The 72,089-nt window shown below is 37.9% G+C and overlaps 1 protein-coding gene and 1 pseudogene across 2 annotated transcripts; both read left to right on the top strand.

The window, feature by feature from the left end:
- The first annotated feature begins 8,158 nt into the window (after positions 1 to 8,158).
- LOC149840199 (zinc finger protein-like protein) lies at positions 8,159 to 28,628 on the top strand. Of its 2 annotated transcripts, XM_090004362.1 has the most exons (7): positions 8,159 to 8,507; positions 9,964 to 10,439; positions 12,141 to 12,255; positions 12,596 to 13,291; positions 21,019 to 21,093; positions 27,753 to 27,866; positions 28,019 to 28,628. In XM_090004362.1, the coding sequence occupies exons 1-7, from the start codon at positions 8,187 to 8,189 to the stop codon at positions 28,256 to 28,258; spliced, it is 2,037 nt and encodes a 678-aa protein (XP_089860488.1). In that variant the 5' UTR covers positions 8,159 to 8,186; the 3' UTR covers positions 28,259 to 28,628. The 2 variants fall into 2 exon arrangements, with proteins under 2 accessions (XP_089860488.1, XP_089860489.1); XM_090004363.1 differs by lacking the exons at positions 21,019 to 21,093; positions 27,753 to 27,866; positions 28,019 to 28,628 and adding an exon at positions 14,496 to 14,628.
- Positions 28,629 to 45,070: 16,442 nt separating this feature from the next.
- On the top strand, positions 45,071 to 46,157 carry LOC149840200 (putative sugar phosphate/phosphate translocator At1g12500 pseudogene; annotated as a pseudogene).
- The last annotated feature ends 25,932 nt before the right edge of the window (positions 46,158 to 72,089 follow it).

A 72,089-nucleotide genomic window follows, 5' to 3' on the forward strand; every position in this document is an offset into this window, starting at 1 on the left:
AACTTAATATTTTCATGTGCAAACTATTCATGATACGATACATTCATTTGAAGCATGCTTTCATTATACAATTTAACATGGAAGTCATAATCAAATTGAAAGTAACTACATGCAAGCATGGATACAATCACATCAAACATTGCAATACATCGAAATAATTCATATCAAGCAAATGTCAAACATGTACCTACAGCAAAAACACTTCAATATCTCGCTAACTACTACCATGCCTAGCATGGAATCCGTACTCCAAAAATAAGAACACTTTTATTCTCATACATTAAAATCATGCTCAGCATGATCTCCAAACGCCAACAAAGCAGTCCTAGATATCAACAACTAAGTGAGTGTGTGAACAGTAAAGTGTTACATCTAATAAATTAAATAACATGTGATGCACTTGCATCACTTACTCACCACGGGTATTTACCCGATTTGCATTGTTTTTGTCACTTACTTACCATGGGTGGCGGGACACAAGCGGGTTTTGTTGAGAAATCTGCAAGAGACACTGTGTTAAAATGAAGTCACCACCTGCCGGAAAAAAAAACTGATGCAAGGTTGCCCTTTTGCCGAAAAAGCAGGGGATTGGGGGGCCACCCCCTGCCCAAATAAAAAAATGGCAGGAGGGCGTCCCCCTACCGAATAAAAAAATGAGGCATGAGAGCGACCCCTACCGAAAAAAACAAACGAGGTAGGGGTCACCCCCCTGCCGAAAAAAAAGGCATGGGGGCGACCCTCTGCTCAAATAAAAAAATGAGGCAGGGGGTCCACACCCCCCGTCGGGAAAAACAAAACGTGGCAGGGGTCGCCCCCTTGCTGAAAAAAACAAACGAGGCAAGAGGGTCGACCCCCTGCCGAAAAAAATAGAACGCAGCAGGAGGTCGCCCCCCTGCTCCAAAAACCCAAATGCAGAAGGGGGCGACCCCCTGCCAGAAAAAATAAAATGAACGCGATAGGGGACGACCCCCTTGCCAAAAAAAAAAGAACACGGCAAGGGGTGACCCCCCTGTCGAAAAAAAAATAGAAGGGACAGGCGGGGTGCGACAGGTGACCCCCCTACCAGAAAAAAAATAGAAGGGACAGGGGGCGACCCCCCTGCCGGAAAAAATAAAATGAATGCGGCAGAGGGCGACCCCTCTGCTGGAAAAAAAATAGAAGGGGCAAGCGGGGTGCGACGAGTGACCCCCCTGCCAGAAAAAAAAATAGAAGGGGCAGGCAGGGGGCGACCCCCCTACTGAGGAAAAAAAATTATCTGCGGCGGGCGGGGTGAAACGGACGGTGGAATGAGGGGTGACGGGCGGCGGACCGGGGAGTGCGTCGGTCGGCGGGGCGCCGGGCCGAGTGGAACGAGGGGTGACGAGCCAGGGAGTGAAAAGAGGCGGCGAAGGAAGGCGTCGGGCCGGACTGAACGAGGGGCGATGGGTCGGGGAATGCGCCGGCGGGCAGAGGAAGGCATTGGGCGGCGGAGCGATGGGCCGGGTGCCAGAGGAAGGCGTCATGCGGCAGAGGGGGGCGTCGGGAGTGCGGGAGAGAGGAGATAGGAAAAGAGGGAAAAGGGCTTTAGTTAGGGATTTACGCGAAAATTAGCGACGACTTTTAGCGACAAAATTATTCTGTCACCAAGCCATCGTAAATTTACAGAAGCCTGTAGCGACAGAATGTTTCTGTCGCTGACGTCATCGCTAGGTAGCGACAAAAATCTTCCATCGCTAAATTCGTCGCCAATCGTCGCGTTTCTTGCGACAAAAACCTTTCATCGCTAATCTGTCGCTACTTAGCGACAAATTTAGCGACAAAAGGTTTTCGGTCGCTACATCCGTCAATATTACAAATCTTAGCGATAGATTAGATTCTCTCGCTAATTCAACACAAAGTTGTGACATAAAAAAATTGTCGCTACGTCGTATTTTTCTTGTAGTGGGACTCGATCTAGACCCAGACCCATTAATAGGTTCTGGGTGGATCTGGTCCACATCCGACCTGGTCAAACCCGAACCCGTTGGGGGTTCCAAGTGGATCGAGTCTAAATCCCAACCAGTCGGACCTAGTCTGAGACTTGGACTTGTTGAGGGTTTCAGGTGGATCATGTCTGAGTTCGACCCGATCGAACCCAGTCTGAACTCGATATGGGTTTCAGGTGGACTGGGTGTATATCCAAACTATCTAGACCCGGTCCTGAAACCCAGACCTGTTATTTGGGTTTCGGGTGGATCGGGTTTGGAACTAACCTGTTGAGACCTGGTCAGTTCCAAACCCAAATAACAGGGGTCATTATTATTCCAGGGTGGACCGGGTCAGTAATCATGGGTTGGATCAAGTCCAGAACTGGATTCTTTAACCCATTAAGGACAAAATCGATCCAAAAACTCATATGGTCCTTCTAAAACCGTTTTAGAGTTTCTTGAGACCAGTTCAGGCCATTTTAAGACTTGTTTGAGGGTTTTCTAATCGATTAAGTGGTTTATGAGATCTGTTCGGGCTTTCTGAGACCGGTTTGTGGGATCTTTTAACTAGTTCAGGGCTTATAGTGATTGGTTCAAAGTCTTTAATGACCTATTTTGGGCATTTTAAGACCCAAATATCGGATATGACTACTAAATGCATGTTTTTATAATTAATCTCATACTTTTGATGGCTTTAGCATGATATAAGGTGTGTTTCATGTTATTTTGAGTTATTCATAATTGTTTAGGCTTGAGATTATAAATGTGTGCATTATTTATGTATTGTGACATGCTTTACATGAACTTGCAGTTAAAGATTCTGATCAACTCACTCTGAATATCACTAAAGTAATCCCAATTTCATTAATTGAGGGTTTTGGGGACTATGTTGAGATTAAAATTTGATATTATGATTATGTGTAACTTTATGAAATAATGATTCTACTGAAAGGTAGGTCATTGTGATCCAAAATCGCACCATGTAGCATGATCATACACAAAGATACAATATCAAATTGTCTCTAGTTACATGATCTGATAGTTTCATCAATTAAAGTCAATTCCTTGAAAATTGAGGAGACGAAACAACTCTAACTATTATTGTTTTCACCAAAGTGGAATGATAATGACTTTATTATTCTTGCCTTAGAAAAAGTAATTAATAAAGGGTCTCACATTTATCTTTTTGATATGAATCTCGTATAGAGTAATTATCTTACTCATACAGAGAATAACAGAGTCGATCAGAAGGTTGTTTATGAAAAGTGAGAGCACTCATAAGGCTATCAATAAGAAGCAAGAGCGCTCAAGTAGTCTTAGCATGTTGCTTTTGCAATCACGAGTGACTAAGAATATTTGAGGCATGATCTGTCACTGAATGACAATGAAAGAATTTCTAAAATCTATTTAGGTGAAAATTATTGATTTAAACACGATTTCATCTTAAGCTATATAGATCAAACACTTCATTATGGGTCTTGGTGTAGTGAACTCTACTGAGAGATCACAAAAGATCTTATGTAATAATGAAGTTGTAATGTTCTTATTGAATAACAATAACTCTACTTCATGCCTACACATAGAATGAAAGTACTTTGTTGTTAAACAAAATATTGAAAATTATTTAGTGTGTATTGATACAATCAGTATGAAGAAAATGATTGTGGATCCTCTTATTAAAGGGCTAACACCAAAATTATATTCCCAACATGTAACGAGGATGAGTCTATTTGATTCCTTTTGATGTATGACAATACATCATAATTATATGTGATCACATTTATGAAATTAAATTGATTCTCTATGATTTTGTGCATTGTTGATTATGTATAAAGTATCTCTCATTTGTAAATAAAGAATAACAAAATAACAATATTAAAAAAGACCAATAGAATGGGTCAAAGACCAATCCATTCATAAAAGTATTCTTAACATGCTAAACACTGAAAATGAATAATATTTAGTACATGAAAATATAACATCTCATATATAGGTGTTCATTTACATGACTTGTATCATTTATTCTGGTGATACAAGATAGCATGTGAACCCACATGAAAATTAAATCAAAATAACAATATAAAACCTCGATAAAATATTTTTTCATGTCAATGAGTCAAGTGAAAGAATATTTAATTTTGGATCATATTAGATCCAATTAAGATGTGACCCATATTGACATGTGCACATCAAGGGACAAACATGGGTGTAGCTCTTGGGTTGTAAAGGTTGCAACTCTTAACTGTCTATTCATGTTCATTATGGACCTTCACTAGTGCCTGTCATGGTCCTACACCAAATCTTTTTATAAATAGGAGACCTATAGTGATGTGGTAACTGTCACATACGTGTGTGATTTCTATCTCTGGGTTCAAGGGTCCTGCTCACCTCTCGACATTCTGGCCTAGGTTCATTAAAAATATCAATTGATTGAGGAGAATGTTGATCACCCACATCCACCGAAACATTGTTCGGATCGTCCATAGCCGCATATGGTAAGTGGTTCTTCCACAGTCCATTTTATGCCAACACCCCTGCCCACCAGAGAGTAATCCTAGTTTTGACCTTGCTGCAAACTTGTGACACTAACATATATGGTATTGTAGATAGAAATGAGGAAATCCAACAAAAAAAAGAAGTTTCCTAATTAACCTTATGCCTAACCGAACCTAAATTTTATTAATAAAATAAGAATAATAATTATCAAAATAATTACTAAAATAGGAACTTGAATCCTTTGAGATTTTCATAAATCTTATGAGCATGGATCTGGATCCACTCTCCACTTGATGATGTTCCCAATAAAGTCTAGCTAATCCTTGCAACCTAGGTTGAGGTCCATTTTCAAGTTAGCATTTTTTTTCGATAGTCCAAGGAACCCCTATTAAGCGATTGTATAACCCTTGAGGTCCCCTCTGTCCACTGGGGAGTACAACCAGCTTCGACCTTGCGATAAGGAATGCCACATGTGGGTTTCGAACTTGTGACGTCACAAGTCACCCCTAACAAGTGAGATTGTGGGATATATTATTCCATGACAACCCCACATCTCGCTTTGACCGAGGGCATCACCACCTTAACAACGATGGTAGGGGCAGTTAGTGCAAGTCACCTTGTGTTGGGACTTTGCATGTTCAAATCCCAATGACATGCTTGTATAACTGGTGGGTCTGCCTAACCCCAGCTTGCCTATTAAAAAAGAATAAGACTGCCTAATCTCATCCTGTCCTCCCCTGTTCCAAGGGATTGGACAAGTACTTTGGGACAGCAAAAAAACTGTCTGTGGTACATGCTGTACTGCCCGTCCGTACATCCAACATTTGCGTGGAATGCACGGACGTACGTGAGTCGGCATCCCGACCGTGATTCAAACAATCCCATAGGATCCGTTCCACATCCATATTTTCAGATAAGTGACGGTAACACCTTCAGAGGTTCCTTCGATGTCCTTCATCTTAAAAATGAAGGACACCCATCAAACACTAAACAAGGCTCATTGTGAGTCATTCATTTTGAACCATTCCATCCTAAACATGAACATCATCGGGAAAAAAACACTGGGTCCATCCAGGTTTGGATGCCGTTGATCTTGAGTTCAACTGCATTCAAAAGTGCTTCAGAGGTCAGTATGACCTGATCACATCTCATATTTTTCTATAACCGGCTTGGTATGGATGGGAGTCAGACCGGATGAGTAAAATGTTTTATGTAAATTGCTTAACACAGAACCAAGAACCAACGGTGGCTCCGCTTGTCTGGCAGGAGTAGTTAGTGCATGTCACGTCACCTGTGTTGTGTTGAGACGTTGCAAGTTCGAATCCCAATAGTATGGTATATGGTTGTATAACTGATAGGGTCTGCCTAACCCAGCTGTCCAAAAAAATTGCTTTAACACAGAAGTGACACCTATTCTGAAATGTGGGACCCACAGCTATTTTACCTACTTATTAACCTGACCAGAGATAAGTAATGGGTTTTTGTCGTGTTGAGAAGATTGAAATCACATACCTGATCCAGGTAATCAAATCTGCAGTTAGAATATCAGAATATGTAATTTTCCCTAACCTTACATATAAAATATTATGATAAGGATCGGGTCAGATCAGATCCCTGGCAGGAATCACAACTCAAACATGACCTGAACTATAATATTTGGGTTGACAAAAATGTTTTGTTGTAATACTTATTTGTATTTGGATTTGGGTAGGGTTGAGTATCCAACACAGTTTGACCCATTAACCCCCAAGATCGGTCCATATCACAACAATTTATGTTTACGACCATTTATTTCAGGGAAAATTCCAGATTTAGACAGGGCTAGGGGTGATAATGGATCAGGTTTGACTCAGTCCCAACCCATACCAAACCTTATAGGGTAAGGGTTTGGTGAAAAACAAACAGTTCAGATTAGAATCCAGGTCAGACTCAAAGGGTCTGATTAATGTATGGAGCCGGGTATGGTTTGTGAAATTTCATACCAAACCCAGGCCACACCCCCAAAGATATGCAATTTTTCAATGTAGAAAAAATAAAAATATTATTTTAGCATGTATGGTTTGAGTTGGCTTATGTAATTCTTATAAGATCCGAGTATGGTTTCTGGTATGGTAGGTCCAATTGGACCTGAGTCCGGACTCATATGGTATCTCAAATCAGATCTGGGTTTGGTGCCACCTGGTTCCTAACCAAACCGACCCTTGGCATCCTAGACTGGGATTGGTCAAATCTGTCTAAACGTATTTGTTTTGGCCCCTGGATTGGACATGACCTGACCACGCTTGTCACCAGTTCTACCCAAATTTGGAAATGTATTATCTGGTCTAATTATGTATGATAACCTGTTTTATTCTTGAACCGACCCGAAATGATATATCATTGGTGTCTTTTTACTTCAACTTAAAATGATTGGTTATTTTGCAAATACTTTTTTTATTTTTAAAATTTGGCATTATTTTTTAAAAATAGTTTATCTTTTTAATGAATAGTTGGTTCCATCAATTTACATTTTTTTCCTTGGGTAATTAGACCTACAATCATAACCGAACAGTTAACTTATATGAATCCACTTTTTAGAGACCCGACCTAAATCAATACAGGTCTATTAAAGTCTTGATCCGATTATACCCGAGCATACCTGAACCCATTAACTCATACAATTTCTAGCCATACTGGAGCCCGAGTTGAAATTGTATTCTGTCGAGTTTGGGTCTTACTTTTAAACCCAATTTAGAATCGGGTCCGATAAAACCCGACCTAATTACACTTCTACCCATCATATATATTTCAAACCAGACCAGCTGTGACTTCACAAAAAAAAAAACATGTATGACTGATCTAATAATACAAATGCATATTTGAGACAATATATTATACACATATGCATGTTTGATCTAAGTACAAAGCATAAACTATATAAATCTTACTTGAAAGATCACTAAACCAAAAGAAAAATTGGGTAATCCGATATTCTTACCAACATCATCACCTAGATATGCATGTTTAATAACTACTCAAGCCACACACTATATACTTTCTAGGCGTAAAATAAGAGAGGAGCAAGAATATAAAGTAAGAAAAATAAAAAGATGAAAAATATATATATGTTTTAACACTTGTGAGTGAAAGGGACGAGTGAAAAGGGGTTTATATAGCCTTCTCTACATTGTCCCAAGGTTCTAACTTGTTTAGAACTCTCACTTTAAAAAACATGTGAAAGGTGAAGAGTCCTAGTCAAACTTTATCAATCTATTTTTTTTTAATTAGTTAATTAAGTTGTTTAATATTATAGTTAATTAATATTTTACTTATTTGATTTTTTCACAAGCTAACCACTAACAAATATCCAACTTATCTAATTGATCCAAAAGGTGTAGGATCACCTTATTTGTTTTCTTAATTAATAAATTAAAAAAATCAAATTTCTTAAATAAAAATTTAATTTATTTTTTAATTAAAACCAAATATGATTTAAATTGCATGCACCCTTAGATTGAATTGGGTCCACATAAGTCGTCCCACGTGAGGCTACCGTACCCTTGGATATGGTTAGAACCGGGTTCATGATCCAAACCATTTGTGCGGGTAAAGGCGGGAAATGGACTGAACGTCGTTCGTCGGTTCCAGTTCTCAATCCGAAACCGTGCGGCCCAAGGCAAGCGATCAACATGTTCGCGTATATAGAAGCTCCTGGGCTGCGCCGTACAATCTGGAGACTCTGGACGGAGAATCGGACGCCGGAAGATGGCATCTGGCGGTGGCTCCGGCGAGAGGCTCCAGCGTCGGAACCCCCTCTCCGTCTTCGACGTCCCCGGCAACTTCTTTGACGGCGCTCGCTTCCTTCGCGACGGCAGAGGCGACGACGACGCTGCCCGTCCCTCTCGGCGTGAAGGAGGAGGAGGTGGTGGACTTGCCGTCGCCGGATCTACGTGCAAGTCCGGGGAGGAAGACGGGAGGACGAGCGCCGGTAGGATGTCCAGATGGTCCTGCAACTCGTGCAGGGCCGAGTTCGAATCCCTCGAGGATCAGCGGTCTCATTTCAAATCGGATTTCCATCGTTTCAATGTGAGCCCTTCCTTTCTCGTTTTTTCTCCTCTTTGTTTGATTCCTAGGATTTCTTCTTTTTTTTCCTTTCCTTTTTTTCCTCTGGTGATGAATTCTCATGGTTTGGTTGAAGTGAGACGCTAAAGAATCAGGTTTTGTCTTCTTCTTTTCCTTTTGGGTGTGTTTTGCTTGGATAGGGTTGGGATGATGGGGGATTTTCAGTTCAGAATTATGCTTTGTGTTTAAATTTGGAAAATTTTAAGCTCCATTGTCCAAATTTAGTCACTTTTTAGGGTTTGTGATGTTTGGGGTCCGAAAGCACGATTCTATTACGATATCTGATTTGAATTGTCGCTCCTTTTTGTTCCCCTTAAATTGATTTTCCCTGGTTTTATATTTTTTTTCATCATCGGTTAGTAGGCGATTTGTGTATCGAGAATGCCATGGTGTACAAGGCCATGGATGTGCGAAGATGATTGTGTGTTACTTTAAGCTTTTGTTATCGTGGTAATTGTTGTTTTCATAGTGCAAAGATCATCGTTTTTTCTTGATGGGGCGATAATTGAATTTTGGAGCTACTTCTGCGTTCTCGGGATATGGAGGCATCAGTCATCTATTTTGATATCTAGGTTGCTTTGGATTTGGCCCTCATATTATGTATGAATTATATAGTTTTTTTTGTTCTTAATTCCGAAATTCTAGCCTAAGTTGGTTGCCTCATCTTGGAGAATTAGGTTGATTTTTCATTAGGACGTATTGGTAGTGCATTTCTCCTGGGTTTATGGAACTTTAAAGAATCCTGATGGGACTAGTTTTCTTTTTGGATTGGGCCTGAACTGGCTCGTCATCAACCTTAACAGGTAAGCCATGGAAACTGCATATATGAATTCCCATAGAGATGCCTATGAGAAAGTTGAATGCATTGGATATGTGGTCATAGTCTTGAACTATTTCTCATGCTTGTGACAGTGTATGATTGGATTCCCACAATGTTTATATCAGCATTATATTGGCGCGGCAGTTTCATATAATAGTTCTGAAAAAGTTGATTCCCTTGGAAAATTATCAAAAGACTTTAAAAATAGAAAGGAGATAAATTTCGAAAAAAAATATTAAAAAGAATTATCATTTTAAATATTAAAATTAATCAGGTGATATGATTTTGTTGCAAATCTGCATATATATATATATATATATATATATATATATTGCAACAAGTTGTGCTTCTTATGTTGTTTTTTGCTTTTTTTGTTCTTATTTAACTCAAAATTTTCAAGTTTATTTCTGCAGTAATGCTCAATTTCCATGTGACAATCTTTTGGAGAAGCCTGGATAATTTTGTTTCAGATCTTGCATGTGCAATTCATATTAATTTTTGTTCTTTCTCTTGTTTTTTTCTTAACCTAGTTTTGTATCCTACTATCATTTTTGATACTTAACTACTATATGAGCTGTGCCCTTTTGATTTTGCATGTAGGTCAAGTTGATTCTTGCTGGAAAGAATACCATGAATGAGGATGATTTCGATGAATTGGGTGGAGAGTCATCACTCAATGATTATGAAATATCAAGTATATCAGGATCTGATGATGAGTCCGATGAGGGATCATGCGTAAAGTCAGGTGCACTGAATGGATCTGCGAAAGATGCGCTGGGCACTAAAAAGAAACTGATGTTTAGTCTTCCATCAGGAGAGATAGTTTCTGTTTGGAAGTGCTTGCTTTTGTCTGATTCGGAAGATCTCCGACTAGAGAATGATATCATGAACTCTGAGGTCGTTGGTCAACGTGCCCCATGTTTGAGAGAGGTTGATGCAATTAAAAGGCTTAAAAATTTGGTTTGTGAGCCTCGTGATAAAACACATCTGCGCATTGTTGTGCTTGCAAGTGGTGGGCACTTTGCAGGTTGTGTTTTTGATGGGGACTCTGTCATTTCACACAAGACCTTCCACAGGTGAGTGTAGAGATTTGAATCAATCTTTCATAGCTGACCTGCAAATGATAAGGAAGCTTCAAGTCTTTCTGCAATCTTAGAAATGTTTGAGCAATTATAGTGTAAAGGAAGAGTGCCACTGCATCTCTGTTGTTGTTGTTTGCAGTGCAGATGGCCTTCTGAAATTTACATGTTAATACCATAAGTCACGTTTGAGTTGATGATTGTTGATGTTGAGTTGGATTTGAATGATGATATGACTCGGAATGCACAATAGTCCCTGTAATGAGCTTTACTGCATGACTTTTAGTTTTAAGTTTTAATTGATAGGCCTGAATGTGGTTGTCTTTTTCTTTTAGAAAACATTCATTTTTGATCAATAATCATCGCAGGGGTATACTTTTATAGTCCAATTAACTGGCCTTTTCCATTTAATTTGGAAGTGCAATCTTCTTCGTGTGACTCATAAAATATTGTTTTTTGGTCTTCCAGTCACTTTAATAACTCAAACAAAAGTTTCTTGAATATTTACTAAATGATTGTTCACTTAATATTTCATTGTGGCAATCAATAGTATTATTATAAGCTATAGGTCGCATTGAGATAAAATCCGGTTCTGGTCTTTCCTGTTCTTCCTCTTCATCTTCTTCTTGTCTTTTTTTAAGGCTGGAGCTTGGAATATGTTGGTCAAAGTAAGTGTGCTGGTGTGATCGTACCACTATACCTGGCTGAACAAATTTTATGTAGGACTTAACATGAAGAGTGCATTCTGAAATAAATTTTGTTAAGTCCCAGGAGGTTCATTTTGTTGTTGGACTGGGGGCTTCTAAGAGCCTTGAACAATGGAGTTTGTTGATTCATTTTGGAGAGGTATATGACAAGGGATATTAGTTGTCCTTTTTTTCATTTTCCTTTAACTTGCTTTTTTTGGTTATGATGCACATCTACTTGTAAAGGCTCATTGACTTGGCTAGATTATCTGGTAAATGGTCTCTCATTATGTCTCTTATGGAGTCAAATTGTTGGTAAGGAACTTGTTGCTTTGGTCAGACTTTACATCTGGGATCTTATATCTTCTCCAAATGGAAAGATGTTTGTTTATTAAAGTTTAATAGCTCTGTGGTATGAAGTTCAGAGTGCTGCCAATGGTTGGCATTTGGTGAACTATACTTGGGTATCAATGCCTATCTATAACAACTCCAAAAGCATCTTCCTCATGGTTGATTTGTGAGTAAGTACTGCTAGATCATTGCGAAAATTTTAATAATTAACGATGAAATTGGTTTGGAGCATTGTAAAAGGATAGATGTAAGGATCAGGATAAGAGAGGAACATCTTCCAAACAATGTGACAATCAGAAAAAATATATGATAAGCAGTTTATTTTTTATGCTAATTATTCCATTTCTTCATGGATTACCGTGATGTTCTTTTGAAGCTTCCGGGATGCTGCAACTTAATTTTGTGCAAAAAGAATTTAATGCACCAGAAAGTGGGTACCTGCAAACATCATTTTTCTAGTTTCTGGCCTTGATTCGGGCTTTAGTTGAGAGACACACAAACATTTTTTTCGATCGTTAATGCTTGGGTATAGGCTTGTGTGCATATCTTTAAATCATGAACGTTATTGCTTTGTGTTTCATTCTTCTGGTAAGATATTGATACATCTTCTAGATTTTTTTTTTCTCCCTAAAGGAGAAAATTTCACTCCTTGTGCTTTTAGGTATGTTGTGAGGGCAAAGTCAGGCAAAAAGCAATCAGCTAAAGATGCCACCGGTAAGGCTGCAAATTCTGCTGGAGCTTCTCTTCGGCGCCATAATGAAGCTGCTTTGAAAAGGGTATGCAGTTTTCTAGAGTATAGTTTTTCAGTGCGACCATTTTCAACATGATTTTCTGGCTTACAGTTATCTGTTACTTTTGATTTATTGCACATGCGTGCCTCCTAAAATGGTAATACTTTTACTCGGTTTTGCGATGTTTTGGTTCTATTTTTGCTTTATAAAATGTTCTCCTGATAAAAAATTCCGTCATTAATTATGGTTTCACTTTTACTATTATCAGAATTGCACATGCATGATATTTGTCATACTTAGCTTGTAACAGGATTCTTTTTGTACAGAGAATGCACATGCATGATATTTGTCCTACTTGGCTTGTAACATGATGCTTTGTGTGCAGGACATTCATGAGCTGTTTAGTACTTGGAAACCGTACTTTGGTGCTTCTTCATGTATTTTCCTTCATGCCCCATCACATAATCGCCAGCTATTCTTTGAGGGTGAAAAATCAGTTTTCAGTTATTGTGATCATGCTATAAGACATGTTCCATTGACAGTCCGTCGCCCTACTTTAAAAGAAGCTAAACATGTTTATAACCTGTTGACTCACATTGCCTATGAGGAAGTTCAAAGCACCCACTTGTCAAACCCAAAGGAAGATGCATCATGCCATGCTACTGTAACAGAAAGCATGGCCCAAGATTTGAGTGAACTGCAGTTGGAGAACTCTTTGGAGACAGAGAAAAGGGATTCTTCTGAGCAATTTTTTGATTGCAAAAGTATAGGCAGGGAGTCGGTCAAACATGATATGGATAGAGCCTTGAGCATAAAAGTTTCTGAAAATGACACAACACCTTTACATGAAGCTGCTAAGTCTGGCAATGCTCAACAAACTCTGGAGCTTCTTGAGCAGGGTTTGGACCCATGCATCAAAGATGAAAGAGGGCGAACACCTTATATGCTCACAGCGAACAAAGAAGTAAGGAATACATTTAGGAGATTCATGGCTTTAAACCTAGAAAAATGGGATTGGCATGCTGCTAATGTTCCCAGTCCACTGACAAAGGAACTGGAGGAGTCTCAAGCAGCTAAACAGGTCAGGCTGAGGCTAATATATTAAACAATTACCTTTTTTCTTTCCTTTTCTGTCATGATGTGCCTTTTACTTTTTTTCGACTTATATAGCTATATTGTAAATATGGCTAAAATGCTCTGTTCCCTACCATTATCAATCTAAATATGTTTACTAATCACTACTTATTGCAGAATGCTGCTCAATTTTCAACTAAAGATAGTTTCAGTTGGAAGATCTGCGATGAATTGCTTGTTCTGTACTAGCAAAAAAGAATGTGATTTTTCTGTACAAATTAAAAAAGCATTAAAACATCAATAATGTGATATGCAGCTTTTAGACACCACCAAGCCACTGTAGCTGTATACTTTTTTGCTATGCTTCTCTTTTGGAATTCGTTATTGAGCAATATTTCTTTATTCTAAATTCTCCAGCTCTGTTTAGCACTTGCCCTAGGAAAATCTTCCTGAAAAATCTCAACTAGTGACAGTACTTGCTGTTCCAAAAGGGGAAGCTAGCATCCGGATGTCCACTCATCTGGAGCAGATATCTTGTAAACTTGACCCTATGGAATTGTCCAAGCAAAGCCTCGGTTCCTAGGGTCTGTTCTGAGCCCCTGGTTGCCTTCATTTATAACATTTGGCTTGGTAACTTGATGTGGAAGTTCCCTGTTTATAAGTCAATGCCTTATAGTATGTTACTGTCATGATCCCATGCTATTGTATAGAGAAAGAACATGCATCAACAATTTTAACTCTCTTTTTTTGAATGGACAAATGTGTTAAATTGTAATTCATCTCTCTCTCTCTCTCTATACACACACACACACATATATATATATATATATTGTAATACCCACTAGGGTTAAAATAGTCTTTTCACATGTAACACACATATTCATTTGAATATGCTTTTCTTTTTTTTCTTCTCTTTCTTTTTATTATTTATTTTTATTATAATTGGAGGGGTCCACCATAGACCGTTGGAGGGGCTCCAATGGTCATATGGGAGCCCCTCCTTGGGTTCCTTTTTGTCTATAAATAAGGGGCTTTGTCCCATGTAACTTTTAAGCTTTTGTAAAGTTCTCTCTCTCAATAATAGATTCTTTTTATATGCCTTTGTGCATTTGTGCTCTTTTGAGAGTGTTATTTTGTGTCTTTGTGCACATATTTTCCATTGAGAATATAGTGGGTTAATCAAGTCGTCTTTGAACTTGATCTTCTTGAAGATATTTTCACATGGTTTCAAAGCAAGGTTTATGAGAAGATAGCGTGTGTGTTGCATTCATTGTGTTTATTGCCTTGAAAAACGTGCCTACTTCTCATTCTTCTTTTTTCGGCGTGAAAAATTCTTTCCAACTCCTCACTTTGTCGTGCTTCAAGAATAGCTAAAGAGAAACCCATTGTGGTGTGTGCTCAATCGTGAAGATTCTCTTGTCTCCCAAAAAGCTTCTCCATGGCGGGAAAAGACTTATTTCTCTCTCGGATTCAAACTCAACGGCTCAAACTATCATGTTTGGGCCGGAAATATGAAAGCCCATATCAAGAGAAAAGGGCTTTGGGGTTACATCAAAGGTACGTTTTCGAAACCCGAGCATAAAATTACTATAGTTGAAAAAGGAGAAATAAAAGTTCTTGATAGAGAAAAAAGAGTGAAGGCTTTTAAAGAATACAATAAGAAACATGGAGAATGAGAAATGAAAAATTATAAAATTCTTTCATGAATTTTTTCTACGGTTGAGATTAGGATTAATGCCGATATTTTAAAATTCAAGAAGGCATCTCAAGTTTGGGAATATCTTGAGAGGATGTATACCTCGAGAGATTTATCTCACAAATACTATCTTCAAAAAGTGGCTTTAACCCTTCAACAAGGAGAAATGACTATTAGAGAATATTTTGCCGAATTATCATCTATTTGGGATGAATTCGCTTTCCTTGAACTAAAGTGGAGTGGAAAAGCCATTGAGCTACGATACAAACAATCAGAAGATCTTTTTTTCAACTTCTTGAATGGGCTTAGACCCGAATTTAGCAAATAAGATATTCTCTTTTATCTTCCTTCACTTCTCCACCTCTAGCCGATGTTCTCACTAAGCTAAGTCGGGAAGAAACTCAAATAGGAATGAGTAAATCCAATCAAAGTGTTTTGGCTATGCCATCAACCAAGGATGAGAATAAAGGAGCCTATGTAGTTTCTATACCGAGAAATAATTTTAAAACCTATAAGCCTCCTTACTTTAACAAATTTCAAAATCAAAATCAAGGAGGAAGGGAAGAAGGTGACCAAAGTGGAAGATGAAACAAAGGAAGGGAATATGGAAAAATCATTTGTCATTTTTGTAAAGAACCGGAACGTATTAAGCCAGATTGTCCAAAGTGGAAGAAGAAGGTGGCCATGTCTACTACATTTCAACCAATAAGGAGGATAGTCCATCTACTTTCAACAATGGAGTATTATCATTAAGTCAAGTCATGGAGGCTCTTTAACCCCTCTTCAAAGGATCCATTTCTGGTGCCGCCATATCAACTTTTTCTCCTCCCAGTAAGACTCCTTGGCTTTTAGATTCGAGTGCCTCTTTTCATATGACTCCAAATATGTGTGCACTTTCCGAATACACAAAAAATGTATTACCTTCTTTTGTTTCAATCACAAATGACACTTCTCTTGAAATCAAAGGGTTTGAAAACTTTGAAAAACAAGATTTTTTTATTCCCAAAGTTAGGTTTATACCAAAATTAAACTTAAATTTGCTTTCGGTCTCTCAACTCTTGGACCATTGATGTGATGTTAAATTCTCATCAAATAAATGTTGGGTACAGGATCACCGGTTCGGAAAGTTGATTGGGAAAGACTCTAGGAAAGAAGATTTATACTACATAGAGTTTCTATAAATTCCAAATTTTTTTTTTGTAATCTTGCCCAACATAAAGATATCAATGTTTGGCATAAAAGACTTGGACATCCCAATGTCATCAAGCTTTCATATTTACATTTTGTTAAAGATCTTTGTAAAAGTGACTTCACTTGTAATGATTGTATTCTTGAGAAAATGAGAAGTTTGCCTTTTTGAACAAAGATCTATGTTCACAACAAAACCATTTAAACTTGTGCATTCGGATGTATGGGGACCGACACCCGTTATATCTAAAGGAGGATTTGCTTATTACGCTATTTTTGTTGATGATTACTCTAGATATTGTTGGATATATTTCCTTAAGCATAAACACGAGTTTTTTGCATCTTTAAAGACATATCATATGTTGATTAAGAATCAATTTAATTGTAATTTAAAAATTCTTAGAACCGACTCCTAAGGTGAATATCTTTCAAATGAATTTAAAAATTATCTTGAAATCAATGAAATTGTTCGTAAAAAATCTTGTCCCAAAACACCGCAACAAAATGGTCTAGCCGAAAGAAAACATAGACATATAATTGAAACCACTAGAACTTGCTTATTTCTCAAAATATTCCTAAAAGATTTTGGGCCAAGGCAACTCTTTCATCCATTTATCTTATAAATCATCTTCCTTCAAAAATTTTAAATAAGATCTCACCTTTTGAAATTTTATATAAAAAAGAACCCGACTACAATAAATTGAGAGTTTTTGAATGCAAATGTTTTGTTCTTATCGACAAAAATGATGCTCTCACCAAAAGCTATTCCTTGTGCATTTCTTGGATATTCTGAAACACAAAAAAGTTTTACATGCTATGATATTAAAAATGATAAATTATATGTTTCTAGAAACGTAACATTTTTAGAAAATGTTAGTAGTTTTGAAGAATGTGAACCTCATAGAGATAATATGGATTACTCTTTTTTGTTTGAGTTGTTGTCTAGAAATGATGATGTTTCTAGTGACGATGAAATGCTACAATGCTCTTAGTGATGATAAAAATATAGAAGAGAATAACAACTCTCCTTATTAATCTTTTGAACAACCTACCGAAGTAGGAACATCTATTGATCTTATCACCTATACACATAGAGATAAAAACACTTTTAGAAGTGCGATTGAGAAATATAGTGAAACTAGTGAGCCTACCTCCATAAATAATCTAAATTCTCATAGGACTGAAAGAGCTAAAAGAATTCCTTCTAGATTTATATTCTATGAATCCTTTTCGCCTCTAAACATAGAGCATGCCTTAGTGCCATTCATTCATATTTGGAACCTAAAAAGTTTGAAGAAGCTAAGAAAATTTTAGAATTGAGGAAAGCCATGGATAATGAACTTAGAGCTCTTAGAAAAGCTAAAAACTTGAAAATTTCAAGATCTACCTAGTGCAAAGAAGACAATAGGATGTAAGTGGGGTTTTAAGGTCAAGACCAAGAGTGATGACTCTCTTGAAAGGTATAAAGCCCGTCTAGTTGCCAAAGGGTATAGTCAAGAATATGAAATAGACTACGATGAAACTTTTGCTCTCGTTGCGCGTACGGCCACCGTCAGGTGTCTTGTTACTATTGCCTTAATTAAAAATAGAACATATATCAAATTGATGTTAAAAATGCCTTTTTAAATAGTGACCTAAATGAAGAAGTCTATATGAATGTTCTTCCAGGTATGAATGTTCCTAAAGGTAAAGTTCTTTGTCTGCGAAAAACTCTTTATAGTTTGAAACAAGCTCCCTAGGCTTGGTATGATCGGTTTAATAATTTAATGATAGAAAATGGTTTTACTTCATGTTATACTGACACTGCATTGTTTGTCAGGAAATCCAATGCAGGAATTGTGATTTTATTATTATATGTGATGATGCTAAAGGGATTAAAAGTATCAAGTCTATATTAAAAGAAAATTTTGAAATGTCAGACTTAGGTTTTTTTACATACTTTTTAGGCATAGAAGTTGCCTACTCTTACAAAGGTTGTTTCTTATCTCGAACTAAACTTTCACTTGAGATTATTGACAGGTCAGGAATTACAGACGATAAAATTTGTGAAACACCTGAAGTGGTAGGAACAAAGTTAAAGATTGATGATGGAGTTCTTCTAAAAGATCCCATGCCATACAGGCAACTTGTTGGATCTTTGATGTATCTTAGAATCACTAGACCTGATATTTCACATGCTGTATATATTGCAAGTCAATTCCAACGTGCTCCTACATTAATTCATATGAATGCAACTCTTCAAATTATCAGATATATAAAGGGATCCATAAGCAATGGAGTATTTCTATCTTCGTCTTCTGAGTTAAATCTAATTGCTTATACTGGCTCTGATTGGGGGAGGTGATCCAAATAACCATCACTCCACCACTAGTTTTTGTGTGTTCGTAGGTAAATCATTAATTTCTTGGAGATGCAAGAAGCAACAAAAGGTATCAGTGTCATTTACTGAGGTCGAATACCGAGCCATGACAACTACAACTATGAAGATTGTTTGGATTCGCCAGCTGTTAGAAGATATGGGGGTTCATGTTTGACAACAAGAGTGCAATATATATTGCCAAGAATCACACTTTTCATGAGCGCACAAAACATATCGAGATGGACTGCCACTATGTTAGAGAAGAATATTTGAAGAAAGTTATAGATCTACCTTATGTAACATCAGAATATCAACTGATTGACTTTTTTACTAAGGCACTCTGTTCTCCTAGATTCAACTTTCTTCTTGGCAAACTTTCGGCTATTCCATCGTAAGTTTAAGGGGGGGGGGTGTTAAATTGTAATTTATCTCTCTCTCTCTCTCTCTCTATATATATATATAATTTGTAATACCTACTAGGTGTAAAATAGTCTTTTCACATGTAACACACATATTCAGTTGGATGTTTTTTTTCTTTTTTCTTTTTATTATAATTGGAGGGGTCCACCATAGAGACGTTGGACGCCTCCAACGGTCATAAATTTGACCGTTGGAGGAGCTCCAACGCCCCATATGGGAGCACCTCCTTGGGTTCCTTTTTTTCTATAAATAAGGGGCATTTCCCCATGTAACTTTTAAGCTTTTGTAAAGTTCTCTCTCAATGATAGATTCTTTTTATATGCCTTTGTGCATTTGTGCTCTTTTGTGAGTGTTATTTTGTGCCTTTGTGCACATATTTTCCGTTGAGAATATAGTGGGTTAATCAAGTCGTCTTTGAACTTGATCTTCTTGAAGATATTTTCACAAAATGTGTAATTTTTTGTTCAGAAATTGTTTTTGTTTCTTCCTCTTTTGCTTACCACTGTATTAGTTTATCCTTTAAAAGCTAGCTTACCTAGAATTTCTAATTGTATGGGGGCATTGCGAAGATTGTTCATGAGATGAGCCAGGCCCAAGCCTGTGCTGTTCAAGCTTGACTCAGTACATTGTATGCAAGGCTTAGGCTCATCTTGGTCAAGTTTGAGCAAGTTCGATCTTGGTTTGTTTAGCATAATGTGAGCTGATACATAATCAGTAAAAAGGACTTTTAATCTTTCCTAGAAGGAGGAGGTTACTGGATTTGAGCCCATCACCTCCTCTTTGAAAGGAAAAGGAGTCTGTCGTGATACAACTTATTAAATGTTCAAAACATTAATGAATGATACAATATACACATGCTAGATAGTTGTAATAATTTTTAGACGAGTGAGCTTCTAATGGGCTTAAGCTCAAGCCTGAGCTTGCCTTGTTTATTAGGCAAAAAATCTTGAGCCAAGCTTTCAGCAAGCCAAGCCCAAGCTTCTTGTGATAAGCTTGGCTTATTGCGCACCCTTGGATATTACTTTGTAAACCAAGAAAGGTGAGACACGGATTGGTTCTTATTGTATTAGTTTCATTTGACCATCAGAAAAACTTGTATGCTTTTGTATTTTGTGCTTGCTCTTTCTAAGAAGAATGAGATGCCTTGTGAGTTACAGAATATAGACAAAGTTGATAATGTGAAATTTGGAATCAATGTAACATGAATACTCCATTGTTTCTGCCCCTATCTACTGTTGAGTCCATGTGACGTGGTGGAAGTCATATGCAGGAGAGGCATGAAAGGTAAATCCTGTTTAAGTTTCAAACTTGCAATGCTTTAGGCTGATTCTTTAGGATTGAACAACTTTTATTCAATTTGCTCTCACATGATCAACCTGAATCTTTTAAGGTAAATCCTCTTCTGATGATTCTTCTTCTTCTATGGTTGGATTTGTTAAAATATGTAATCTCATAGACAGCTCATGTAATCCCTTGTAATGTTTTTCTTTCTTTTAGTTAGTTTAGTTCTAGTTTAAACCCAACTAAAACTCACTTAAAACCCAATTTTAGGACACCTTTAGGCTTCACCTTTTTGACTAGTCAAAAAGGCCTTTTTGACCAAGTCAAAAAGGTGCAGCTCCAAGGGAGCCGTTGGGCTCCCAACAGCTCTAATAGAGCCGTTGGAAGTCCAATGACTCTCTTGAGGCTCCTCTCCTCTTCTTCTATAAATATGGGGCTGTTTCCCCTTGTAAAGTAATTCTTTGTTCTTGTGGGAGTTCTCTCCCAAGTTTATGAAATCTTGTTCTTCATTTTATGTATACCCTTTTTTGGGTATTGTGTAATGAGTGTGAGCTCTTTTGTGTGAATCCTCTTTGTGAGTGTTGAAGAAAAAATCCTTGTTAGGGATTGCTACATTCTTTCAGGATTATGGTTATTGTTTTAAGTTGAGTTCTAGTCATTGGTTTGACTGAACCAGTTCAAATATTTTTCAGAGTTTTTATACATGATTTGTGCTGTTTTTGTTGTTTCCCCCTTTGTGTGGAACTGTTTTTTCAGGCTTGTTACTGAAACCTGATCCCAAATATTTCAGGCAGAGAAAGATGCCAAACGGAAGGCTAAATCCAAAGAATTAAAGAAACTGCGCAAAGCAAAAGAGAGAGCTCAGGTTTTTTCTCTTTCTGTTTTCTTCTTTTTATGGTTATCATTCTGGACTCCAGAAAGTTCTTGTGCATGGGTTCCTTCATCCGTGTGTGCACATGCATGCGCGCATGTGTGTCTGCTTGCCTGCCTATTAGTTTTTTACTTATTCTGATTATTGCTTCCATACAAGCCTTATGCTTGCTTATCCACGTGGAGCTGTCTTGAACTATAGTAAGATTCCTCATGGTAGAGTTTAGTGATTTCTTTTGGTATTCTGTTCCCCATCAAACTGTGATGAAATTACAATATATGCTGGAATATTGGTTCTCAAATAAATGTTTTTATACTCTTTGGCAAATAGTTATCCAGTTATTTTAGCGGCATAGTGTAAATACTTTCCTGATTGGACCTGAGACTATGCAAAATCTGCTCATAAACTGTGCCTTGACCTGATAAACAGTCCAGTTAGATTGTAGCTTGGGTGTTGTCAGACTTGGGCACAAGTCTGTGCCATGACCTGCTCAGGTGACCCACTGCTCCTTTCCATCACCTTTCTTGCTGGAAAAGTGATGCAGCGTGAAGAGGAACCGAAACACTGCTTGATCGTGCAGTATACAGAATACCACGACCACATCGAGCCACACACTGATGGCCGCTGATGTGGTGATGGACTCTGTGTCACCCCGACTGCTATTTTGATGCTCCTGGCAATGCACGGTCGTGCAGCGCAAAATAACACAGAACACGTGAAGCAAGGAAAGAAAGCTTAGAACAAAAGGAGTTGAGCCCAATGTATTTGAACAGAGAAACAGCTATTAATGTCCACATATTTGAACTTGCTAACAGGGAATGGAAAACAAAGACTGACAAATTAATAACAAAAGTACTCGGACTGACAGAGAAAAAAAGACAAAGGAAATCAGTAAGGACGTGCGGCTAAAAAAAAAAGGATTATCAGAGAAAACTAAAGGAGAACCAAAAGGCTGCGGGAGATTTCAATCGGCTCTGTCCTTCACGAAACCCTAGGCAGGGTATTAATAATGCCTGACTGGATCTGGGTCTCGGATCTAGTCTTTGGACCCGAGACAAACTCTTGTTGCTATTGGATCTGGGGCATCTCGGCTCGTGCCCTTTGTGCTCGCCTGGAGTAGGTACGAAAATACCTCTTCTCCGCGCCTCGGTTCAGTGATCCGGATCGGATCCACCACTTGGATTCGATCACCGATCCCATGGTGCAAATCCAGTCCACCGCATGGGTCAGGCTGTATGGACCTGGGTCCATCCTGTTCTGCATCATTCTCCCCTGGTTGGGAAGAAGTCGGCTATGACGACTTATTGTCTCCACAATAAGCATATAGATTAGACACATTGAAGATATGCGAAATGTGCCAATCTTCAGGCAGTTCAAGGAGGTAGGCATTCAGACCTAAGCGCTGAAGGATCTTAAAAGGACCATATTCTTTAGGACTCAATTTACTATAAGTACCTACTGGGAAATGCCCAGGACGCAGGTAAACCCATACTAGTTGACCGACTTGAAACTGGACATCACGACGACCTTGGTCTACAAAGACGTCGTAGGCTTCACGATTCTCAATTAGTTTGACGTGGGCTTTTCTATGTATGTCACGCATGTGCTCGACAACATCAAACGAGAAAGACCAGTAAAATAGGCCCGCGAGCGGGGAAAACCCGGTCTCCTTGGTGGGAAGAAGAACTATCTTACGACCCTTAAAGATAAATGTGTACGTGTTCCTACGACCATCGTGGATGGTTTTACGGTCAAACTGCCAAGGACATTCTAAAAGGATGTGACAAGCACTCATAGGGGCCACATCACACCACACTTCATCATGGTAATGCTCTCCCATAAAAAACCGAACTAGACAACGCAGGGTGATAGGTACCTCGTTTCCTTTCTTGAACCATGCCATCTTATAAGGTTGGGACAATTTTTTTGTTTTTAAGTTCAAGGTGGACATGACACTCTCGGACACCATATTCTCGCATGCCCCAGTATCAATGATAACATCACACGCACGCCCCTCACAGTTGCACCGGGTTCTAAAAATATTATTTCGCAACCATTTTGTCGGGGTCGACTTTCGGGATGTGGTCAAAACATGACGGATGGTTAACAAATTTTTGATGCTGCCGTCAAATCAACGACTTTCATCTCGTCATCTCCCTCAACAAGCAACTCACCCTCTCTCTCACTATCGGACGCTGACTCAACAATGCCTTCCACCAGATGGGTGTTCTTACTCACGGTGGGATACTTGGACGCAATATGACCTAATTCATGACACCTAAAACAACGAACGATAGACTCACTAGGCTTAACTTTGGATCTGGTGTGGTACGCAGGTTCAGACTGATTGGGTTTGCTAGGGTCGACTCTAGGGGTGGACTTTGAGTCTTCTTTCCCAGGGAAGTTTGCTCCCCTGGTTGGGAAACTCGACTTGGGTTGACTGGACTGATCACTACGGGATGTTCTATGTTCCTGCCTTCTTTTCAATTTTTCCTCCACATTCATGGCATAACTGCTTGCCTGATCTAATGATTCGACTGTGATACAACTGAAGTCATCAGAAATAGCAGAACGGAGACCAGAAATATACTTCGTGACCTGCTGGCGGGCGGTCTCCTCGATCTGCACTCGCAGGGATAGGCGATGAAACTCAGCAGTGTACTCCGCCAGAGTACTGCTGCCTTGACGCAAGTTAAGGTACTCCTTGTAGGCTCTCTCAGCATGATCTGACGGCACGAACTTAGACTGCATCAACCGCTGCATTTCCTACCAAGTCTGTACGCGCTCTAGTCCCAATCGCTCCCTCAACCTTTGCAGTTTAACCAACCATGTCTGCGCTAGGCCTCTCAACCGAGTAGAGGCTAGGGAGACACGACAGTGCTCAGCAACATCGTGTTAGTCGAAGAAGAAATGGACGACATAACACCAGTCGAAGAACTGCTCTGCATCGAATCGTCCTGCGAACTCTGGAAGCTCCAACTTCACCCCATACGTGGAGGGGCACTCTGGTACTCTCTGCTGACAAGCCTCCACCATGCATACGGGGTACTCGTTTCAGAAGGCATCATCATCCATCACAACCTCATCTCCTTCACCACGATGCTGCTCTCCTGGTAATTGATGCTGACGAACTCCTACGACTTGTGGTCGGTGCTCTGGTCGCGCCGGTCCCTGCTGAAGATTTATAGGAATCTGTCTCTGTCTGGCTCGCCTGTGAGTGGGAACCATTTGCGGCCGACGTTGTGGCACTGGTATGACAGGTGGCCCTGCCATAGGTGGAAGGGTTGGTCGGGTCTCGGGCTCTAGGTGGGTAGGAATGGGATAATACAGGTTTGGGCTGTGGGTCAGGCTAGGATAGTGGTGCTGGGTCGGGTATGGTATTGGGTTTTGGATTGGGGAGAGGTTAATGGGTTGGTTCTGGTGCGGGTATTGGGTCTGATTGTTTTAGTATTGAGATGATTCACCCCGATTGGATATGGATCGGGTCTAGTCCTAAGCTACTCGTTGGACCCAGACTTGGATAGGTTAGATCGGGGATCGAGTTGTGGGAATAAAATGCTTGGTTTGAACTCGATCCACGATCCATATGATTATGGGTTTGGTTTTGACCCAACTCAAATTCAAACTGGAGCTCCATCCGGGTCCGATATGGGTTTTGGTCGGCATTGGATCCATATTGGGGTTTAAACATAATGGTTTGGGTCTGATTCAGGGCAAACCGCGAACCAAACCCAACTGGGTAGGTTGGGTAAGGAGCTTCGAAACTTGGACCCGCTCCTGGGGACTCAAAGGGTGGTTCCCGAGACCCGAGCCGGGGTCCTGTCGTAATCGGGTCCGGTCTGGACCCTCTCATGTTTGGACCCACCCACACGGATTCGTGACCCCCTGCTCGTAGGTGGGCTGCAGTAGCGCCCCCATGCACAGGTTCAGGGAAATGGGTCTCGGGTCTAGCTAACGTTGTGGTGCCAACAGCCTGGCCCAGCGTCACACTGGGGAATCGCGACCTGGGTCCAAGCTGCGGCATAGGCACCATGGCATGTGGCCAGTCCTGTGCACCAGTATTAGCGTTGGGGTACACTGCCAGAGCCCTTGGTTTTGGTTGACAAACACCAGCGACCAGGTTGGTAGCTGGAACAGGTCCCGTAATCGTGGCCGCGACCAAGAAGGATCGGCTGATGTAACAGGTACATGACTGTCTGCACCATCACCCAGGTTTGCCCCTGTTTTCAACATTGAGGCCGTGCGCGTATCCCCAGATGACTCGACCATCACAAGTCGATCCTCAATCCCATCGATGCGCTTTGACATACCAGCCATATCTTTGTTTAGGTGCAGTAGGTTTTCCTGTATCTGAGTTACTACGTCCAGCACCCGCAACACTGGATCTTCCACGGCGGTTCCCTCCCGCTCTTTTCCACCGGTAGGATCGTGCCTCGCCTCTTGAGCCATCCAGTTGACGAAGGAGGACGCCTGCGCTCTAATACCACTTTGATGCAGCGTGAAGAGGAACCAAAACACTGCTTGATTGTGCAGTATACAGAATACCACGACCACGTCGAGCCACACACTGATGGCCGCTGATGTCGTGATGGACTCGGTGTCGCCCCGACTGCTATTTTGATGCTCCTGGCAATGCACGATCGTGCAATGCAAAATAACGCAGAGCATGTGAAGCAAGGAAAGAAAGCTCGGAACAAAAGGAGTCGAGCCCAATGTATTTGAACGAAGAAACAACTATTAATGTCCACAGATTTGAACTTGCTAACAGGGAATGGAAAACAAAGACTGACAAATTAATAACAAAAGTATTCGGACTGACAGAGAAAACAAAACAAAAAAAGACAAAGGAAATCAGTAAGGACGTGCGACTCAAAAAAAAAAGGGAATAGCAGAGAAAACTAAAGGAGAAAACCAAAAGGCTGCGGGAGATTTCAATCGGCTCTGTTCTTCACGAAACCCTAAGCAGGTTATTAATAATGTCTGGCTGGATCTGGGTCTCGGGTCCGGTCTTTGGACCCAAGACAAACTCTTATTGCTACTGGATCTAGGGCATCCCGGCTCGTGCCCTTTGTGCTCGCCTGGAGTAGGTACGAAAGGACCTCTTCTCCGCGCCTCGGTTCAGTGATCCGGATCGGATCCACCACTTGGATCCGATCACCGATCCCATGGTGCAATTCCAGTCCACCGCCTGGGTCAGGCTGTATGGACCTGGGTCCATCCTGCTCTGCATAAAAAAGGGAGGTAGCTGAGGGTGGGAGAGAGAGATATTTGCCTGTGTTCCAATGTGGTGGCCATCGCCATCTTATACCCTTAAATTGAGAGGAGAATTGTGTGGGGTTTATTATGGTATTTTTCTATTTTATGTCCGCTTCCCCCCCTTGAACATGCATCAAGTAGTGCAGCTTGAGCTAACTATAGGCTTGGGATATACTTTTAAGGTTTAAACCAAAAATGTTGGCCCAAACCCTGGCTGTCCTTGGCCACCATGATCTAGTGGCTGTCTGGGCCAGTAACTACCCTGCTTGCCAGTCAATTTCTTTTTTATATATATATTTTTAATTTTCTCACACATCATGCTTAATGTATTGAATAAAATTGAGAATAAGTTGTTTGCTTGCTAATGATTTTTTTGTCTTTTTTGTTGTTAAAAAGCAACAATTTGATGGGGCTGTTAACAAATAGTGGCTCTATAATAGCCCCATTGACTTTGTAAAGTTCGATTTGTGCATGTGTGCGTGCATGCACTCATATTTGGTAAACCATAGTCTCTATTAAGTTATTAACCCTATTGGTTTTCTAATCTTCACATTGAATGTTTTATGGATTTGACTGTAAAAACGTGATGTCTTTTAGTGGATTATGTGCATTAGATTAATAGATTTTGATGTGTAAATAGGTTTTTAGAGCAATCTAAAAATCAACTGCCAAAATGCACTAATGTTTCACAAAAAGTAAAAGCTTTTATAGGGAAACAATTAGATCCAGAGCTTGTTTCTTTATGAAAAAACGAGAATACCAGATCTCCATGGTTTGATTGACTAAATAATACTTGTGACAATGGCTTTCTGCTTTTATGCTACCCGACCCCCCCCCCCCCCCCCCCCCACACCACCACCACCACCACACACACATACATATACATATCACAACCTTTCATACTTTTGTTTTTAAGTAAAATCCTACAGATGTGATCTACACAGGCTGTTTAGTGGGGATCATCATTTGGGTCCCTGGATTCCAACATGCAAGCAGGTTTTTCGGGGGATCCAAAATTCTATGACGGTAGACACACTAAATTTCTTGATTTAGAAACTTTTGTTGATTTACTTCTTTGTTGTTTGCCAGGTGGAACTTGTGTTAATACATTTTAGCAAATTTAGGTTTGGTGCTGTTTTTTTTTTATTTTATTTGTTATCTTTTTAAACCTTCACACAGAGAAATCTTCTTGACCTACCATCTCATAACGCCATATGTGTAAATATTGCTGCCACTTTTTTTTTCATCCTTATGAGTTCTCTGTTCGTTCATTTAGTGTGTGAACACAACAAGCTAGTGGCAATTTGATGTTCACCCTCTGTGTGTGTATATGAAAATTTTCTCTGGTTCTTTTATTTCTAGGGTTTATGCTAATAGTTCCAATTTCATGATGATAGGCTCAGTCAGCAGCTTCCCAGGCCTCTTCCACTGTTTCTGCTTCTCAGGAAACTGTTTCTGTCTCAAATCACAAAGGGCCACCTAATCCATTGCTTTCAGCCACAACTGAAGAGGTTAGTGGGATTTTACATTTTCAGCTAAGATGATGGTAGAGGATATTGATGATCTGCTTCCCACCCCCCCCCCCCCCCCCCCACACCACCACCACACACACACACACATGGAATCTGTAGTTTAATTTTGTGCTGAATTCATGGTCAATCAGGAAAAGAGGGCTGCTTTGGCTGCAGAGAGGGAGAAGAGGGCAGCTGCAGCTGAGAGGAGAATAGCAGAAGCCCGGAATAATGTTAATGGGATGAGCACAATGCCACCTCCCATGAATGACACCAAGTGCTCTTGTTGCTCGGCTTCATTGGCTGGGAAGGTCCCTTTCCACAGGTACCACTATAAATACTGTAGTAGTTCATGCATGCATGCCCACAGGGAGATGATGGAGGATGGTTAGTTCTTTCTTTCCTCCTTTTGGTGGTACATGTAGTTGATGAAGGCAGTCTCTTAGCGAAATGGTTGAATCCCCCAGGCACCCTGATTTTATCATGGTTTGCTTGCTTTAGAGGATTAGTTATGCAGTGGGAAACCATATAGGATATGCTTTGTTAGTGAATGTAAAATTTTGTTCCACATTTTGTAGTATTACAGATAATTTTTTGGCATATGATTCTGCTCTTATTTGGGCTATCAACCATGAAAGACAGAAACAGAGCGCTAACACTGTGGAAGGTCAGATTTTTCAGTATCGATTGGTCATGACTTGGTTACCTGTACAGATGAGAATAATGTTCACGTTGAATCAGAGATTGATGCTCATTTCTTTTCTTTTTTTTGGTGAAATAAAGTCAGGAAAAGATCTTACCATAACAAGGTAATAAAAGGGCATGATAGTCTGAAGGAGTCACCTGAAAGTTAGAACTAATGAGAATCATACCAATACATGTGACTTTTCATGACATTACTCTTTTTAACCCTTTTTGTCTCTTCCAATAAGGTGAAAACATTAGTTATTATGGGGAATGTCTTGCTAAGATATAATGAGCAAATGATCTTACATGATGCTTCTGAAAAATGATGAGAATAGAATTAACAATTTTTTGTTTGTATCATAACTTGTTAACCTGACATTCCATACGACACTTGTTTCACTTCAGTCTCAACCAACTTCATGATTGTCATAACTTTTGGCAAAGAGTGGTCTGCTATTGCCATGCACTTGTTAACCTGACATTCTATGTCGCCACACAAACATGCTATGGCCAGATTGCTAGTGGGTTATTTTAAGTTCCTTGATACCAGTGTGTTCAATTATTCAACAGTAGTTTAATGGCATGCCTTGTCATTAAAGTAGAAATTAACGTCATATGCTTAAACATCTACTTCTTGAGAAACATTTTTTGAGCTTCTTTTTCTGCTCCTTCAAGGGAAGGATTTTATTATTAATGAGGTGGCGATGATAGTGTTGCATCCATCACCCTGAAGGGCTGATCTGACAATCTTGCAATGGCCTTTCGTTTGCTGGAGAATCAAAATATTGAAAAGTTAAACAAAGTGTTTTTTATTGGTTTGATGTTTTCTCTGAATACTTTTATTTATCCAAGAGTGTACCACTCCTACTTGTAGCGGAGGGAGTAATGTGGGATAATTCTGCGCTACTCTATTACTGAAGTTATGATGAGTTGCAGTTTAGGATCGGCGAAGGAATAGGAAATACATAAAACAAGATTCACTACAATTTATTAGATTTCAAAAGTACCATTTATTTCCTCCAGAAGGGCTTTCAAATTATTTGTCCATGCCCCAAAGGGGTTTGGTGTAGTGGGATGAGGCCTAGGCCGCTTTGCAGGCAGTTTAGGTTCGAATCCCTTGCCCAAGCTGAAGATGGTGACTCCCTGGGGTTAAGGGGTAATTTGTAAGTCCATGGAGTTTTCCGCTGCCAGGAGAGTGACCATAAGTGCGGCTGTCCCAGCCAGCATGGCTTGGTCTCTGATCCTGCGTGCCGTTCTGTGTAAATAAAAAAATAAAAATAAAATTTGTCCATGATGTTTTCCTCCTGAGGAGACTCCAATCAAAACCACAAATTTAAAGCTGATTTGTTGTAGATTCATCTTTTATTCCTTGTGTGAATAGTCTAGTCTTCCAGCACAAGATTTGACCATAAATCCTCTCTATAACCCTTGTTTGATGAGTGATTGTACGTTGCCACATTTTCAACAAAAAATGTGTGCTATGGTGGGAAACATGTCATGTGATCATCAATTGAGCAATTTTTTCTCATTAAGGTTAAGCGTTTTACCCTTCAGTTTTTTTACCGTAACGTTGGTGTCTTTGTGGTTTGCTGCTGTGTTCTGCGAGTAAAACGAAATGAGAAAAACCAAAAGAGAAGGGACTGACCATGGTCAAAGCATGTTGGTGGTGCATGTAAGCTATTTGAGGCCCAAGCGACAATCCTCTCAGCCTGATGCCGAGAGAGAGAGAGAGAGAGAGAGAGAGAGAGAGAGAGAGAGAGAGAGAGAGAGAGAGAGCACTTAATCCCGTTTGATGAGTGACGGCACTTCATGCATTTTCAACAAAAAATCCGTGATATGGTGGGAATCATGTCATGTGACCATCATTGAGCAATTTTTTTCACATTAAAGATAAGCTTTTATCTTTCAGTTTTTCACTATAAACATAGATTTCTCTGTGGTTTGCTGTTGTGATCGTGCGAGTAAAACCAACTTAAGGGAAATAAGTAAACCGAAATGAAGGGACTGAAGCATGTTGACGGCTGGACAACGGGCTATGAGATTCGCTGGTGGCCCGTGGCTCCACTTGAACGGATCGGGTTAGGCCTTGTTTTTTGGAAGAAAGCCCAACCTGAACCCAGATTAAACCTGATCCAACAAAATCTCAGGTCGGGTTGTGCCAGCATGCAGACTTAGGCCTGACCCGGTTGGTCAATGCATCAGCCTTGGTCAAGCTCGACCCATCAACAGCCCAGTCTACCCTGCCCAGTCTAGCAATTTGAGGTCCAAGCAATAATCGTCTCAGCCGGGTGCGGAGAGAGAGAAAAACTGGTGATTTATGTGTGAGAGTACATTGATTTATTTTCAGTATGAATGGTGCTAGGGCGGTCAGCAGGTTGGGTAAGGCATGGTTGACCCAAACCCACTCATATAACTAATAATCGGGTCACAAAAATAAAATCTGACGCCTACAAGATTAGAGACCTAGCCGTGCTGGCTCTGCCTTCCGTACATACGGTCGTTGTCCAAGTTGCGTAAAACTCCATGGGCTTACCCTTGCTTCTAGAGAGTCACCAAGCTTGGGCTTACGCAAAGGATAACGTTATTCCTTGTAGTATTTAGATTTCATAAAGTTTATACAGAAGAATGATCATACTTAATGACTAGTTTGATACATTTTCTTAAAAAACTAACAATTTTTGCTATTCTCTCGATGTTCAAAATCATACATTCCTAACCTTGTTAGGACTTTTTTACCCTTCATGATTGTCAATTGATGGGATATTGTGATAAAATTGTACCGCTCGTCGGCTAGTGCAAAGTCTCACTTAAATCGAGAATTGCATGTTTTCTTATAGAGACCTCATGAACTCACATAAATTTATTTGCGAACATTCGCTGAAACTAAAACCACTAAAATCGCAATTATCCCATGTATTCTTATATACTTCATGAATTCACATAAATATATTTTCTCACATCCGGTTACAATGAAATCACTAAAATCATAAATATCCTACATATTCACATATACTTCATGAATTCACATAAATATTTTTGTGAACCTCCACTTAAACTGAATGTCGCAATATTGTAAATATATGTAATAAATAATTGCAATTTTATTACATATATGAGAGTTTTCTTACTATTTACGGACTTTGCAAATCATATATAAAATCATTTTTGTACTTAGGGTTTCTTCATTTTGTTTGTGTCTGCAAAGATCTTTCATGTAGAACCCTCTATATTGTTTTCCACTTACAATGATTCCTGTGTAATTTAGCACTGCATTATGAGGAGGTTGCAACATTATCCTTGTCATCGACTTCTCCATCTTAAGGTTCAAAATGTGAGTTTTATACAAATAATATATATATATATATATATATATATATATATATATATTATTTGTTTTTCACTCTGATTTTTTTTCTTCTTTTTTTATAGATATAATAATTTAATAACCTCATGTATATTTTTTATTGGTAATTGCTATATATATTGTTTGTTTTTCACTCTGAAATTTTTTCTTTTCTTTTTGTAGATATAATAATTTAATAACCTCATGTATATTTTTGTTTGGTTATTGCTATGGATATTTTGTATATTTTTCTGGGTTGTCATTAACTTTCCTAGCCTTTGAATTTACCGTTTAGGGTTTACTATGTTTAGGTTCTTTTCATAAATATATATATATATTTGTTTTTGTTATAGATGATTTATGTTTGTTTTCTTTTCCTTTAGTTAATAATCGATGTTTGGGGCTTGAGTTTACTGTGCACAATCATTGAATAGGAGTTAAAAATTTATTGTTGGTAGATGATTTCCAGAGTAGTTGTTTGTAGTTATGTTAATTGAATGTATGAAGTGTATATGGATGATTTTTTCTCACATGTTATTTTCATTAGATGAATGATATACTGTGTGACTGGTGTAGACAATTAATGATGGACTCTGAAATGGTTAGAACATATTACTATAACACTGATTAACTTACTTGGTGATCTATAACTGTATTAAAAAAAAATAGTTATGTAAAATTTATGTCTTTGATGTCTCGTAAAATCAGATATGTGGAAGAGTCAATGATCCTCCAATACGGTTTTTGTCTGAACCTAGATACCCAACATATATGAATGGTTGTGTTAAACAATGATGGTGTGAAATCAATGTTATTTTGTAGTGACGTTTACGTAGTTACTCATAAAGATAAAGCAGAAGTAGAGAATGTGCATTTATCTCAGTCACCATGTATTGAGCTAAGTCCTTTGCCGATCATCCAACTTGTTACGACAATGAAGCCATACATGATACTTCAAGTACAAGGTTTTGATGATGAGCAAGTAGAATCAACTGCATTTCAGCTAAGGCTATGAAGAAATTGAAGAATTCGGTGAAGAATCCTTGAAGACTAGTGTGCAAATGTTTAATTCATTAAAAGTCTTAGATTCTTGTAAGAGCCTTACTTAGAGTGCATATTTAGGTTGCATTTCACCTTAAAAGTCTTTAGAAAAACTTTTCTAAAAGAAACTCTTTTGAAAATCTTTTTAGAAAACTCTTTTCTTAAATTTTCATGTTTATTAGTCGACCAATAGACTTATCAGTCGACTAATCCTTTCGCGCCATATTTTCTAAAAAGTCATTTTTGTCAAATTAGTCGACCGAAGGTTTTATCAGTCGACTAATGATTTTTCAGTCGACTGAACAGAACATGTGTATTCTGAAAAATTTAGCAGCAGTCGACTAATGCTTTTTATCAGTCGACCGAACAGAATGTTTGTTTTTCAGAAGTTTTTAGCAACAGTCGACTAAAAGGTTTTTCAGTCTACTGATGATATTATCAGTCGACTAACTTTTCTCCAGTCGACTAAGTTTCAAAAGTTCAGATTTTCAAACGGCTCGATTAACAGATCAGTCGACCGACGATAACTGTCAGTCTACTAATAACTAACTATTAGTCGACTAACTGATGTTTCAGTCGACTAATTTTGCCGTTTTCCTGAAACTTCAAAAAGGCGTGTCTTTTCGTTTTTCAAACATTTTGATCGTTCGAAATGGACCGTTTTGACACCCTTTCATACTCTCAACGTATGGAATCTTTTAACTATAAATATGAGTGCATTTTACACTAAAAAAAAACAACAACAATTCAATCGATTTGAATCTTGCTTTTCACTCTTATTCAGTCAAGTATTGATTTTCTCACTCACGTGATATTTTCACTTCAGTTTTTCACTCAAATCACTTTGGAAGATAGTGAATTCGTGAGTAGAGTGTTTCAACAACCTCAAAAGCCAATTGCATCTCATTTGCATTCAAAAGGAAGGCTCATAGGTTGTATTGTAAGTTGTTATTTTTTTTCTGTAAAAAGAAGGACTCCTTGGTGTAAAGGAGTTGTTTGCTTTCAGTGGGATTGTTACTGAAAGTGGGACCGGTTATGGTCTGTGTGATCTTGTAGTTTACAAGGTTGATAGTGGAAAATCTCAAGCGGGTTTTGCTTGGGGACTGGATGTAGGTCGGGTTTGACCGAACCAGGATAAAATCTTGTGTTCTTTGTGTGTTTGCTTTGAGATTTGCAAAATCCTTCAATATTCCGCAGAAAGTTTTAAAAGCACTATTCACCCCCCCTCTAGTGCTCGTTGCTTCGATCCTAGTGCACTTTTATTTGGTATCAGAGCACAGGTTTGCTATTACTTTGATTTGACCATCATCTAGCATGACAACTACAACATCTCAGCACAAAGAAGGAAGCTCCTATGTTCGTCCTCCTCTCTTTGATGAAACAAACTATGGATACTGGAAACTAAGAATGACAATATTCCTGCAATCCATGGATCTCGATATCTGGAGAGTTGTTTCAGAAAAGTACCAAACTCCATCAACTGATTTCAGCCGATGGACCGATGAAGAAAAGAAGACTGCTTCACTTAATGCCAAGGCAATGAATGCCTTATATTGTGGCGTTGACAAGGTAGAGTTCAATCGCATCTCTCAATGCTCTACAGCTAATAAAATCTGGCATACTTTTCTCTTAACACACGAAGGTACGTCAAAGGTAAAGGAATCTAAAATTGCTTCTTTAGTTCATAAATTTGAATTGTTCAAAATGAAGCAAAATGAATCTATATCGGACATGGTAACTAGAATGACCGATATAACTAACACTTTGAAATCCCTTGGAAAAGAATATTCACAAGTGGATTTAGTCAGAAAGATTCTAAGGTGTTTAACTCCTGAATGGGAGAGAAAAACCACTGCTATTGAAGAAGCAAATGATCTCAATACTCTCACTCTTGAAGACTTAGTTGGTAACCTAATGGCATATGAGGTCCAACTTCAAGACAGACAAGAAGAAGAGCCTAAAAAGAAGTCTCTTGCTTTTAAGGCTACTTCTGACTCAGAAGATTCTGAAGAAGATGAAGATGAAGATATTGCCCTCATCACAAGGCAATTCAGAAGATTCATCAAAAAGGGAAGATTTCAAAGAAAGGCAAAGAAAGCAGATTCTTTCATTCCCAATGAAGTAAAGTGCTTTAACTGCAAAAAAGCAGGACATATCAAGAAAGATTGTCCTCTTCTCAAATTCAAGCCCAAGGACCAATTCAAGAAGAAAAAGGCATTTCAAGCATGTTGGGATGATAGTGACTCCTCTTCCGATGAAGAATCAAATGACGAAGTCGCCAACATGTGTTTTGTAGCACAAGAAGATTCGGTAAGTCAATTTGACTATGATGAGTTATTTGAAGCATTTAATGATTTATATGTTAAATTTAAGAGTCTTAGTAGTAAAAATAAAGAGTTAAAAACTGAAAATTTAACTCTTGACTCTCAAAATAAAGTGTTACTTCAAGAAATAGAAGATCTCAAGAAGGAAAATTCTTGCCAAGCACTTGAGATAAAAGAAATTGGAGTTAGAACCAATCTCTTACAAAAAGAAATATATCTAGTCTTAAAGAAAAGTCAAATGATCTTCTTTCTATAGTGACCAAATTTACAAATGGTCAAGAGAATCTAGAAAAACTTCTTGGTTCTCAAAGATGCTCGGTTAATAAAACCGGATTGGGATATAGCTTCTTTGATACTCAAAATAGACCAAACTATGTGGTGAAAAATCAAAGACATTATTCTCAACCTTTTGTTCATAAAACTAAATTTTCTAGTTCTAATAGAAATGCATCTAGAAATGTTTATTCTAAATCCTTTTATAGAAAGAATACTTATTATCAAAGGAAACCAAAATCCAAATGGATATGGGTTCCTAAGACTAACTCTCATGGACCCGAAAATAGAAAGGGGTCAAATGCTCTGTTTTCTGATTTTGTTGTAGGTACACAACATAAGGAGCAAATGGATATTGGACAACGGTTGTTCCAAACATATGACTGGAAGGCCGGAGTTATTTTCCACCCTCCAAAATAAGGATGGAGGAACCGTCACATTTGGTGACAATAACAAGGGAAAAGTGATAGGTATTGGTAATATTGGTAATCCAAAATTTCCCTTGATAGAAAATGTTCTTTTAGTAGATGGTTTAATGCATAATTTAATATCTATTAGTCAATTATGTGATAAAGGTTTTCATGTTTCTTTTGAAAATGATTTATGCTTAATTTCTGATTTTCAATCTAAAAAGATCATTTTTAAAGGTAAAAGAAGAAACAATGTGTATGAACTATATCTAGATAAATTACCCTCTTTTAATGAAAAATGTCTTATTGTTTCAAATGAAATTCAATGGTTATGGCACAAGAGACTTGGACATGTTAATTTTAAAATTATTTCAAAATTATCCAAGAATGATCTTGTAAGAGGCCTACCTAGAATACCATATAAAAAGGATCACTTATGTGATGTTTGTCAAAGGGGTAAACAAATCAAGAGTTCTTTTAAAACTAAAGATATAGTTTCAACAAAACGTCCTCTTGAACTTTTACATTTAGATCTATTTGGACCATCTAGAATTCAAAATGGTAGCAAGTATGCTTTTGTTATAGTAGATGATTATTCTCGGTTTACATGGGTGATTTTTCTAAAAAGCAAAAATGATGCTTTTTCAGAATTTTCTAAACTTTGTAGAAAAATTACAAATGAAAAATCTACATCTATTATTAAAATTCGTAGTGATCATGGTGGTGAATTTGAAAATGAATCTTTTCTAAAGTTTTGTGATTTACATGGTATCTCTCACAACTTTGCTTTTCCTAGAGCGGCTCCACAAAATGGAGTTGTTGAAAAAAAAATAGAACTTTGCAAGAATGTGCTAGAACCATGCTTCAAGATAAAAATTTACCAAAATATTTTTGGGCTGAAGCAATTAATACAACATGTTATGTCTTAAATCGTGTTCTTATTCGACCAATTTTACATAAAACATGTTTTGAATTGTATTATGATCGTATACCAAAGATCTCATATTTCAAAATTTTTGGTAGTAAATGTTTCTTGTTAAATACCAAAGATAATCTTGATAAGTTTGATTCAAAATCAGATGAATCAATATTTCTTGGATATTCTTCTAGAAGTAAAGCATATCGTATTTTCAATAAAAGAACATCTTGTATTGAAGAATCTCTACATGTTGCATTTGATGAGAATTGTGAGCAGGTTATTCCTCTAAGCGAAGAAGAAGAAGCAATACTTCAAGAAGAACCCTTGATAGAGAGTACTTCTCAAGAAAATATTCCTCTTCAACCGGTTTGGAAAGAAGTTCTTAATCATCCACATGAACAAGTTATTGGTGAAATAAAGAGTGGTGTCCAAACTAGAAGGCAGTTAGAAAAATATATTGCAAATGTTGCTTTCATATCTAAATTAGAACCAAAGAATATCAATGAGGCATGTGATGAAGAATTTTGGCTTTTAGCCATGTCTGAAGAACTTAACCAATTTACTAGGAATGATATTTGGGATCTAGTTGATAGACCAAAGGATCATCCAGTAATTGGAACAAGATGGGTCTTCCGAAATAAGCTGGATGAAAATGATGAAGTCATTCGTAACAAAGCAAGGCTAGTGACACAAGGCTATAATCAAGAAGAAGGCATAAATTTTGATGAAACCTATGCACCAGTGGCTCGATTAGAGTCAATTCGTATGATGCTTGCTTTTGCTAGTTACATGAACTTCAAGTTATATCAAATTGATGTTAAGAGTGCATTTTTAAATGGACACATCAATGAAGAAGTTTATATAGAGCAACCTCCAGGCTTTGAAAATGAGAAATATCCAGAAAAGGTCTACAAATTGAAAAGAGCTCTGTATGGACTCAAACAAGCACCAAGAGCGTGGTATGAAAGACTACAAAATTTTCTAGAACAATCTGGTTTTTCCATTGGTCGGGTAGACTCCACTTTATTTATTAAACATTTTAATTCAGATATTCTTATTGTGCAAATTTATGTTGATGACATAATATTTGGTTCTACTAATGATTCTCTTTGTAAAGAATTTGCTAAGGCTATGCAGGAAGAGTTTGAAATGAGCTTGATGGGCGAATTAAACTACTTCCTTGGACTTCAAATAAAGCAAACTGAAGAAGGAATCTTCATCAATCAGGGTAAGTATACAAAAGAACTTCTCAAGAGATTTGGGATAGACTCATCGAAATCAAGAAGGAATCCTATGAGTACAACTACTTCTCTTGATAAAGATGAAAATGGTAAAAGTGTAGATACTAAGCTCTACAGAGGTATGATCGGATCTCTATTATACTTAACTGCTAGTCGACCTGATATTATGTTTAGTGTTTGTATGTGTGCAAGATTTCAAGCTAATCCAAAGGAATCTCATTTAACTGCAGTAAAACAAATTCTTCATTATTTGAAAGATACTTCATATTTCGGTTTGTTTTACCCAAAATCATCTTCCTTTGATTTAGTTTCATATAGTGATGCAGATTTTGCAGGAAGTAAATCTGATCGCAAGAGTACTAGTGGAACTTGTCATTTCTTGGGAAATTCCTTAGTCTCTTGGTTTAGTAAAAAGCAAAATTCAGTATCACTCTCAACAACTGAAGCTGAATATATAGCGGCTAGTTTAGCATGTTCACAAGTACTTTGGATGAAACAGACATTAAAAGATTTTGGTTTAAACTACTCCACAACAACTATTTATTGTGATAACACTAGTGCTATAAATCTTTCGAAAAATCCTATTCAGCACTCAAGAACTAAGCATATTGAAGTTAAACATTATTTTTTAAGAGATCATGTGTTAAAAGGAGATATTTCGTTAAATTTTATTTCCACTAAAGAACAACATGCCGATATCTTCACTAAACCTCTTAAAAATGAAGATTTTATGAGCATTAGGAGAGAACTAGGTATTTGCTCGTTTTTGGATTTATAAAAATGCTGTTTTTTTTTTAACAAAATCTCAAAATCGCACTATATTAGTCGACCGATAAAATTCTAGTCGACTGGTGTTTTTATATTTTGGAATGTATCGCATCATATTAGTCGACCGATATAGTTCTAGTCGACTGATGATATTTTTTAAAATAAGTCACACTTTTTTTTAAGTCGACCGATAAAGTTTTAGTCGACTAAATTTTTTAAAAAAATTTAAGTGAAGGGACCCGACACCCCTTGGATTTGTTTTAAAACCCATTTTTTTTTTTAAAAGAGGCATCGTTTCACTTCGTACATTTTCGTTTAAAAAAAAAAAAACGAAACCCTTTAAACCAAAAACCCCTCTTTCTCTTTTGCCTCTCTCTCTCTCTTCCGAAAAACCCTCGGAGTACCGTTCGACTCCATCATCGCCGGGATTTTCTTACCGTAACAGGGAGACGCCGGAATCTTCTGGCCGTGATATTGAAACGCCGGAATCCTCTTGCAGTGACTGGCGCATCTTCAAAACACGCCGGAACTCTCTTGCCGTGTTTTAAAATAGAGATACGAGTTAAAAGTCTATTTTGCTTATGCTATTTTTGCCCTTACTCTTTTTGATTCTGACAAAGGAAGAGAAAAAGATAAAGATAGCATTACATTGAAATTGCAGGAGATCTTGAGAAAAAGATGATAGCAATTACATTACAGGAGATCTTGCATGAGAAATGCAAAATTAAGAGAAAAAGAAAGCTTTGAATGAATGTATTTCTAAATACATGAAGAAATGATGAATGAAAATGCAAACCAATCAATATGTGATATATGTGCTTTAAATGTGCTAACTTTTAATGTTTTGTAGCATATTGATAGGGGGAGTAAAATCTCCATCTATGCATCTAAATGCTTCATCTTTGATTAAGTTTGTCATCATCAAAAAGGGGGAGATTGTTACGACAATGAAGCCATACATGATACTTCAAGTACAAGGTTTTGATGATGAGCAAGTAGAATCAACTGCATTTCAGCTAAGGCTATGAAGAAATTGAAGAATTCGGTGAAGAATCCTTGAAGACTAGTGTGCAAATGTTTAATTCATTAAAAGTCTTAGATTCTTGTAAGAGCCTTACTTAGAGTACATATTTAGGTTGCATTTCACCTTAAAAGTCTTTAGAAAAACTTTTCTAAAAGAAACTCTTTTGAAAATCTTTTTAGAAAACTCTTTTCTTAAATTTTCATGTTTATTAGTCGACCAATAGACTTATCAGTCGACTAATCCTTTCGCGCCATATTTTCTAAAAAGTCATTTTTGTCAAATTAGTCGACCGAAGGTTTTATCAGTCGACTGGACAGAATGTATGTTTTCTGGAAAATTAGCAGCAGTCGGCTAATGATTTTTCAGTCGACTGAACAGAACATGTGTATTCTGAAAAATTTAGCAGCAGTCGACTAATGCTTTTTATCAGTCGACCGAACAGAATGTTTGTTTTTCAGAAGTTTTTAGCAGCAGTCGACTAAAAGGTTTTTCAGTCTACTGATGATATTATCAGTCGACTAACTTTTCTCCAGTCGACTAAGTTTCAAAAGTTCAGATTTTCAAACGGCTCGATTAACAGATCAGTCGACCGACGATAACTGTCAGTCTACTAATAACTAACTATTAGTCGACTAACTGATGTTTCAGTCGACTAATTTTGCCGTTTTCCTGAAACTTCAAAAAGGCGTGTCTTTTCGTTTTTCAAACATTTTGATCGTTCGAAATGGACCGTTTTGACACCCTTTCATACTCTCAACGTATGGAATCTTTTAACTATAAATATGAGTGCATTTTACACTAAAAAAAAAAACAACAACAATTCAATCGATTTGAATCTTGCTTTTCACTCTTATTCAGTCAAGTATTGATTTTCTCACTTACGTGATATTTTCACTTCAGTTTTTCACTCAAATCACTTTGAGAGATAGTGAATTCGTGAGTAGAGTGTTTCAACAACCTCAAAAGCCAATTGCATCTCATTTGCATTCAAAAGGAAGGCTCATAGGTTGTATTGTAAGTTGTTATTTCTTTTCTGTAAAAAGAAGGACTCCTTGGTGTAAAGGAGTTGTTTGCTTTCAGTGGGATTGCTACTGAAAGTGGGACCGGTTATGGTCTGTGTGATCTTGTAGTTTACAAGGTTGATAGTGGAAAATCTCAAGCGGGTTTTGCTTGGGGACTGGATGTAGGTCGGGTTTGACCGAACCAGGATAAAATCTTGTGTTCTTTGTGTGTTTGCTTTGAGATTTGCAAAATCCTTCAATATTTCGCAGAAAGTTTTAAAAGCAGTATTCACCCCCCTTTAGTGCTCGTTGCCTCGATCCTAGTGCACTTTCATAACTGTCCCAAACAATGAATGTTATTGATATTTTACATGATCAAATGATCACTACAAATGATGTAGAACCACGTGGGCAAACCAGTGTCAGTGATCTTCATCATAGTAATTTGAATGACATGCAGCTTTCTCGAACATACGACAAAGTTAGATACAAGTTATAATTTTGATGTAATTTATGATTGAGATGTAGGTATGATCACGAATATGATATATTAATGGTTAATCTTGAATGTTGGAAATACGTGAATGTTTCATGTATGAAATCAAATAAAGTGATTGATACGATGAATTTTGATCTAATTTATGCAATTGAATATTTAATTAACAGTAACAACGATCATGTTGACAATGAAGAATCAAATGATATCAATGATGAATATACCATGTTGATAGGAGAGGATGAAGAGAGTGGTGATATGGTAGGTGAAAATGATGCACCAATGACATTTGAGAAGTCGAGCCCTTAGTATGCTCTATAATTATATGAACATTTATTGAGGATTATAACTCGTTTATGTTTTTATACTAATGAGATGTTGTTGAATATATTCTTGTTTAATGGATTCTCATACAATGAAGAGTAATTGAAAATCATTAAAGTAAAAACATCTCATTTGTATGACCAATTGCATAATAAAAATCTTATTAATTATGAACAATTTCAGTGGCTAACAACAAACTCAAACAATCAAGAAATCACTTTCGATAAAAGGTTTAATGATCGCCAGTATTGCTACAAGTTTTTTGAAAGATCATGCAATCAAAATTAACTATAAAGCAAAATTCTTAAAGAGATGCAATAACAAAGTCACTATCGTATGCACGGGAAATAACTCACAAATAACAATTAATTGCCCCCGAAAGATCGATTGCACAAATGTACGCAAAGTAAGATCTTTTTGAGTGAAGATGTATCAAAGTGAGCATACATGTAATAAACTACCAAGAAACCTTATAATAGATAAAGTACCTTCCAAGTGAATTTCATGTATTATTCACAAACATATACATGGTAACCCGAAGATAATTACAAGAAAAATCATGAATGGCATCAGTCGTGAGGAAGATGTGAATGTTACTTACAAACAAGCATGACGTAGACGGGAATAGACTAAGGAGACACTATATGGTTTGTTTGAAGAGTCTTTCAAGATGATTTTTGCTTATTTATATCATCTGATGAAGTCTAACCGAGGATCACTAGGGTACACTCAGATCGATCAAAAAGATCGATTTCAGTACCTGTTTGTATCCTTCCATTAAAGCATCGATAGGTTTTTGAAAGGATGCCCTCTACTTATAGTAGATGACACATTCTTAAAAGGAATATATGCAGGTATATTGTTGTCAACTTGTAATATTGATTATTGTGGTAAAATATTTCTAGTAGCATTTGCAGTTGTTGATAAGAATTTCAATGAGTCATTGACATAGTTTTTAGAGCATCTCAAGCACAAATTGATATACTTTGATGAGTTTAGAGAGTGTAAAGTATTGACAATTATTTCAGATAAGCATAACGGTTTAAAATATGTTGTCTTCCACACATGGCGTACATGTCATGTTAAATTTTATATGAAGCATTGGATAAAGAACTTTTCGAAAAAATTTGGTTCACCACTCAATGCACTTTGGTAGAGTGTAACTCGGGTAGTAAGGAGAAAATAATGCATTTATTTTTTTTCAAAAATTTGACGTACAAAACAAAGATGCATACAATTATCTTGCCACTGATGTGGAATCAAAATATTGGAATAACAATTATTTTTCAGCGAAAAGATACATGTACTTAACATTTAATATAGTCGAGAGCTTCAATTCATGGATTCTCACCATACATGACAAGCTCCTAGACAATGACATTTTTGGCTTGAGATGTGGCACCCTATCTATTCACTTGTAAACAGTAAGTCATGTTTACAAATGATTAGGGTGATCCAATTCATAATTTTTCGTTGACTTTTGTTGTTATGCTCCAACACTAGAAGATGATATGGGTGTGGACCCCTTTGACACAATCTTCACAATATCCTTCAAAATTTTCTACAATAACAAGATAAAAAATATTGAAAAAATATTGCAAAAAACAAATAAACTATTTGGGAGGATGAGTAAGTTCCCTAATTAAACAATGTTCTAATGATATGCTTATAATAATACAAGTTACACAACGTATAAAACAAACAAAGAATCGAAGGTAAGCAAGTTGGGGACCACTGGTCGGGGAATACTAGTTGATTCAGCTGTTAAAGATGCCATTAAAGATGTGCTTATTGAAAAAACACGTCGTCGATGGTTCAACCATGATGAAGTGCCGCCTATAAATAGTTGCCGAAACAAAATGATGAAGGAAAACAGGTGGGAGATCACAAAAAACCCTAATTTATGCGAAAATAGCTCTGAGGTATAGACAATGAGTTTATATATGATTCACGAACTCTGCAAAAAATAAGAAAAGTCATATATATATATATATATATATATCATAAATTCATAAATATTTAATTACGCTATTTGTAATGTTGCGACATTCAATTTAAGTTGAGGTGTAGGTTCACACATATGTTTATGTGAATTCGTGAAGTATATACGACTAATTAAGATATTTATGATTTTAGTTTAATTGGAGGTTCACACATATGTTTATGCGAATTCTTGAAGTACATACAAATAAGTAGGATATTTGTGACTTTAGTGGTTTCAGGAGGTATACAAATATATTTATGCGAACTATATGAGACTAAATATGATATTTGCAATTTTAGTGGTTTTAGTTCAACAAGACGTGCACAAATATGTTTATGCAAACTTATGATGTATATGTAAATAAGTAGGATACTTGCGATTATAGTGGTTTCAGTCTAACCGAAGGTGCGTAAATATATTTATGCAAACTTGTGAAGTATATGTGACTAAGTAGGATATTTACGATTTTAATGGTTTAAGTTTCACCGAATTTATAACAAATATATTTATTCTAGTTCATGAGGTTTGCAAATGAAAATGTGCGATTTGAGAATTAAGTGGGATTTTGCATTAATCGATGAGCGATGCAATTTTATGGCAATAACCCATCAATTTATAATTGTGAAGGGTAAAAAAGTTGTAGAAAGGCAGGGTGTATAGGATTTTGAACATAGAAAGAATAATAAAAATTGTAAGGTTTTTAAAAAAATATGTCAAATTAGTACGATTATTTTCTCACGTTTTATAAGTTATTTACTTATATTCTCACCTACCAGCAATATATACCAAACACTTTGACATCCTTAAATGGTGAGAAACATGTGACCGTCAATTGAGCAAAATTTTTTATCATTAAGCTTTTTGCCCTTGAGTTTTTTATCATAACAATGCTCCCTTTTTTATTTACTGCAGGATGGTTGTTGATGTGACCAGGTGAGTAAACCAACATTATGGAAATGTGTAAAAATGAAAAAACAAACCCGATCATGGTCAAAAGCATGTTGGAGGTGCACGCGAGCTACTTGAGGCTTCAGCCTTTGGTGTTTTGGTTTTCCCAAACAATCCCACCAAATCCAAACAGGGCATAAATTACACTTAACAATTTACAACATGATAATAATCTGAAAAATAAAACTTTCATTGGCATGTTTGGAAGTACATACTCTTACTTCGACAGGATTCTTTGGCTAAATGACCAAGAATCTAGTGACCTGCTTTCATCAAAGGGCTGTTCTTTGCTGTTCCCTCCACGTCTAATCCTCAGCCGTTCGATAAGATCTCATTTCTCTCTCTTTCCAACCCATCTTTCCAGATCCACTCTGAGCACCTCTCTCTCAGACTGTTACTCATTTTTCCAGATCTACTCTAACCACTGCTCTCTCTCTGAGTTCCGGTGAGGGTTGATGGCAGAGGGGCACGCGCAGCAGACATGGAAGACGAGGAGGGGGAGCAACCCGAAGCTGGAAAGCCAGGCGGTGATCGACATTCCACCGACGCCCACCGGCGATGTTAAGTACGGCTTCCCCGGCCCGTCGCAGAACGTGGTGACGGCCCTCACCGTCGCCTCCTGGTACCTCTCCAACATCGGCGTCCTCCTCCTCAACAAGTACCTCCTAAGCTTCTACGGCTACCGTTACCCCATCTTCCTCACCATGCTCCACATGTGCGCCTGCGCGCTCTACAGCCTCCTCGCCATCCACGGCCTCGACCTCGTCCCCCTCCAACCCATCCTCTCCCGCGCCCAGTTGCTCAAGATCCTCGCCCTCTCCGCCATCTTCTGCTTCAGCGTCGTATGCGGCAACACCTCCCTCCGCTACCTCCCCGTCTCCTTCAACCAGGCCGTCGGCGCCACCACCCCTTTCTTCACCGCCGTCTTCGCTTTCCTCATCACCTGCAAGCGCGAGACCGCGCCCGTCTATCTCGCCCTCCTCCCCGTCGTCCTCGGCATCGTCCTCGCCAGCAACAGCGAGCCCCTCTTCCACCTCTTCGGGTTCGTTGTCTGCCTCGGCTCAACCGGCGGCCGCGCCCTCAAATCCGTCGTTCAGGGCATCCTCCTCACCTCCGAGGCCGAGCGCCTCAACTCCATGAACCTCCTCATGTACATGGCCCCTATGGCTGCTCTTCTCCTCCTCCCCGTGACCCTCCTCGTCGAGGGAAACGTCGCCCTGCTCACCGTCGAGAAGGCCCTGCGGGAGCCCTTCCTCCTCCTCCTCTTGTTGGGCAACATGACCATCGCCTACCTTGTCAACCTGACTAACTTCTTGGTGACCAAGCACACCAGCGCCCTCACCCTGCAGGTGCTGGGCAATGCCAAGGCCGCTGTCGCAGTAGTGGTCTCCGTTCTCATCTTCAGGAATCCCGTCACGGTGATGGGGATGACGGGGTTTGCGGTTACCATAATGGGGGTGGTCCTTTACAGCGAAGCTAAGAAGAGATCATCCAAGGTTCAGCATTAGCAATGTTGTGATACGGTAATAATGTATTAGCGGATGGATATTGGATAGGGGAAGACTGAAACTGATGATTTCGTGTACAGAATTCGAAGGAGAATGTGAAAAATCATTCTTTTTTTTGGAGCGGTGGGTACCCTTCCGAGTCTTGATTATGATGATGGGTTTTGTTCTTCTCTTCTTATTTTTTCTTATTATTGGGATTATTGATTTGAGAAATGTAAGCGAACCCATATCTGTAATTTTCCGGCTAGTATGTGGCCGGCATCTCGGTCGAGCTGACTGAATTGTTGGCTTTTTCTCCTTTTTAGTTTTCTGTTTAGGTTATCCGACCTTCCCCTGGTTGTGGGTGGGGGATTGATTGATGCTCGGATCTTTAATTTGTAATCATCCATTGCTTTCGAACTTATACATTCTATTGCTATTGCTTTTGCTGTCCATGAACAAACATGAATGCTTTGGTTGGTACTTTTTTTTTAAAACTTCTTGTCCACGAACAACCATGAATGCTTTCTCTTTCCATGATTATGAACACCTTACAGCTCTTTTGATTCTCTCTCTCTTTACGGTTTTACAGATTGTCTTCTTCCTCACCAGTCACCACCCCCTTCCTTTTTCTGTTGAGGGCGAAGTTGGGAGTTGCTCTTCTTTAAGATTAAACTGCCATATTATTCAACAATGTGCATTTACGGGATTTATTAGGCAAACTTAAGAGTAGAATGTAGATAACCGTGTTAGGCAAACTTAAGAATAGAATGTCGATAACCGTCTCTTGTCCGAATTGCGTGAAAATCGGCTTCATGGGAATGAGGATCCTCAAGCTTCCTTGCTGTACATACAGAATCTAATTTTAGCTATTCAGGATACTGTCAAGCTCCCTTTCCTTTCTGATAGTCGCAGTTACTGGTCTCATGTTGGAGGTAAAACGACACGGAAATGGAAGTATTAGTGATTTTCCTTTTCATATTTTGTTTGTATCTGTAAACCGAGGACATGATCCGCGCAAGATTTGACCATAAATCCTGTCTATAGCCTCTCACTCACCTAGTTCATTGGCCTAAAACCCTAGTTCTCCTTGCCATTGTTTTTGTATGTTTATTTTTATTCAAGACAACTCGCTTTCAGCCTGCAGTACTGTCAATGTAAAACTTCGAGGGCTTAACACGCTCGACCCTATGAAGTCGCCAGGCTTCATCTCACGCAAGAGGTGATGCCCATGTGATTTGAACCTAGCCTGCCCGTCAAACGGTCTAGGCCCATCCCACTACGCCAAACCCCTTGGTCTACCGCTTGCCATTGCTGTTAAAATGGGTGAATCGAAAAAAAAAACCTTGTTTGCCAATCGGTACTCTTTCACTATTGGATGACACGTGTCATTAAAAGATTAAAAAGTATTTAAAAAAATATTAAATATTTTAACCATCTAAAAAATATTTAAAAACTTGAGTTGAAATGACAGGTGAATTGCGCCCCTTTGAATCATCTAAGGATCCATTAGGTCTAGCTGATTCAGACTGATTTTGAAAACATTGCCCCTTGCCACCATTGAGTATACCCAGCATTTCAGAGTATTATCATCTACCAATAGTCATGTTTTAAACCAGTGCCTCTTGTTTTTTCTGCTAATCTGTTTTTGCTTTCTTGTCCAGTCTAGCAGTTGTAAGTGCTGCAGCATTCATGTAAACGACAATCCATGGGTATATGGCTCTTCGGTTCACTGATGTACCTTCGAGTCCAGGGATGCGAAAACTTCGCTAAGATTACGCTAAAGAAAACTGGGAATTCAATTGAATATATGAAAATAGTAGTAATAGGAAAAATCAATAAGTAAAAAAAGGAAAAAGGTTTAGGGTTTTGAAGAAAGAAATGGGATCATAATCAATCTAAACTCTTTCTGAGGTCCCCTCTTGAATTTATAAAAGGATCCATAAAAGTTTAAAAAACGAACATGCATTAAATAATTATTAAACAATTATGTTTAGAAAGGAAAAATCGAAGATGAAGGGTTCTCGACTCTTCTCAAAACCGAAACCCTAAAACCCCTTCGCCCTTTCCAGCAATCTTCTTCTTTTTTCGGCGACGAGTTTTTTCTGCCGGAGAGCCCAGACTGGCACCGATTTTCAGTCTCCGGTGGCGGGGACGGTTCTCACCCACAACAGGAAGAGGGAGATTAAGTCCTTTCCGGTGTTAGTGTTGAACACAATGGGTTTTTCCAGCTAGACAAATTTCCGGCTATCTCAGTCTGCGACAATTTAAGTGAGGGATAAGACCACCCCTGACACACCGGAGGCGGCTCTACGCCTGTCCCTCTTCTCTGATTTCTTTCTCTCTCTGGAGGGTTTTTCCCTCTCCCTATTTCTCAAGACAGTGGACCTTCTTACCAAAACGGTGAAGTTCCCGTCCGTGTCGCTGTTTGGAGTTTTATCTGTCAAAGCTACAGTGTTCGACGGCTTCCAGTGACCCTGAATCTCTCTTTCTCTCTCTCTCTCTCTCTCTCTATATATATATATATATATATATATATATATATATATATATATATATATATATATATATATATCTCGAGAGGGTGGTGTATGTTCTCCCCCAATGATTCACTGAATCCCACGTCTGTGTTGGGGGGGTGAATGAGCGCCACATATTTATGCACATGTGGCTCGTATTCCCGTGTATGATGACATAACTTTGCATCAAACTCTAGTGCTGTTGCAAAGACTTAATCACCCTTACTTGCTTTTCTTGCCCTGAAATGATGGTTCGAGGAAATGACAAAAATATCTTTCATTCAAAAGTTGTGAAACTACGGTTTCAGAAAAGGACAAAAAAGTCTTCCATCCAGAAAGTTTGATGTTAACTATTTAAGCTGTAGACGTTCTCTATTCATTAAACTCTTGTGCCATCTGCTGTAACAGTAGCTCCCATTGTCAACGCAAGCTTTGCCTTCGTCTCCAGTCAAGGTTTCCGCCTTGTTTTGTATCATGTTTTACAACACATTGTCGCCTTCTCGTGCCTGCGTTGTGTTACAAAACATTCTCGTGTCTTCTTTTCATTTTCGTTGTCGTTAGACATTATGGAAGAAATCAATGATGCACAAACATTCCAACCAGTGCCATTAATGCGTCGTGAGTAGCTTTCCATCTCGTCATGCTATGATTAAGAACACATGTCGTCTTGTTTGCCATTAAGGCATTGTTTTGTTAGTGCAGGTAGATCTTGTTCTTACGATGGTTGAAAACTTATCGATATTTGTAAGACGCTGGGACCTATTGACAAGAATACTTGTTTACAAATGCTAGGAAGAGCCTCCAACCCATCAGGTATCCTACATTCACTCATTATATGCTTTGTATCTCAAACCGCTATATTAGTAACATACTACCGATTTGTGAGATATTGTTTTGTTAGTTAATATCGATTTGTTTGCTATTATGCCCAATTTCTTCCGTATCGATTTGTAATTTATTGTGCGATATATTTATCGACCTTTTAGATATTATGGTTTTGTATTGTCGATTTGTAAGTTATTATGCATAACTGCCGTATCGATTTTCAATATATTATTCGATATGTATATCGATTTGTAAGATATTATATGTTTTGTAATATGTATTCGTAAGATATTTGTACACAGACTTTGAAAACGTGTGCGTGCAGAAACACATCGTTACATGCATTCAAATCGCTGCTCTGTCAGCGATTTGTATTGAACTCGTTTCACAGCCTCCTGGATCTACTCACAGGCTTATCGTCAACACACATGTACGACATTTCGTGTCCTTTATTGGCATGGTAAGTGACAATTCGATGCTCAGTATAAGCAGATATCAAATCGCAATTGCTTTTATACTGTCATTCTTTAAATCGATTCTTTGACTTGCTAACCCTTATCGATATCCGTTGTTATATGCATCCTGATTAAATCCTAGTAAACGTATGCGCTTGCTAACACAACATGATATATTGCTTACAAAACATTCCTGTGTCTTCTCTTCTTTTGCGTTGTCGTTAGGCATTACGGAAGAAAGCAATGACGCACAAACATTCTGACCAGTGCCATTAAAGCGTTGGTAGTAGTTTTCCATCTCATCATGCTGTCGATGAAAGACGCATGTCGTCTTGTGTGCCATTAAGGCATTGTTTTGTTACTGCAGATAGATCTTGTTCTTACGATGGTTGGAAACTTATCGATATTTGTAAGACGCCGGGACCTGTTGACAAGAATGCTTGTTTACAAATGCTAGGAAGGGCCTCCAACCCATCAGATATCCTACATTCACTCATTATATGCTTTGTATCTCAAACGGCTGTATTAGTAACATACTACCAATTTGTGAGATATTATTTTGTTAATTAATATCGATTTGTTTGCTATTTTGCTGGCAACACAAACTGATATATTGCTTATAACATTGTTGAGCTTATCATCAGGTTGTAATGAAGACGATGTAGCTCAATCAATTGAAAGTTATGGAGAATTGAACATCTATAGTAATGACGCAATTGAAGAATTGAACATCTGCACTAATGATGCACATGATAAGAAGGGTGCAAGCATTAGACCCACTCTTGACTTGAATGTTTCAGTAGAAGAAATGCAATTCAATAATGAGGTAGATTATCATGACAATACACATAATAAAAGTGTAGGCACTGCGAATGAACATGGAAGTACACTTGACTATGTTCCGGTAGAAGGAATGCAGTTTAATAATGAGGAAGCTGCATATAAATTTTACAATGATTATGCCCTAAAAGTTGACTTCAGTGTGAGAAGGTTTTCTTGGTCAAAAAATGCACAGGGTGTCGTGGTGAGAAAGACATATGTTTGTTCCAAGCAAGGTTGAAAGAAATCAATGGGAAATCCAACAAGGAGCATGCCAGAATCAAGATGTGGATGTCAAGCTAAAATGGTTTTGAGAAGACATCCGAATGTGAAATTTCTAGTTTGTACTTTAATCAGTGATCATAATCATGATTTATCTGCATAATTTACGACTCCTATGTTAAGGTCATATCGTAAAGTAACTGTAGCACATGTTGTAATAGCTGAAATAGCCGATAACGCCGACATTGCACCAAAGAAGACATACAATTTGTTTTCCCACATAGACGGTGGTCGCGATAATGTGTCATTCACACCTTTGAATCTAAGAAACCACTTGAGAAAGAAGATGAATGATAACGTGAAGAATGGAGAAATATGTTTTTTGGTTGATTACTTACAGAAAAAATCAAGCAATGACCCTGGTTTCTTTAGTGCAATGCAACTGGATGAAGATGAATATGTTGTGAATATGTTTTGGGCCGATTCAAAGTCAAGAGTAGATTATGAATGCTTCAATGATGTGCTTGTATTTGATACTACAGTAAAGATTAATACTGAACAATGGCCATTTGCGCAGTTTGTCAGAGTGAACCATCACTCACAGAGTTGTATATTAGGCGGCACGTTTTTGTATGACCAGACCAAGAAAAGCTTTGAGTGGTTGTTGAGAGTATTTACACAGGCAATGAACAAGAAGCAACCTAAAGCTGTACTTACAGATGGTGATCATGCAATTGCTGTTGCAGTGCTTCATGTGTGGCCAGATGCACATCATCGGCTATGTTTGTGGCATATCTTTCAAAATGCAGCAAAAAATATAGGACACATATTTAATCAGAAGACAGGGTTTGATAAAAAGTTTACTAGGTGTGTGCTTGAGAGCGTAGACGAGATCACCTTTATGTCTGATTGGGAGGAAATGATTCAGACATACGACCTTAAAGATTGTCTGTGGTTACAAAATTTATATGCAGAAAAAGAGAAGTGGGCATTGGCATATGGAAGACAATACTTTTGTGCTGGTATAATAAGCACACAAAGAGCTGAATCTATGCACGCCACTTTGAAGAAAACTCTGTATTCATGTTTAACAATGTTTCGCTTCATGAAACAATATGAATTATTTATAGACGGTCTAAGACAGAATGAGCTTGAACAAGACATGAAATGCTTCAATACACGACCTCTTACTTTTGGCATAAAAATATTGATGCGACCTGCAGATCTGTATACACTAACTGTATTTGAATGAATCAAGAAAGAGGTGTTTCATGTCATGAATTGAAATATTGAAGGACCCGTGCAAACCGAGAATATGCGCAGATACTGTATTTTATGGGAGGGCGAAAAGCATCACAAAAGGCAAGAAGCACATGTCACGTACAATGTGGACAATGGACGAGTTGAATGTTCGTGCAAAATGTATGAATTCAAAGGTATTTTATGTTGTCATGCATTAAAGGCACTTAATCAAGACAAGATACAAGAAATACCAGAGTCTTATGTAATGCGAAGATGAAAAAGACAAACAAAGATTGAAATGCCTGATATGAACAATGTGAGTAAACCTGGTGTCGACGAGAAGTGCCACATAACCTTCCGTTACCAGAAACTGTGTAGGTCATTTATGCATGTTGCTGATTTGGCATTGAGAAGTAAAGAAGACTATGTATGCATGAGAAAAGTGTCAAGGGAGTTACTTGAAAATGTGCAGTTAATTAACCTTCAGTCCGTTGCAGCGAATGAATACCAGTCGAAGATAATGGGATCGAGCAACGTAGGTGAAAATCATGCTTCGCTCGACACTCTTGAGAAGTTGCGGCGTAGCCTAAACATCATCTTCAACAAGTCGGTAGTGAACGTTGTTGATTGTGATGGACATATTCACGAAGCAAAGGGTATCAAAAGAAAACCTGCCTCTGATCGCAGTCGTCGGAGGACAAAGGGTGCACTAGAATTGGTTGACAAGAAAAGGTCTAAGAAACAACTAACCTCTAATTAAAAGCAATAAAGCCCTTCTCATGAACAGGTATGTAAGACATTATATTGCTTCCCATTACGTGAAGCTTGTCAATATCTAACTCGTGTAATGTCCAACATGCAGCAATACCCTAGAGACGTAATACCCAACGTGCTAACCTTCATTCCTCCCGGTCAGATTTCCGGCAACGATAGCTTCAGTTTTACAAGTCTTTTGGTATGTAATCAATGTTGGGAGGAGGTTTGCATTTCTTGTAAAACTTAAGGCAGTGTTTTATATTTTTTGTTTCATGACAGACTCTGATGAATTCGCAAGAGAAAACTGGTACACAGGAATCTAGTTTGGGCTATTAATTAAGTTGTCATGCCTCTTTGCATGACCCGATTTCCACATTGTCAGATTTGTTAAGAGTTTAGGGTTTCCAGCAGAGCTCGTTTACTGAGAAATTGTTGGGTTTCCCTTCTTATTCGGACCGCAGCAGAACTCCTAGGACGTCCACTGATCTTGCCGAGGAAGTCTTTCGTAATCGCTGGATTTTGATTTGTTGGTGACGATTTGTGGTCCGTGGTTGGTGGTGCGTGAATCGATTTCGTATTCGCTGTATAGCGATTTTTGCAGTCATCCGACTGTGATTTGTATAAGTAATCTATAACAGTCATTCATATATGCTTAATACATATTTACAATGATTCATAGTTCAAATCATGTGCATCAATTTTATGAGAAATTTATAACAAAGTAACAATTTTAACACATAAATCGATGTACGTACAACATAATATAATACAAATGGAGACAAAAATTGAATATGAAGCCTGTAACATAAACCCTATACCCTAAACTGAGTGAACATATGCGATTTGTACGGACATCAAAGGATTTATTGAATTTTTTTTGATTGATTGTACATTATTCATTGATCACGGTGGTTGAGCAGTAGATCTTTTGGCTCATAAATAGTCGCACAAGTACTGGACGATGTGATTATCTTCTACTTGGTGAACCAGTGATAGTCAAACCGATGATTCCTTTATAAACCTAGAGTTCCTCCCTCGAACATGTAATCAGCTACATAGCAAATTATGGTCGATGAGGCAGACAAAGACAGCTACATGACCAACAATGGCGAATCATGCGTATATTGTCTACACATCGTCTCCATTTTTATCAAAATCCGTCTCTTTCATGTCGTTTTTGCGATTTGTGTTGTGTACTCTATAATGTAATTTCAATATTGTTCATTGCAAAGTCCTTATTCATTTCAGTAGAACATCCACCAACGAAGTTGGGCGAAAACATAGTCAATCACTCCTGGAGGACATCAAACGAATGCACGATGAATTCGCACAATGCAACATGATCAATAATTTTATTCGTATGAAACTAGTAGAAGTTGTCTATATACGTAAGCCATGTGTACGTACGTTAACAACATCATATTTGCTGCAAACAAACTATATCTAATTTCATCAGTTATATTAAAAGCAACGCACCAAGCAAAAATATAAGCATCGTCAGCCCGTATTTCATGGTATATGGGTTGTATTTTATATTGCTTTTGGTTATTGATTTAGTCCAGTTGATTCATATTTTTACATTGCTGTTAACAATGTTTCGATTTGCAGACTATCTTACGCCATTTGCCATATTCCAGTGAATTTAAAGATGACTTACCTTTTTGGGTTAACGGTAATCATTGTAGAGACCTTTTGTCAAGTGAAAAAAGTAAGTAAACAAACCTAGAGTGCAAGGTTACAACACAACAGTGCTAACAACATTTTTACGATCCATTTGCAGATATTGATTCCTACACTCTGGCAATCTGAAAAGCATTGAGTCTTATACATGATGGATTTACATGAAAGACAACTATGGTGTTACAATTCGTTAGAAGTTGACAGTGGTTTACGACTTGACATTTCCCATCTCGTAAGATTCCATCTATATGAGTATCGTGTCATGTACTGGGGTCATGAATTTACTTTCGACCGCATTATTCTCAGATCGGTTTTGTCAAAGGCATTTTGGGAGTCGACGTTAGCGAGTGGATCTATCGCACAACATACCATGCTCCTTTACAAAATAATGGCATTGATTGCTGCGTATTTGTAATGAAGTACATTGAAGCGATATACAATGGTGCAGAACCCTGTTTCGACGCTGTATGCCATTTCTTAGCCTCTGTTATTGGGGATTAAATGCATGTCTATTGGTTTCACATTACAATTTGTTTTTGCAGGTTGATATACCTGGATTCCGCGAAGAACTCTACAAAAAATTGACGGCCTTTCTAATTGCAGAGGAGAAACTAACAAAGCCGCCACGAGGATCTAAAAGGCAACGAACAACAATGCCCACCACGCCAGAGTAATTTCATGTTCGTCTATTTCAAGTAGATTTTAGAGACGGTACAACCAACTTGTGTGTAATCTATCATATTTCGACCGAATATTAGAAGTCGTTGTTGACTGCATGAATCACAATCCTTTTTCGCGGTTTACATTTAAAGTGTCTCAGCAAAAAAGCGATTCCTGATCAACAAACAAATCTTACCGCTATTGACCTTTATCATGGGCGCATATCTTACAACAAACATGATTTGTGCATGCTATAAAAAAACATGTATATGTTCGCCCAAAAATAATAATACTCAACAACGATAAGAAAGGATTGCTGTTCTGAAATTACAATATTCTTCGTCGTCATTGAATGCAAATCGCAAGGAAAATATAGGATTTATATGATAAGTATGCGCAAATAATGAAAGCTTGTAATTGATAAAAGATATGCGCTCGACCCGCATGATTGACAGGCGCAGAATTAGATTGCGATGTATGCAATCAACAAAGGCTTCTAATGTTCGAAATGATAATAGTCAACATTGATAGGAAATGCTTGATGTTTAAACATCATTTTATTGCTGACACTCAGAATGAAAATCACAGAAGAGATTCACGATGAATGCGGTGAACAAGAGACATTAATGTCGCTTTCGTAATTAGAAATAGTACACAGTGATAAGACAGGTTTGATGTTCAGAAATGGTGGTCTAACATCATCTTCACTGCTACTACCATGAAATCTTGTGTAATAATTTGAAAATTTTTGGATTGTGAAACGACGTTTCCTTTAATTATGATATTGCAGACATATGAAAAAAGTCTAGATGGATACCTCAATTGCATCGAAGCCGCCTATGCACTCGATTCAAGAACAAGTCATTTATGCAGGAATTGTCGGTTTGTCGGTTCCTTATTCACGAAGCAAAGTGGAACACATCCTTAACCTGTGTGATGTGTCATTCATATATTAATGAAACGTCCTATCACCCTCCGCCAGTTTTCATATAAATACAACAATTTTAATAAACACAGAGCAAATCTCAAATAAAATATACTCCGCATTAATGAAATTAAACAATGTCATTTCAGAGATCTATTCCCAAAACTAATCAATGTGATTAGACATAGTAGTTCAAATCACGGTAGCACGTAGCGTGTGGGTTTGATTTTAGAAATATTTTTTGGTCTTATATAATTCCACAACTTTATCCACCCGCGTCCCAACAAATCACCTTAGGTGTAGATTATTGACTTACACCTCGACAATGGGTTGAACCGAGTCACTCTCATCTACCTATGCACTATATTCGTTTACGATAGAGCATATATATTACGATTTTCATTCTCGTAAGTTAAGCAATACAGTGATTTCTGAAGAACAAACCTTTCTTATCGATTAATACTTCGTCATTTGTTCAGGGCGAACATTACGTGCCTTTGTGGACCACAAATCGCGGAAATCTATTTCCACGATTTTCGTTCAAGGAGTGTGAGTTATACAAAAATTTCAGAACAACAACAAAATATTTTTCGCTTTGCAGTATTTTTAATTACCGAAGAGCATCATTACTAGCATTGGTTAAGCGCATACAACACAAAACTATTTCTCGTTACGATTTAATTTTCACAGATGAAGTAGTACAATGATTTACAAGCGCGTTTTGTAAAGTTCAAATTATATTTCAACGGAGACAGATTTACAAAATTTATAGTCTTACAAAATTTGCCTATGAAAATTGGTTTAGACAGTCTCAAAAATCTGTTACAGATCTATTTACATCCTTGTAAACTTTTCTGGATTGTGCCGTCCGTTTCGTTTGTAAGTAGTATTGTTGGCTGATTATTTATGTCTACCGACTTTTTAAACTCAATCAAATTTCGACATATTTCATCGCGTACTCTCAGTATATCTTCCTGCAACAAAATATGTAATGTGAAACCAATATATAACAGAAATCCCTAATAACAGCGGATATAAAGCTCATACAACGTTGAAAAAAGGTTCTTCTCTATTGTATATTGCTTCAATATGCTTCATTACGAATATGCTACAATCGACCCCATTACTTTGTAAAGGAGCATCGTCAGCACATAGCAACATCCACTCGGCAATGTCGACACCCACAAGGTCGTTTAGGAATCCCACCTGTTTTAAAGGGATAATATAGTACAGTCTGATCCACCTCAAATAGCTACGATTCACCTATGGACAGAAGCTTACCAAATGCATAGCGTCACGTTCTACACCACTGTGGCAGTCCAATGAGTTGTAGCACCATAGTTGTTTTTCCCGTAAATTCATCTCGTATAAGACCCAATGTTCGGGATTTTACCAGAGTGTAGGAAGTAAAATCTACGAATCGATACAATAATTTATAAATCCATAGACATATCATGATGAGGATGTTAGGACTAAACCTTGGAGTAGAGGTTTGTTCACTTACCTTTTCAAAATTCGAAAAGTCTACACACTCATCACCGCTATTCCAACAAGGTAGTGCATCTAAGAATTCACTGGTGTATGGCTTTCGCCGGACGTACATCTGTTGCACAAAATAGTAAGGTTTAACCACCAAGAAATGTAAGTCATAAAAGCAAATAAAACAATAGCAGACCAGACATACCATGAAATAAGGGGTGATGATACGTACTGTATTGCTCGTTGCGTTGCTTTGAATATAATTGACAAAATCACACATTGTCTGGTTGCAAAAATTTACGAACTTCAAAACATACAAACCGATGACCTAGAAAATGATAGTGTTTACATACATACAAAATTACTGATAGTGTTCCCGTCTGCAAATTCATCTTGCATCTGCTCAATGTCATCTACGAACTCTTTAGGGCGTTGTCGCCTACCCTTATCTGTGGATGTTGCACTGAGTGCACCATGAGCATAGTATTCAGAATTCGACATTAAAATTATTTTCTACAATAAGCAACACAAATCAAAATACGACATAAAAAGGCAAATGTTGACTAAACCGGTCAGGAGGTTCAAAAAATATACGCCTTAAGCGCTAGTGCTGGTCCAGTGGATGTGGTTGTCTTCTTCTTCGGCGCCATGCCTGGTCGTATTGCTCCCATCGTCCTCTCCTTTGGCGCAATGCCTGGTCGTATTGCTCCCATCGTCCTCTTCTTCGGCGCCATGCCTGATCGTATTGCTCCCATCGTCCTCTTCTTCGGTGTCATGCTTGGATGAAGATATCGATGTCACCTTTACAACGCAGCTACGGAATCGACGTCGTTAGTCAAATATAAAGAAAACGTCCTTTAACATGCCACCTTTTTTCGAAAACCGCCCACAAATTAAATGATTGCGTTTTAAATAAATAAAAAAACATAGTTTCACATGCCGCCCTTTTTCGAAAACCGCCCGTAAATTAAATGATTGTATTTTAAATAAATAAAAAAACATCATTTCACATGCTGCCCTTTTTCGAAAACTGCCCGCAAATTAAATGATTGCGTTTTAAATAATTAAAAAACCATTGTTTCGACTGCATATTATAACAATAGTTGAGTGGAAGATTGACCCAACCCAACCAAACCCGGTTTCCAGGTATGTATAATCTTTGACGATTATTGTATTGATTATCATATAAAGATACATCGATATATTCATGCCACATACTTTCCTTATCGGTTTTTTAACAACAAACGCTTCTTATCGCTGTTGACTGATGATCATCAATAGCGACTTTTGAGCATCAAACTTTTTTTATCGCTGTTGACTGTTATCATTTACGATGTCAGAACTCGTTCAATTATTGTTCACGACATACATCACAAATCCTTTTTGTGATTTTCTATCAAGGCGGAGACAAATACAGCGATTGCTGAGCAGAAATGCTCTATCATATCGATGACGACCTTAATCATTTCCTAACGTCGATTACGAGACCATGTTGATCGCATAAATCACATGTTTTCTACAATTTTCATTAAAAAACGATGAGTTATATTGCGATTTATGAACAATATTACTCGTGCCAATCAGACATCTATTGCGATTGTCATTCAAAATCGACGAGTTATATTACGATTTATATTATGATTTTCAATCAATCAAGGAGGTTAGGCAATGCCATGATTTCTGAACAGACATCTATTTTCAATTAAAGTTTATTTATTTACAAGATCCACAGACGAAACGTGTCTGTTAGATGTAATAAAAAAGAATTAAACAATAAAAGAATGTTACATTACGATAATTACTTATACAATTACAACAAATACCTATCGTGATAAAAAAGAATACCTAGGGTTTATTCTGTGGCACTTGACGAATCAGATGAAATATGATAGACTCGTCTCTTTCTTTTTCTTGGTAGACTGTCTATCATGGGTGGCCTCTTGGTTGCGTCCATCTTATTAAAAAAACTGGTCATCATCTCTACCACTGAGTTCAATTGTATCCCCATATTGCTTACATTTGTCCTTAATTTCTTATTCTCCCTCTCCATCAGTTCCAACCTTGCGGCAGAAACAATGTTCTCATTTGTAGCAAATGTTCGCTCTTCATCGCGATTTGTTACTGAGGGAATCGTTGTTGTACCCGGAGGGAGATGACAAACGGGTTGTAGAGGCTGGGCTGCAATATGAAAGGGGGCAGTTGGGAGGCATGGGTTCTCAATTTTCTCAATCTCTAGATTTCGCCGCATAGGTTCCCAATACCTTTCGAAATAGAAGGGATCAAATTGTCGTCCTTTATAATCATACGATACAACACGAACACCACCTGTGTTCCAAATTTATAATTCATCCCTGTAGCGTTTGCGCCAATTCATGTTCCTGCCCCACCACTATTCATCTTCTTTCTCACTTCCAAAGGCTTATTTGTGATAGACTGCCCCAAGCCGGATTGTAGGAGAACTCGACTACCATGTTGCAACTCAACTTCATAATTGCAAAACAGTCACAAATCGCGGTCAGACAATCTAGCAGCCTCTGCAACAACGTCTTGGTCATCGTCCTCCCCATCTTCATACGGTCTCCACAAAACCTGTACATTGGTAATTCTTTTTAATAACGAGAGACAAATATATTACAATTTACTTAAGAATGATATGGCGACAATGATACGTACTACGAAAGACAATCCTGCAACGATGATTACTTAAGAATGCTAAACATTACAACGATTTATAATACTGAATGATAAATGCTGACCCGATTGTAAACAATTTTAGAACATTTACCTCATTTAGTTGCAGCCCATCTAAAATGGACTTAGCATTATGAACTGTGACGTTTATTCTAGCCCAATGACCGATCTTTGGAAAACCACAAATCGCAGGGCCACAACGTGGACACAATGAGATAATATGTTTCCACGCCCAAGCCCAACAAAAACAATATATTAGTAACACTACAACCTTTAATGAGCTAAGTCTGTAATTACTAAGTATGTCATATACAAATACCTAAACAAATGGCCAAAATCCCCAACTATTTTCGTACCATTACTCGCACGGTAGAGTTGACTGTACAAGTGTGCGGACATAGCAGCACCCTAGGCATAGTTGTCGACTTCGTCTAAGTCTGTCAGGTACTGCAGCCACATGTAACTTATTCTCGAACCAGAACAATCGGAAAATAAAGTAAGACCAAAAAAATAAAGAAGAAAGCCGCGCAACTCTTGGTCAGCTATTTCAGATGCACAAGTAGAGGAGCGGCCTTCCCATTTATTATGAAAAAATGAGACTTTCATTGATGTGGAATTGATTCCACCAGAAATACATTGACTCCATTCGTCCATCGACATTCTTAAAAGAGCCGTGCATTTTTCCCTTGCGTTATAGTTTGAATGCCGTAATAGGACAACACTGCCATCACACTTAAGACCAGTGATCCTCGCCACATCTTCTAGAGTCATGGTGATCTCAAAAGAATCAAACTGGAATGTGTTCGTCTTATCATTTCACTTATTTACCAGGTGGGTCATGGTATTCCAGCAAGTTTCAAAATATTGCTGGTTCAAAAGGCTACCGAAGTGTATATTTCGTAATCGATCCTTCTGATATGAACTCAACTGACCATACCACGACAGAACTACAGACTATTGACACCGACCTTCGAGCTTTTCACCTGGTGCTCTACTTCTCTTATGACCTCCCTATAACACACAATAACATATTATTCCTACCAATTGTAAATTAGTACCATTTGTACTTATAAATAATATTCTACTAATCGCTATAAATAATATTGGTTGCACACAAACTATCACAGTAATCGTTATACGTATTAATACCTAACACAGTAATCGCTATACCAAAATCGCTAAACATATTATTAAATCTTCATAGACAAGACATATTTATTTACCTTGGTCACTCTTTTCTCCTGTTCTCCCTCCAACCTAGGCCTTTTTGGTTGGTCCACTGCCTTTCCCTTTCCTTCTCTTTCGGCTCCACCTTCTTCTTCCTTTCTTTCTCCTTCTTTTTCTCGCCCTCCTTTTCCTTTCTTTCTCTCTCCTTCTTTTTCTCGTCCTCCTTCTCCTTCATTTCTCTCTCCTTCTTTTTCTCGTCCTCCTTCTCCTTCCTTTCTCTCTCCTTCTTTTTCTCGTCCTCCTCCTTCCACCACCTTTTTTTCTCTTCCAAATCTTGTTTCCTTCTTTCCTCCACTTCTTCTTCCTACTTCTTCCTTTCTCTTTCCTTTTGTTCCTCCTCCTCCTTCTGTTGCCTTTCCTTCTTTTCCTCATCCTCCTTCCCCTTCCTTTGCATTTCCTTACCTTCCTCAAACTCCTTTTCCCTCCTTCGCCTTTCCTTTTCTTCCTCATCTTGAGGCTTATTCTGTTCATTCTCTTCCTCCTCCTTATTCATTTGCCTTCGCCTCCTTCACTAGCTTTACCATATTTCGCATTTCTATAAGCTCTAACAATATGTTGTCCGTTTCCGTCTTAGCATCCTTCATTAGATTGTTAAATTCTCTTTCCCTCTCCTCCTCATTCTTTTTTTGCATTTCCCTCTGCTTTGCCTTCTTCCTTTGCCTTCTCTTTTCATTCTCCTCCTTATTTCTTTGCTTTGCCTTCTCTTGGTCATCCTTCTTCTGCACCTTTAGTTTTTCAACATTCTTCCTTTGGTCCGCAGCCTCAATATCTGATGAATAATCCTCCGTATAATACAATTCCAACACTTTTTCCCTGTCTTTATCATTCTCAATCTTAAGTATATTTTGGTACCTTTCAAAAACCTTAGATAGATGGGACTGGCAGATCACTTCTCTAATACACAACCCATAGAACGACGGGGTATCTCTTCTCTGATGAGTTGCAGATATTGCTAACCTGCACAACACATTAAACGATCATCATGATTACAAATCATTGCATTTTTTGGGTTCATAAGTACATATCGTTGTAAGATTTATCAAACTTACAAATCGTTGTATAAGAAGCAACCTTCAGATTGAATAACGAAACCTTACACGAAACTCACCGAAACGATAGGATTTTGGATATTCCAACTGTAGAGTAAGAAACAGTAAGAACGTATACGCAACAGACGGTGACAACGATGCTGCGACTGTGCGTAAGACGAAAACAAATGCTCTGACGGTAGCATAACAAAGGAAAGGTGTGATCATCGCAAAATTTTTCCTCTCTTGTGGTTTCTCTCTCTTCCTTCTCTTTTCCTTTTCTAACTTTTATTTTCCTCCTTTTTGAGGGGAGTGAAATAAAAGAGAGAAAAGAAAGAGAGAAGAGAAAAGAAAGAAAGAAAGAAAGAAAGAAAGAAAGAAAGAAAGAAAGAAAAAAGAGGAACTATTTTGCGCGGTCTCACTTAACCTTGATTTGAAAAATATTTAGAAATTTAACTCGCCTCCGTTTTGAAAATGTTGCGGGAAAAATGGAGAGACGAGATTCGCTCGTCGGTACGAGGTTCGACCGTTCCTGGCGCCTTTACCAGGGGTAATCGAACCAATGATCAAATCTATGCCTTTTGCTTTGCCTAAATATAATCTAAGAATTTATTCTAACTCTAAATGCACAAAGAATCATACTTGTGCAATGCGAGAATGTATGCTCTTTTTGAAAAGAATGTTTTGGAAATTTCCAAGTATCCAGAGATGAACTTGGTAAAGGAGTGAAGAAATGATTGAATCTAACTTAGAATTTGAGATAGATCAGAGAAATTCTAAGTCTTTGAAGTAATCAGAGTTGAAAGAATAAATCTTGATTTTGGGAAAGAATGATTTGAAGCTTTAAAATGAAAGGAAATGAAGTTTCAAAGTCAGAAATGGACTTTGAATTTTGATTTTAAGAAAGGAAATGAATATTTGAGATGAAATTGAATTTAGATTTTGAAGTTGGAAATCTTAAATTTAGAATGGATTTGCGAAATCTAAATGATGTAGAAACGAATTTAAGAATCCCAGATATGATCTATAAGTGGATTTAGATTTGAAATCTGGAAATGAAATGGAATTGGATCTTAAAATGGATTTAAGATCTGGGATCTGAGATCTGATGTAAAATTGGGTTCTGGATTCTAAGATGGATTTGGATCTGAAGTCTGAGATCCAAAGTGTGATTTGAATTCTGGATCCTAAAATGGATTTGGATCTGACGTCTAAGATCCAAAGTAGAATTGAACTCTGGATCCTAAGATGGATTTGGATTTGAAGTCTGAGATCCAAGGTGAAATTTGGATTCTGGATCCTAAAGGGAAATTGGATATGAAATCTGAGATCCAAATGTGAAATTGGAGTCTGGATCCTAAGGGGGAATTGGATCTGAAGTCTGAGATCCAAAAGTGGAATTGGACTCTGGATCCTAAAGAGGAATTGGATCTGAAGTCTGAGATCCAATATGAGTTTGAGTCCTGGATTCTAAAATGGATTTGGAGTTACATTCAGAAGATGAATCAAGAACTTCCAAGTTTAAATTTGAACTTTGAAAAATGAAATTTAGAATTTGAATATACAAACGAATTTCAAAGTCAAATTAGACCTTGAATTTTTTATTTTTGAATTTAGAAGATGAATCAAGAGTCTCAAAGCTAAAATTGAACTTTGAGTTTGATTAGAGTTTTGAATACAAAATGAATTTGGAATTTGAACTTTGAAATCTGATTTGAAAAAATGACTTTGAAATCTCAAAGTTAATTTGAACTTTGAGATTTGAAAAGTGAATTTGAGTTTGAAAATGAGAGGATGAATTGGATTTTATAAGAATAGATTTGAGGAAGATATTTACTTGGAGTTTTTGAAAATATGATGCAGTTCTATCCTAAATGATGAATGAATTTAAAGAATTTGAAATTGGATTTTGAAAAGCTATTCCATTCTTTGAATGAATCAAAATAAGATTGAAGATATAATACATCCTTGACTATGGTCATTGAATGCATTATATAATAATTTATATTTAAATTCAGGTGAAGAATGAAACATATTTTGTGCTTTTATAGAGTTTAAAATGAAATTAACTCTCAATATACCCTGACTATGGCCATTGGTATATATATTGAATTAATTCTAAGTTAAACTCTAATAAAAGAAGAAAATATTTGAAAATATGATGATTTTTTGAAGAGGATCCAGTGTGGATCCAATGTTATTTTATAAAAGGTAAAAATCCTAAGTCTTGTTTACATCCCGACTATGGCCATTGATGTAAATCATCAACTTAGGATTTATTATCTTTTACGAAAATGGTGCACGTGCCGTTTGTGTGCCCATTTGTGAAATTTTACAATAAAGGAGAAAAATGATATGAGACAAGCATTTCTAGCAAGTATGCATATGCTCATACATTCTAATCTAAGACTGAAAATATAAATTTCTAATTTATAATCTAGCTATTACACTTGAATTGAAATAATAGAATCCTAATCCAGAAAGAACATTAACATTTTCAATATATTTTGAATCATCAAAGAATTATAACAGTATGTGAGCATATCCAGCAACGGGACCAATTCTGTAAAAATCTTTGTTTCTAGTGCATCATTTATGCAGCCCACAAACTGTCAAGGTCACTAATGGTAAAAGCAAGATATATGCAAAAACAACAGAATGTACCTTATAATTGGAATGTTGTTGTCCTTTTGGAGACCATTATCAGCAAGTTGATCTACCAATGTTGTCTACGAGCCTCATATCCGGCCATGATGCCCTTCAGCTGGGTAAAAGTTCTTTTCAAATATATCAACCTTTCAGTGGCCTTTCTGGTGTACTGAAGAAGAACTTTAGGCTCCTTGTGCGCTTTAGATCAGTCTTCCTAAGTAAAATATCTGCCGATACTACAAGAAAACTAAACCATATATAACGAATCAATTCGAATCTATTAAAACAAACATAGATACTAGACAGTTCCACTCAAGGTAATAATACTTTCCTACGCATCTCAATATCCCTTATATTTAACAAATTTACGAGATTCCCAAGAATCTGTACAGATGCCACTACACTTGGTCATAAGTTTTCACGTGCCAAGCCCATGACTTCCAGAATTTCTCGAATTCGTGCAGCTGATCAAGATTTTAGTGGCGTAAATGCAAAAGAAGCATCACAGTAATGCACCGGCACCCTTGTTGGTGGTAGCCATATGTTTTATAAAATGTGGTGGAAATGCACACAGGTGAGATATGATAACCTGATAAAATAGAAAGCCAACAGAGTTAGTTCAGTAACTAACTTAGACAAAATTTTGAACAGGGGATGAACCAAGGCAGTGATCATTGGCTGCCTCGATTCCAAACAGAAACATTAGACACAATCAGGTACAACATATCTCCTACAAATATTCTAATGAGTTTAACATGGACAGACCTATACAAGGGAAATGCAGAAGCGAATTTGCAAGGGGCGAAGTATCTGTCCAGCAAGCTTTGCTCTGAACACTTGGACCTGCTATCAGTCCCAGGTATGCACCCCAAATCAGGCATGTCATCAATAGCGAAAAATATGCCTCCAATTTCTCATGCAATCAATATACCAAGACACCCAGTTGCCCATCACCATTCAATCAGAAAATGGTAGCATCAAACGAGCTTCAATAGGTTTTAAAAAGAGGGGAAAATGAGTAATTAGATATACAACTTGAACCAATGGAAGCCTTTGGCATTTAAACCAATTCACACATCGTGATCAACATATATTGAAGAAAATGCTCATCAAGATACCTTAGGCCCACTTACCATTACTTCAGATCGGAACAGTCGACTGTGCTCGAAGATAACAATGTTGTATCCGCCTTTGAAGATGGCAGATCAGGGAGAGAGAATCCTTCCTTTCCTTTCAGCAGCTCAAGCCTGCCATTCAGAATTTATTTTCCCAGCAAATCGGACCTGCCATTACAGTAGCCCAGACTGATGATCATATTTGCTTTAAGTTAGGTCCGCTGCTACAACAAATCAGATCGGCTCATAATATTTGTAACTTTGGTAAATTCCTGGATGACTATATTCAATTCTCCTTTTCTTTTAGCCCAACCCTGTTTACACACGATCGTCCCGGATTTAACCGGATGAGAGGCTTTTGAACAAAGATTCAGTGTTACCAGTTATTAAAGATCTCACAAGTTTGCTGGAATGACTCTAGAGGGCCTGGTGATGCAAAAAAAAATCAGGTATATCCAGCTATCTCTGAATGTTTAGGCGCACAGGCTTTAAATGAGAACAACCGCAAGGATACCACTAACATGGGAATCTATATCACGCGACACCAAACAATAATCTCCTGAAAACTACATACCTGCCATTTGATACAGTTTGATACATAAACATCAAGAATGCCAGATTTCTTTTATACCTTTAAAGTCCATGATCAAAGTTAAATCACAATTTCTTGAGTTTTAATGAATTCGCTTTCACTAAGTCAAGAATGCCTGGCTTTGTGAAAGATGTACCTGAACATGTTATAGCCTCGAAATATGACATTACAGTTACTACAAGAATTAGATAGCTTTACTTATCTTTAGAATGTAGAGATGATAAATTGCAAGACTAGACTTGAAGCCCGCCACTCAAGTAACAATATTGCTATGACCTCATCTGCTGATATCTGAATCAATGGGGTTGTAGATCCAGACTCTACTTTCCATCTTTTTTTTTTTTTGGTATCCTGCACAAGTTATAAATTTCAGTATGATGATATTGGGCACAAGTTACTATGTGAAGCAAAGAAAACAAAGAAATTGCAAGAGTAACCGAATATGATATACAAGAGATCTCATACAATTGATGTATGAATGATGTTGAAACAAAATTAAGGACAAACTAACCTCTGCATGTCGAGAATACAATGGAGATGTTTGTTCAGTCAAGAGCATAAAGGATGCTTATTACAGGAAATGAAACAGAGAATGATCTCCACCAGACTTATATCTTGTACATATCAGCTCTAATCAAGGAGCCCCTATTAGCGAGGAGAGACTCCAAGAGAGCCTCAACAGTGGCCTCCTTCCCATCAGTAGCATGTCTTAACATGTATGTCGAGCAAATCAATGACTCCCGGACATAAAAAAGGGGGAAAACCGCTATGGATTTACCCAGGATGAAGGAAACAACTGGTCTTAATAACAGACCCATCTCATCTGACTTTATTAACCAATGGACACCTCATCGATTGCTCTAAACAAGGTATTTAAACTGATTTATTACCTGGATGAAGCGAGCCTGGAATCTGTCATCCCCAGATCGAGGGATCATATGCAGCCCTTGTTGATACAGATCATGAACCCCTTCCCCCTTTCCTTTTTCTTTTTTTTTTGGAATCACAGAATTTGAATGACATATAGATAGTTTACCTCACCAAGAGGTCACAAAATTTTCCATAAGTGGGGAAATGAATTAGCCTACTGTGGTGTCAATGCAGGAGGCTAGAAGAATTTTATTAAATGCAGACTTACCCTTTTAAGTAAAGAAAACAACGAATATATTCAGAAATGGAGAAACATCTGCTAAAATAAACAAATACCAAGGTTATATGTAAGAACAAATCTAATATTTGCTGAATTACCACATCGAGCATTTGTAGACAGAACTGTTTGCATGTCAAGAGCGTCGAATTATGACAGATCACCCTTTTACCTTTTAGCATAACTGGATCCAGTGCTTTTATTCTTTAGAGGGCCACACCTTGAGCCATCTACCTGGAGATTTGTCTATTGTCATAGTAGAGCCCTTTCATGTATAGTCCTGTTCTTACCACACTTAGAAACAATACATTACTTCTTACAGCAGGATCCACAGTGAACATGGTCCCTATATTCGCCACAAGTAGCCTCGATGAAGGATTCCGACTAAGCCCACTTTTACAACCATTGCTGGTGAAGTGCAGGCCATGGAGCCCACAAACCCCACAGAAAAATAAATAAGAGAGTAATTCTCTATACAGACTGGAATAACGAACTCCTGAAGCCAATGCCAATACTTAACAAGGTGACTATCTCCAACACTTTATCATATTAAAATACCACCAGCAGACTTACAAAAGGCATAATATGCTTAATAATCAGAAAAGGAAATACTGGGCGTAGGTGGATTGGAATTCATCTGTTTTGAAAAGAACAAGACAATCGTGGATTAGGCTGATATGCCTAGACCAAAAATTTCTCGCAGAGGGGCTCATCCATCACACATCACTCCTGCGCAGGTCCCATCAAATCTTGACAAAATTTTGCCCCAACCCCAGAATACCAATCAACATTCACCAAACAACATATGAGTTGAAATCTCATAGAACTAAGCTTTAAGGCAGCTAAGTATAAACAAAACCCATAAGCAGATTTGCAAAGGAAACTAAAAACAACTGGGATGATAAAGATCTATAACAAATGTCAAAGACAAGAAAACAGCTAGAAATGAAAACAGATGGTCAATAATGCTGAGATTGAAACTTTAAACAATATCCTAAAATTTAAAACAGAGGATGATGCTATGTAACATGGAACAAAAGAGAAAGCGTGAGATCGACATATGATGGATGGTTAAAATTAATAGAACAGCAACAAGAAAATATCAGCAGGATAATAGGAAGTTGAAACATACAGATTCAGATGGACATCTTACTAGATTTTAATCTGATGCAAAAATTCCACACCCAATCTAGATCACATGTTGGATCAACAAGCAAATGAAATAGTGTATTAAGAATGCTACAAACTAAATACAAATAGGAATCTGCCAATGAAAGGCTCCAAGAACACAAAAGGGAAAACCCAAAAACAAAAGAACAAGATCAACAAAAACTAAGAAGAAAAAAAAAGGGAAAAAAAGGAAAGCAATCTATAAAGGTATTACTGGACTTAACGTATGACAGCATAAGCAGCCATTAGGAACAAGAATTTTTAGAAACGAATAGTAGAAGAAAATGTAGGAACATAGATGTTCCGTTTGTTGTAGCACGGAGATGGGTCGAAATAGCTATGAGCATTTCGAACCCATCTATAGTGCGATAAAGAGGCGATCAATAAGGAAACTCAAGGAGTTACAGATAAAAAAAGAGGGGAAGAAAACTTACAGAGATGCCGCAGAGGCTTTTAAACGAAAACGTAAAGCTCTCCTTCCCTATGGCAAAAATCTCTTGCCAGGAGAGATCTGCTTATTTGATTAGTGCAGAGGATGATCGAGAGATTTCCTTCGGACGAAGGAGAGCAGAACTGATTGCTGCAGGGATCTTAGCCGGTGGAGAAAGCCAGGGGAAGAAGCAAGAAGGGAATGATGCCGAAGGGAAGAATCATCAAAGGGGAAAGATGGAGACCGATTGTGAAGAAGGGTGCGGGGGTGAGAAGCGGTTTCTGAAGTAGAGAGAAGGGAAGGAGACCGATGGTGTGGCGAAGACGGGTCCCGAATCCTTCCCCTTCGTGCTTCTTTTAAAGAGGAGAAGGAGGGATTCAGTTGAAGATGAAGGGTGGAGGGAGGTCCCATGGGGATCGAAGGTTTGAAGATGGGAAGGCCGTTCCGCGAGAGGGGAGAGCGCCATGGAGAGGGAAGGAGAGCGGCGACTGAGGGAGGAGAAGGGCGAGAGTTAGGGTTTTAAAAACCCTAACTCGACTCTTAACATCGAAAATAAGCTTTTTCCAAAAAAAAGGCTTCTTTAAAAAGTCTTTTTTTTCTAAAATGGGTTTTCAAAAACCAATCTTTTTGCAATTTCCTTCATTTATTTCTGAAATTTTTCGTTCTTTTCTCAATATTTTTATTATTTTTTTTGTATTTTCGGAATGAAAATCTAAGATTTTACGAGAAAACAAAGATTAGACACTAATTTTTTTGTATTTTTCTGAGAAATATTTACAAGAGTATTTTTCTGAGAATTTTCGACCATTTTATGGAAATTTCTTCAGAAGAATGGGTTTGGACCCAGGTTTTGAGAAAATGTTCAAGTTTTGACACTCGAATCGAGAAATACAATGTGATGGATCCAAAATGATGTCGAATGGACTGTCCGAGCTATTTAAAGACCATTTTTGGTATTTTCAATATTTTTAATTTAAAATTTGAACAAGGAGACTCAGATTTGGATCTGGACAATGGATCCATATCCGAAATCAATTTAAACATATGAAATGAATTTAATTTCAATAATACTTGAGAAATGAACTGAAATTTAGATTTGAAATGACCCATTTTCTCAAAAAATGAATTTAGGGGCAATAAGGTAATATTTAAAAGATTTTGAAAAATTTGGGGTGTTCACAAAAGGATGCTCCGGCGACAACGGATGATCCATCGACAACAGATGAAGGCAAAGTATGCTTCGGTAGAGTTTTCTGCTTAGGGCGAGAATGGATTGTTTTGAACTATTTAAATCCTACAACATACAACTTGCTATATACACAAACTTTGCTGAAAATTTTGGCGCGATAACAATGGAGGGTAGTTTTGTCCTTTTCATGAACCGCCGACTCAGTTTTCTAGATAGAGGGCATTTATGTCCGTTCGAGGAAGAGGAAGAGAATGGCGGTAAAGGGTACTTAAGTTTTTGCAACGACACCAAATTACTATGCAATTTGATGCGGACACACATGGGGATACATGTCGATCTGCATCTTATACGTGGCGCTCTTTGGGAACCCCCGAACATGAGATGGAGCTACCGACCCTGTTCGGGGGGGGGGGGGGGACATATAATCTGCTTCGATGAATCTCACTCTGTGATTTCTGTTTTTTTTTTGTTACGCAGAAAACAGAACACAATGGATTGTATCGTTGGACACAACTCCAACTACTTCCGATGAAGGACACAAATGGTCGCCAAGCACCAAAAAACCGGGTACTATTTTATTTTATTTTGCTTCGTAGCCAAGAAAAATTCGGTATCGGTTTCCATAGACAGGAATTTTTAGTTCACTGTTTGCCAAAAACAAAATTTTTTACTGACCTCTATTCGCTAAATCCCTCCTCTTTTTTCTTTTGTGCAAGCCAAACAGGGAAGAAAGAAAGGAGAAAATTGGAGAGTTAGAAATTATGATGATCCAAAAGACGAAAAAGGAAGAGATTTATAGACTAGCCAGACCAAAACGTTTTGAGATAAATGAGATTAATGGCCATAATCCTAACGGTTTGAAAATAGGATGAAAAGGTCCTTGAACGGTCACCCACCTTTGACTGTCGATCAAAGGCCTTCAAAACCGTCCAACAACCACAAAACACCATAAACTCAATATAAATGCTATTAAAACCTTTCAAACGGCCAGATATCTCAAAATCGAAAAGTCAAAACGGACATTTGTGCCTCATATGCACCTCACACCGCTGCGAGCATGCGAAGTGCAAAGTGCGCCATCAAAATACCATATTGCGTTTCAAGCGCCCTTGCGTACACACGTGCATGCACGC

This window comes from Nuphar pumila, chromosome 4 (genome assembly GCF_984573655.1).
Source record: "Nuphar pumila chromosome 4, dmNupPumi1.hap1.1, whole genome shotgun sequence".
Classification (NCBI taxonomy): domain Eukaryota; kingdom Viridiplantae; phylum Streptophyta; class Magnoliopsida; order Nymphaeales; family Nymphaeaceae; genus Nuphar; species Nuphar pumila.

Coding starts and splice junctions, on each gene's coding strand:
- LOC149840199 (XM_090004362.1), top strand. CDS start 8,187: ATGGCATCTGGCGGTGGCTCCGGCGAGAGGCTCCAGCGTCGGAACCCC. Junction 8,508..9,963: donor CGGATTTCCATCGTTTCAAT/GTGAGCCCTTCC, acceptor TTTTGCATGTAG/GTCAAGTTGATTCTTGCTGG. Junction 13,292..21,018: donor AGTCTCAAGCAGCTAAACAG/GTCAGGCTGAGG, acceptor CAAATATTTCAG/GCAGAGAAAGATGCCAAACG.